The sequence below is a fragment of the Balearica regulorum genome, chromosome 12, assembly GCF_011004875.1.
Source record: "Balearica regulorum gibbericeps isolate bBalReg1 chromosome 12, bBalReg1.pri, whole genome shotgun sequence".
Taxonomy (NCBI): Eukaryota; Metazoa; Chordata; class Aves; order Gruiformes; family Gruidae; genus Balearica; species Balearica regulorum.
The window spans coordinates 4519136-4591224 of NC_046195.1; the positions used below are offsets into that span (position 1 = coordinate 4519136).

The 72089-nt window shown below is 40.4% G+C and overlaps 2 protein-coding genes across 3 annotated transcripts; both read right to left on the reverse strand.

Annotated features, from left to right (window-relative positions):
* Positions 1-2235: 2235 nt before the first annotated feature.
* FBXL22 (F-box and leucine rich repeat protein 22) lies at positions 2236-7845 on the reverse strand. Its single transcript, XM_010311109.2, has 2 exons — positions 7159-7845; positions 2236-4979 (listed from the first exon to the last, which is right to left on the reverse strand). The coding sequence occupies exons 1-2, from the start codon at positions 7491-7493 to the stop codon at positions 4634-4636; spliced, it is 681 nt and encodes a 226-aa protein (XP_010309411.1). The 5' UTR covers positions 7494-7845; the 3' UTR covers positions 2236-4633.
* Positions 7846-10341: 2496 nt separating this feature from the next.
* On the reverse strand, positions 10342-55923 carry USP3 (ubiquitin specific peptidase 3). 2 transcript variants are annotated; one of them, XM_075764915.1, is made up of 15 exons: positions 55522-55923; positions 38654-38714; positions 36241-36372; positions 28965-29048; positions 27238-27319; positions 24598-24680; positions 23626-23739; positions 22828-22941; positions 18505-18651; positions 16424-16530; positions 16178-16258; positions 15167-15285; positions 14880-14993; positions 14697-14764; positions 10342-13318 (listed from the first exon to the last, which is right to left on the reverse strand). In XM_075764915.1, the coding sequence occupies exons 1-15, from the start codon at positions 55610-55612 to the stop codon at positions 13153-13155; spliced, it is 1563 nt and encodes a 520-aa protein (XP_075621030.1). In that variant the 5' UTR covers positions 55613-55923; the 3' UTR covers positions 10342-13152. The 2 variants fall into 2 exon arrangements, with proteins under 2 accessions (XP_075621030.1, XP_075621031.1); XM_075764916.1 differs by lacking the exon at positions 55522-55923 and adding an exon at positions 52659-52809.
* Positions 55924-72089: the final 16166 nt, after the last annotated feature.

Genomic DNA, 72089 nt, shown 5'->3' on the forward strand with positions numbered 1-72089 from the left:
TGGCTCGCGACACTTTTTTACTCGGGCGCGCTTCGCGCGCCTTTATAGGGAGAGAGTGGCTCGCGACACTTTTTTACTCGGGCGCGCTTCGCGCGCCTTTATAGGGAGAGAGTGGCTCGCGACACTTTTTTACTCGGGCGCGCTTCGCGCGCCTTTATAGGGAGAGAGTGGCTCGCGACACTTTTTTACTCGGGCGCGCTTCGCGCGCCTTTATAGGGAGAGAGTGGCTCGCGACACTTTTTTACTCGGGCGCGCTTCGCGCGCCTTTATAGGGAGAGAGTGGCTCGCGACACTTTTTTACTCGGGCGCGCTTCGCGCGCCTTTATAGGGAGAGAGTGGCTCGCGACACTTTTTTACTCGGGCGCGCTTCGCGCGCCTTTATAGGGAGAGAGTGGCTCGCGACACTTTTTTACTCGGGCGCGCTTCGCGCGCCTTTATAGGGAGAGAGTGGCTCGCGACACTTTTTTACTCGGGCGCGCTTCGCGCGCCTTTATAGGGAGAGAGTGGCTCGCGACACTTTTTTACTCGGGCGCGCTTCGCGCGCCTTTATAGGGAGAGAGTGGCTCGCGACACTTTTTTACTCGGGCGCGCTTCGCGCGCCTTTATAGGGAGAGAGTGGCTCGCGACACTTTTTTACTCGGGCGCGCTTCGCGCGCCTTTATAGGGAGAGAGTGGCTCGCGACACTTTTTTACTCGGGCGCGCTTCGCGCGCCTTTATAGGGAGAGAGTGGCTCGCGACACTTTTTAACGGGCGCGCTTCGCGCGCCTTTATAGGGAGAGAGTGCCTCGCGACACTTTTTTACTCGGGCGCGCTTCGCGCGCCTTTATAGGGAGAGAGTGGCTCGCGACACTTTTTTACTCGGGCGCGCTTCGCGCGCCTTTATAGGGAGAGAGTGGCTCGCGACACTTTTTTACTCGGGCGCGCTTCGCGCGCCTTTATAGGGAGAGAGTGGCTCGCGACACTTTTTTACTCGGGCGCGCTTCGCGCGCCTTTATAGGGAGAGAGTGGCTCGCGACACTTTTTTACTCGGGCGCGCTTCGCGCGCCTTTATAGGGAGAGAGTGGCTCGCGACACTTTTTTACTCGGGCGCGCTTCGCGCGCCTTTATAGGGAGAGAGTGGCTCGCGACACTTTTTTACTCGGGCGCGCTTCGCGCGCCTTTATAGGGAGAGAGTGGCTCGCGACACTTTTTTACTCGGGCGCGCTTCGCGCGCCTTTATAGGGAGAGAGTGGCTCGCGACACTTTTTTACTCGGGCGCGCTTCGCGCGCCTTTATAGGGAGAGAGTGGCTCGCGACACTTTTTTACTCGGGCGCGCTTCGCGCGCCTTTATAGGGAGAGAGTGGCTCGCGACACTTTTTTACTCGGGCGCGCTTCGCGCGCCTTTATAGGGAGAGAGTGGCTCGCGACACTTTTTTACTCGGGCGCGCTTCGCGCGCCTTTATAGGGAGAGAGTGGCTCGCGACACTTTTTTACTCGGGCGCGCTTCGCGCGCCTTTATAGGGAGAGAGTGGCTCGCGACACTTTTTTACTCGGGCGCGCTTCGCGCGCCTTTATAGGGAGAGAGTGGCTCGCGACACTTTTTTACTCGGGCGCGCTTCGCGCGCCTTTATAGGGAGAGAGTGGCTCGCGACACTTTTTTACTCGGGCGCGCTTCGCGCGCCTTTATAGGGAGAGAGTGGCTCGCGACACTTTTTTACTCGGGCGCGCTTCGCGCGCCTTTATAGGGAGAGAGTGGCTCGCGACACTTTTTTACTCGGGCGCGCTTCGCGCGCCTTTATAGGGAGAGAGTGGCTCGCGACACTTTTTTACTCGGGCGCGCTTCGCGCGCCTTTATAGGGAGAGAGTGGCTCGCGACACTTTTTTACTCGGGCGCGCTTCGCGCGCCTTTATAGGGAGAGAGTGGCTCGCGACACTTTTTAACGGGCGCGCTTCGCGCGCCTTTATAGGGAGAGAGTGGCTCGCGACACTTTTTTACTCGGGCGCGCTTCGCGCGCCTTTATAGGGAGAGAGTGGCTCGCGACACTTTTACTCGGGCGCGCTTCGCGCGCCTTTATAGGGAGAGAGTGGCTCGCGACACTTTTACTCGGGCGCGCTTCGCAGCAGAGAGGTGCCAGCGAGAGGCGGGGAAGTCCTGCGTTATTTCAGTAGTATTTTTTTGTGCATTCTTCCTGTTTCAGAGAGTTACTACAGTTAAGGTCTTCTCGAAATTTAAGGAAAACCATTATCTCTCATGTCTCATATTTGTGACAAGCTTTAATAATTCGTTACATTGCAGTGTAGGAAGTCACAGCTCCTGTTCCGTAGCGGAAGGAACACTTCAGTCGTCCAGTTACATGAAGGTTAAGAACGGAGACAAATACAAAGTCTGCAGAGCCACACTTGTATATACCGCTGGTAAAACGCGAGAATGGTATCTGATTATTTTAAACCGTGATAGTCTCGATGTACTTCCGTTCCAGCGATGCTAGTTCTAGTTCGTGCGGATTTAACTAGCACATTTCATCAGTGTTCTGTTACCAGTGCGGTGAGATTTGCTAGCCAACAACTGCACAGCCCTCGTGTAAACGAGAAACAGGCTTGCTGCTGTCGATGGACGTAGATTGCTGAGGTGATAAAGTCTTAAATAGCTGTTATCTAATGGCACAGAACCGATGACTCTGTGTATGGGACAGAACGGTATTGCCAAACCTAGTATTTCTAAGTCTGCTGTAAGGACACGCACACTTTTTTTTTTTTTACACTAGTATTGCTGCTCTGTGTAAGCTTTTAATTTTTAAAAAAATCTTAACTGCTTTAGACTTCAGTGTGATTTAGGCTCGAACTCTTCAGGATCCACCGAGTTTTTCAAACTGGTCTGTATGCAGCCTTGAGGTTGACATCTAAGCTAAACTCACATCTCGTCCCCTACGGGAAACTATGTTATCGATAGCCAGATTTAACCAGCTGTCATCCTTTGTACGTGTCAGGTTCTTTGGTATTGAATGGGAGACACTTTTAAGGTAAATACAAGTTCAGCTGCAGAGTCTGCAAGAATGGGCGGGATTATCTATTGCCATGTGACTCTCTAGGAGTCACAAGTCTGAATTCACATTGCAATAGCTGAACTACATGGAAAGTTATGACAAGCAGAGCTAGAAGACGTGCTCCCACCTAAAGCATGGGGTGCTTTTTACAAAAGTGTGCTGTAGTTCCGACAAAAGCCTGATCTGGACAATCACGATGGTTTTTCTGTATTGTTACGATTGAGGCAGACTCAACAAGTACAACTTTCGACAAGTAACTGCACTACGGTTGGCCCAGTAAGGTGGTGCTCAGAAATGTTTACCTTTCCTTAGGCAAAAAACCTAAGTGTATCGGGATGCGGTGTTACCGATCCCGATTACTCAATAGCACAGTGTGTTGTATCAAGGCAAATTTTATACAGCAGAATAAAACCGTGTCAACCTTTGCTGTCAAATTTTGTACACGATGCCATAGTGACCCTTCGTAATACACAGCGTTTCGCTTCCATGTGGCAGAGCGGTGCGCAGGACGGGGACAGCCTTACGGTGGGGGATGAAAACAGCTATTTGTTTTGTACCTTGTGGTGAGAAACAGGTGTTTTGAGAGAGAGAGAGACCTCTGTACTGTTCTGTGTTCATAATCTAGCATTTACACCTGCAGGTTCTAAGTTGCTGTCTCTTCCTGTAGGTTAGTTTTGTAAACTAGCATTTGCTCATAGCGCGTTTCCTTTCGTGTCGACTTTAAAAAACAACTTGGTGTATCTTGTCCCAGTAGACTGTGCAGAGGTCAAGCTGTGTTTTGCAAGCATTGCCCTGCATCCCTCGTTTGATAAATGAGCCTCGCAAATCACCTACAAATGTTACTCACTGAGGAAGTGATGCTTGTCCCATACTCTGCTTTTCGTACAAAACGGCCATGGTTATTGCCCTTAGCAGATGCAATGACTGCATGGACATCTCTCTTCACAGAAATTTGATAATCGCCATTTCCCTGACATTTGCATAAATCGTACGATGGCCCAGGCTCTGCCTGCTGTTGCTTTATGCCCTGTCCCATTACATCAGGCGCTTAGAAAGCGAGGGGGTCTGCTCTGAACCTTGTGACTCGGGGAGGGTCTTCCTTACTCTGCGTCTCCGTTCTCTCTGTGAATCATTCTAACTCAATTTTCCTTTCTATTTTTCTACCGTGTGGTAATTAATGGGGTGAACCTTGCCATCACACTTACTGAAAAAATGCTGTTGAAATTTTTGCATTCCATCAAATTTATTGAACTCCGTCACATTATTATTTTACCTTCGTAAAACATATCGCTGCTTCCAAGTGAGGTACGTTCTGCTCGTCTGCCACGAGAGGGTCTCAAAATTGCAGTTTGCCGCCTTGTTCAGGTCTACTAGCGTTTTGTGATGGCAACGCAGGCTTTTCCAGTTTCGAGGAACAAAAGAAAACGATCGGGTTTTTCCTTATGACTGTCCTTTACCCAGTGCGGTCTTCTTGACACATACGCGCCCTTTGTTTGGACTTCAACCAGAACGCGGGAAGCAGCCACGGTTCATAGCGATGCTACCCAAGAGGTGAGGGGAAGTAAAGTAAAATACCCACATTGACTGAGTTGATACAATTTGTCACACTTAAAGATGAACCGATTTGCTCGATGCTTTTTCAAGCATCAACTTCTTTTCTGGCTTACTGTCCGGAATCATGTTAGCACTTCTCTCCGCTCTCAGCATTACCGAAGGACGTTTTTCCCTGACTCTCTCTAGCCCGCTTTGTGTTATGTTCCGGCAGAAATCCACGTGGAGCGTTTGCAACGATCCCCCATAGAGGGTCACTGCTTCTAGTGTCTGGTCGGTGATCCGCACACAGTTTTCCAGTTTGAGTGTCTTGAGGTTTGGGCACTTCTTGAGAAGCAGCGAGATGCAATCATCTGTGACGTGGCCGCATCCAGAGAGGGTCAGAGATAGCAGGTTTGGACAGCTGAAAACATGATTGTTACAGGTGAGATGAGGGGAACAATAAAAAACAGAGCTGGAAAAAGCTACTGTTGTCAAGAATAAATATGAACGTCACAAAAATACCTTCTCTTCCATCAGGAGGGGTAAGAAAGCATGAGTAGGTGGAGACAGACATACGTCTTGCTGCTCAGCTTGACTCACTGCAAAACTTACCTTCTTTGCCTTTCCTATTGGTAGCAACATCCATAGCTCAAATGCCGTAGCGCAGGAGAACGTGTGGATGCCTATTTAAGCTGCAGCTGCGTGGTTTTTTTCTTAAGCAGTCTTTTAAGTTCTGTTGTTGTAGGGGAAAATCATTACAGTGATGCTAATATTGACTTTGTGAGGCCTCTGGAAGGAACCATTAGCCTGCCTCCACCCCGTAACAACCGCAAGGTGTCCGTAAGCGCTTCCATATAAACACTTGTGCTTACAGCCTGTCTCAGGGTTTTAGGCGTACGACAGCAGGGGAGGCAAACAGGGTGTTCTGCCATCACTGCTGCATGTTCTTTTGTCCTTCAAAACTGGTACATAGTATGTTCCCCTCTCTCTCTCTCCACCCCAGCCCCCTGCTGCTGCTTGACTTCACCTTTTGAGCAGAGATAATAAACTGAGATCATGTCAGCTGCATGATTTTTTTTTTTTAACTCTGTTCCTTTACACTTACAGTTAGAAAAAAACAAATGTTTTAAAGCAGGCATGGTCAAGAAAGGCTCTGACCTGCCCTCTCTTGTGGCTTTGTCCACAGAACAAAAGTACTCCAAACAGGGGGAGAGAAGCTGGATATTTGCTTCATTTGCATTTTTCTTTGCACTGAACGCTAGGAATTTTGTCTGGATGGAAATGCTGTCAATGGGTTGTTACAAAAAAAAGCAGGAACTTGTTTTAGGAAGGCTAAAATGAATGAGGTGGGAGGGGCCCGAGTGTCAACAGAAACTGTCATTTTCAAGGGTTCATGAAAACAAATCCACGTAAGGCTAAAAGGCATTTGCAGAATTTTTACGGAATTCGAAATTACTTACTCCCCAGGCTTTGCTTTGAATTTCTGTCTAGGAACCGGTTTCAGGTTACGGATTCTGCAGAGAAAGGTACTTAAACTATTTCTGCAGAGCTGTGGTCTTGCATTCTTTCCGAATCCGGATTTGTGATGGCAAAATAATGGAAATCATTAAGTGTGGCCTCACGGTACGCATTCCCGTGCCAATGAGAGAACGCTTCCTCCTACGCCCTCCTTTGTTGGCACAGATGTGCTTCCTAGTATTTTGCTAATTAATCCACATTTTTTATCGTTTGTTCTCAGTTACTTCTGAAATTTTGTACTTGCAACTTACTGTTTGGCTTTGAACCTACATTTCAGGCCTTGCTTGGGGATGATGCTGTTGCTGTTGCCAGCTTCTTTAAATTGTTACTTCCAAATAGACCTGTTTGCCTTTCGTTCTGTGGCACAATGCTCAGGGCTGGCTGGGGTGTCTCGTTTCAGGATAGGCGCTGATGTGCCCCTTTCAGCTCTAATCTAGGACTGCAGCTGCCCTCGGGGTTACTAAAACACTAGGGATGGGCTCTACCTCCTTTGCTCCTCCTAATGTAATTTAAATCTTTTTCTCTTAGAGTGGGTTTGCAACAGTAAAGCTGTTAGAAGAAACTGTGTGCACCTAGAGCTGCTTTTCCATAGCAGGATTTCTTTTCTTTTACTCTAGTTTATAAAAAAGCTTAGAGTTCAATTTCAGTATAAAAAGCAATACTTATTTCTCAGATTTAAACCAATTTGGTTTCTAGTAAGATGTTTGATGAACTTGGATTTGTTATGACATATATTCGGGATTTGAAATCACCTCTTTCCTCTAGGCACCCCCCCAGGACAATGCTCTGCACTGCCACAATGGTACGTTTCAGTCAAAGTTCAGCAGCAATTTAGTAAGCGGTATTGCGTTTTCCTGTATTAATTTTTTTTTTTTTTTGGAAAAAAAAGGGGGGGGAGGGAATAGGCTTAAGGAAAGTCAATATGAAGTATACATTATTGCCACTATAAAACCAACTTCACACCATATTACAACAGCAAAGTCAAAGCACTCACGTACTTGGTGCAAATAGCTCTGAATTCTTTCATTTTGAGGCTGTCAACCTTTACAGTAGATGTAGAGTTTCACACCCAAAGAACATACCTGTTGCAAACTTCTAGTAAAAAAACATTGACAGTGTTTTCATGCCTGTTACAGAAGTCTTTCTGGAAATTGTTTTTCATCCAGTCCTCAATGTTACACACCTTGACTCTCTCTGAATACCAGCAGATGGATAAGTATTTTAAAGCAGGTCCCAGGAGAAAATTGTCCTTCTTAAGTTCAGCTGGAGAATGAAAGTTCAACAAAGACCACAGTAAAGGATCCTGAAACACTTCTTGCAACTTGTGACATGTTTTTGCTAAACTTTTCCTACTAGTTTTGTCCAGAAAAGAAAACAGATGCAAAAGGCATTCCCGATTCAGCTGGGTTATATGCATAGCCCGTCAGAGCGTGGTAGAAAGAAGATAGGCTCCTGGCCTTGTTGAATAACGGCAGTGCTGGAGGGGGCTCAGAATCACCAGAAGGCTGTTGCACATATATGGTTGTGGAATGGTGTTTATTTTGGTCAAACAACTGGTGCAGAAGCTAAGAACCAGGAAAGGAAAAGAAACGTGCGTGCATGAAACTTGTTCTGTTTCTACAAGGGAATGGAATGGGCATGTAGCACTTGACTGTCATGAAATGCTTCCTTAAAAGGACTCTCTTTCCTTTTAGGCGCTCCTGAAGTTTACCAAAGTTAATGAAGTGGGGGGAGGGTGTGTGTGGGGGGTGGGTGTCTGGTAACTAGAGCTGCAAGGAGTAATTTTGCCTGGCATTGGGAGTGTACAATGATTTTAGCCTTGATTTGTTCACAGTGTTTTCTGAGGTTGCACTCTTGCTTCATTTTCAAGGACTGTTATACTGCATAATGAATTTTCATGAACAGCTTGTAAAATGAGTTTAAAAATTCTGTCTCTTCAATTTACAAGCCTCAGACTTACAGGCACTTTCCTGCACACCGTTACTTGAGGGAAGTAATGGTACGCATGAAGACATGCATGGGAACAGCAAGTCTGTCTTTAGCTGCTTGTAGGCTTGTGCTTTTCATAACTGTCTTCTATTAGCTGGAGTTTTACAAGAGTTTTCTTGTGTTATGTTTTTAGGTTTACTTCTGTCACCCTAGACTTGGCAGTTTTGGTGGGAAAAGGATACATAGAACTATTTTTAGGAACAGTGTTTGTTTTCCAGTAAACGCAGACACTGTAGCTGAAAGTTTCTCCTAGAAGAAAAATCAAGCTACAGCAAATGGCAGATTACAATTAAAAGCAACAATGAACAGCTTGTAACTTTCTTGTTTGTGAAATAAAACTGCTCAGGACTAAGGCACTTTATGCCTGTCTTCTGTCTGGTGTTAATACAGGAAAAGAATACATTCAGCTAATTACTAGATATTAACAGCAAAACAGCCCTGCAGGGATTCTTGCAGTGGCTTGCACGTTTTTAGTAGCTGGGAGATTTTATGTACCTATGCATTTTATTTGGATTTGTTTCAATGTATGACAGGGTTGAGTAGGACCAATGTTCCAGTTTGAAATTCAACTCTGAAAAACAAGATTTAAAATTTGTTTGCAGGCTGCTGCAATTATTTTAGCTTCTTATCTGTGCATGCTTACACACAGTTACTCAAAAAAATGGCAGTTGTGGATCTGTTTAATTGTGTAGAGTTAGTAATTTTCTATTATGTACCGTAAGTTGTGCTTAACACTTGCCAGTCTTTTTGGTTTCCTATCCTTTGTCATTTAATAATTTCCTTCAACTGAGAAGGAGACTCCTGCTCCTCACCCACACTCAGATACAGGCTATGGACAGTGGCGCGAGTACTTTGTGAAGCCATGAAAGGGACAAGAATGGTAGGTAATTTCACATACCAGGTAAGCCAGTCACAGCAGCTTAAATGCTGTGCTGGCAGTTCTTCGTTCTCACACTGGTATTTTTCAACTCCCCCTCTGTCCCTTCATCATTTTCAGAGCTTACCTTCATTTCTGAGCAGGTTTAAACAGTTGAGACTGCTCAGAGTTGTAATAACCACAGGAATGTTCTTTGTAACAAAAACCCAACGCACAAGCAAATTTGAATGACAACATTACTGTTGCTGGGGAGGACTCTAAGCACACGGAGGACCTGCACCACAATCTGACGTAAACATTAACAGCCGCTGGGTGACAAGACCCGTTAACATTGAGCAGCAGGTCCTCCTTGGGTTTACATGCTGAGTTTTGGTGGAGGTGTTAAATAGTGGGAATGCTTCGGTATGCTTTTTTTTGTTTCTCCCAGAACAAGTTAAAACACTGTGCCATCCGCGTTCAAAGAATTGACACTGATGATACACAGCAAGCCTGCAGAAGGACAAGAGGAGTTTCATTTTCTAAGGAAAGGAGATGCTTTAATGGCACGTTTTCCATAAACACACTGTGTGAATGAGATATAATTCACATTCAACCTGGAAATGCTCCAGAAACACACAAGATGAGCACAGTCAGTAATCCTCACTGAAAATTACACACTAGATTTTAATGGTAAACAATTACAACTATGGCACTACAGTACTTGAGGATATCCTAAAGCACACTGGAATAAATTTTCAAGGTGCTGATTACCTCATGAGTTAAGACACAGACACATCAGTAATGAAACATTGTTGAGGAAACTTCAGAACACCACGTGTTACGCTTTCCATCGATTTAGCAAAATCCTTACAAATGGCCCCTCACTTTTGATACAAGCCCACGGTCCCCGCCTGTCCGAATGTTTTAAACTCTCCCCTCATGCTGACATCTGTTACCACCTGGAAAGCACCTTCTGACTCTACAATGAGAAAGAAGGAGCTCTGTCTGTAAGTGCCTTAGAATTTTGCATAATGCTGCCCTTAATAACACACTACACAACATGCTAAAGCAGAAGTATTCTGAGAGCCGGACGTTTTGGAGTTTTGTTTTACGTCAATCTTGTCTCCAGTTGTATACGTGGCTAAACAATTACTAACAAAAGGACAACCTTTGATCGGAGAAATTTTGGTGAAAAATATGCAAGTATTTGACCTGTAGAGAGCAGTCACAAGCAAGAAAAAAAATTCTTGCCAGTTAGTGTGTACTATCATCATCAGTAAGTAGAAAAGAAACATTTGGCTTACATGACATGAGATATCCCCCCCCCGCCCCCCCAAGCTAGTAGATAAATATAGGATATACTAGTAAGGTTAAAAATGTAACACTAGGCCAGGTGCAGGATATGTTACTGGTTCAGTGCTTAGTTACTTTTTTTTTTTTTTTTTGACACCACACTGAATAGAATACAGTGGATAAGCAAAGTTCTCCACCAGGAAGAGAAATACTTGTGTTGCCACAACAAACTGTTCATCCTGTCCACCTGCGTTTGCCGTGGCAGAAAGTTAAATTAGGAAAGGATTTACAATGTACTTGTTCCAGCAGTGCATATGGCTGAGACCTTATTGCCACCTGCTGCAAGAGCAAGACTGACCTGATTGCATTATGTTCCCATGGCTGTATCTCAAATGGACCATGCTGGACACCATTGCCCAAGACCTTATGTTACAGAGCAAATGTTACTGAAAGGAAATACTGAAGTGAGGACATCACTCTGACCCAAAAAATTAACTGCAGAAGTAGAAGCTGCTTAAAATAAGTGAATGTTGCTGAAGATTACAAATTTAAGATTTTAAAAATACAGAAAGGCACATTTACATCACTAGTTTGTGAAAACACTGCATACGCCTGACGACTGTTAAGTTAAATTGCTTCTGGGCCATAGCTAGTTGTGTATTTTAAGCTTCATATTCTCAAAACTAAAATTCTAAAGCCATCCACCTCAAGTAGCATGCAGACAAAAACGCAGCTATAGATGCAATCTCCTTAACGCCCCAACTCTGAGCAGTAAGGCTGCCACTCAGGGTAATAACGTGGTCAGATCCTTCACTTGCCCCGCACACCAATGAAGGCTGTCAAATACCTTTTTCCGCCTGTACAAATGGTAACAGCTACCTATTCTGATGAGGAGAAAGGCTCTGGCTGCAAGAAATAGAGAAACGGTAGGTGACAAACTATCTGCAATTTAAAGCGAGGAATAGTTCTATTTATTGTTCAGTAAAAGTAGACATTGTTATATATGTCACTTAATGTATCAAATAATAATCACAATAGGTTTTAACTAGTGTACAGCTTACATGTTCATACACCATTAGCAATGCTGAATACTTTCTGCAGTTTTCTTTTACGCCATTTTCTCTCCTTCCTGGTTTAAGATGCTGTGAAAAAAACTCTGCAGAATGACATTTTTAAAACTATCTGACTGTGACTTCTCTTTATGCTTGTCAGCGTACAGCCAGCAGGTAACCCACAGCAAGGAAATTGATGCCTGCTCCATGTCCACCAGGTTGAGCTATAGTACAATCTGTAGGGAAATTTTTACTGTGTCTACGATGTCTTTCAGAAGCATTAACTAAAAAGGGTAATCACGCTTTACTTGACTGCTGTTATCACAACCAAGAGGTGCCGTTTGATTGTGTGACTCTATGTTAAGGAAATACTACTCTTACTACCATGCTTTTGGGATTTCAGGAGTGTCCGTCCGGTTCCATACTGGGCACGCAGGGGCTACCTATAAAGGATGGGCTGGGGGAAGAGAACTGAAACGTAGCATTTGTCAAACTTCGTATTTCTTTGGGGACTCCTGGCTTTTGCAATATTGGTTTTCCTGTCCACTTTTTAAAAAGCTTATTAGCTGACTTCCACTCTCCAGATCGGCAGGAGAGCTAAAATTATTTTTCTTTTTTTTTTAATGGAAGTCTTTCTCCATTACATAGGGAAGTTTTAGAAATGGTATCAAGCCTCCAGTGTTTGCCCAGAGACTGTAAATACAGATCCCATGCTGGGCCAATGTGTAAATACCACAGCTGCCCAGCCTGCTCTGGTCCACAGGTGGTCTTGGCTGATCCTCCCCCATCAGCTGTCAGGAAGGGTATGCTGTGAAACTGAGCATCTTCCCGTTAGCTTGCATTTGAACTGGTAAAACAATCCTCATGCAAAGCATCTGGAACACCATCCGCTTCCTTTCGCTTCAGTTTGAAGTGAACTGCAGGCATTCAGTGGACAGGAGCTACACTGACATCTAAGACAAACCCCAACTTTGGGGCTGTACTCCCAATTCCCACCAGGAAGGAGGGTTGGGGTCCCACTGCCAGGAAGAGTCCAAGTTTTCAAGCAAGTAAGTGTTTATCATCAAATTTCAGGATGACAGTCTAAAACAAGTGATGTAAGGCAATTCAGGTTCAGTTAAACCATCAATCTCAACACAATTCAGACATGTATATATTTTAAGATTTTTTTTTTAAATTTGAAGGGCGGGAAGGCAGAGCATATATGAGGAATACTTGAATTAAACTGCAGTTTAGATACAATTGAACCAACTGTTTATTTACAATGATTCCTGAAAGAAGTCAGCAGCCTGAATACACACCGATATAGCAGCAATTACCTGGTCTATTTAATGATGCCACATCTCCTATCTTCTGCAGACAAAGAATGATTGTTCAGAGGTCACTCTTTAGTTTCTTGCTCTAGGGAAAATAGTACGTGCAAACAACTCCTTGATTTAAAGAGATTGAATCATATCTACGTAACAGGTGTGAGAACAGCATCAACTTGTATTGCTCTTCATAATCAGAAGCACATTTATCTTGCTTGTAAGGAGGACAGAAAGCTTCTCTGATGTAAATGTGCCTTTAGAAAGTGAGAACTGAAAACATTAATATAAAAAAGTCAAATAACTAAGTATTTCATGAAACTATATATATAAAAATTGAGTTATCACAACTAAAGCAGCAAATCAAAATCTGCTGAGGTTTTCTGGTATAACTAAAAAAAAAGTTAGTTTGTGTCCAAGTTCAGTAAGTCAAATGCTACCATTGACACAACAAAACTAAAACCCACAAGAGGAAATTGAAAAGTGCACAATGAAATTAATAGTCTTGGATCAAGTATTTATGGAGAAATGGAAATGTTTTGTCCGGTGGACTTGATAAGTGAGAATTAAAAGGAGGTATTAAAGTTTATCCGATCCAGATTTGGCTTGCCGTTCCACGTAGAAGAGGATGTAGGCCTTGGCCTTTACCACAGTCTCCTCATCCGTCAAAGTTACAGTACTGTCGTTGAAATGGAACCAACGGCCTTCGTGAGCTGCGTATGCGGTGTAATGTCCAGAGCCAACGCTGTCAGCAGGGAGGAGGCGGGGAAAGAAAGGACAATCAGAAGGAGACAGACCACCTCACTCTCTGATGCATCTTCTATTGGGGCTAAGAGACTTCCAGGAACCAGAGGAAGAAAGGAACTGAGCCCTTCACAACAGCTGGTAAGGTGCTTCCCTTCTTAATCTGTGGGGCTCAAAGTCCTCCAAATCCAAGCTTCACATTACGTAAAATAATCACTTACTGGGGATGAGTTGAAAGATTTTTTTAATATGAACTTATTAGCAGCCCATAGTTTTTGTGCAACACTGAACTTCCATGTTTGCCTACATAAAAATCAAGTCCATCATCTGTTGTTAGTCAAGCATTAGCTATAAAAATTTCTCTATGCCCCATTTTCAGAAACCTTCCCAATTTACATCTAGAGACGCTCACATAGTCTAAATATGACCAATCAGAAGCGCTCACAGCAAAAAAGTAGTCCCACAATACCAAGAAGACAATTTTTCAAGTTCATCTTAAACAGATCGACATCTTGGAGCTCTGGTTCTGGAATCTAAGATACCAGAACTACAAAGCCATCAATTTTCATTACCCTGCCATCCCAAGCTAAGGCCTGCTTTTGCTTGCTTACGTGTTCTAACACATGCTCGGCCTTTCCAACCATCTCATTCCATTCTAATCGTGACCAGGTTTCCTTTGCTGTCTATGTAGTTTTCCTACAATTTTGAGGCACTGTGGTGCTACAAAGGCTGCCTTTAGTAGCCAAATCTTTCTTTGAAAAAGTCTAGACTATTCCTACTATAGAGAAAGCAGAAAGAGGGGCTCTCTGCATACAACTTCTGTTTCGTATCTTTGAATTAACTTCAGGTATTGGCAAGGTTTTGATTAACAGGGTTTAGTTTCTTTAAGAAAGCTCCTTTCACAGCTCACACCCATAGAGCGATTGCCTAACCTACACGAACACCATTCTCTCAGTTGTTCCAAACACGTGCGCACACTCTTTCAGCATAAATGCCTTATGTGCCTGTCAAAGCGAATAAAAGAGAAAAAACGTTTCTGCTTTGTATTAAGAATTTCAAAATGAGGCATTACTTTGGAAGGCCCCTTGATTCACTCTGCTGGTTTAGGGCTTTCCATTCCTAGATGAACTAGACTCTTCATTGTCTCACACTTCTGGTCATTACCCCCAAAAACTGCCAGTGGGCACTCACAGAAATAACTGCATAGATTTGTCTGAAGTTAATTCAGCTTAGTTCCATGTAAATTTATAAACTGCTGATGATTTCCACCAGTAAAAATACAGACACTCGCTAGGGACAGAAAAACCTTCCTTAATTCCTCACGTACTTCAGTGAGGAGAAGGTCTCTGCCAAGAAGCAGGCTTACTCCATGTACTCACCCTGAACCATGATGCACAACAACAGCCGCAAGATCATAGAGGCAGCTTTCTGGGCCACTGTTCTCAGGCTGTAGTTAAAAAGACAGAAAACCCTTCAGATCTCAAGAGCACCTACTATAAATAGTCATAAAGACATACGTCACGGAACAAATTTCTGCCAAAAGTATCGGTGAGTCTTCATACCTCTAACAAGTAGCATTTCATGTCTAGGCCTCGTAAGGGAAACTCAACATATGTATCGACCTTGTTTCTCAGATACGCTGTCCAGTGAAATCGTTTCAAGTGTAAGCATAGCACCTACAGGATTAAATAAAATTTTTTTAAAAAAGGATGCATTAGAGGAAGAAGTTGAACTTGGTGTGAGCCATCTGCAATAGCCTATGGGAGGGTTAGATGTTGGTCTACTAATGGTGGAGTCATCATTTCCTTCGACATACTGTCATGCTGTTACTTTTTGTGATTACACGAACCTTTGGTAGTTTCTGAATCCAGAATTTTTTGGTGGACTTCTGTTTCTTTTTGCATTTGTGACACATATACAGCTCTGTCTCATCAAGTTCTTCCAGGTCTGTAAAACTGCGAAGACAATCTAAAAAAACAACAACGTACAAAAAAAAAAAAAACACCCACACAAAGAAACCTGATTCAAGATGACATCAAGTGATGCTTGTAAAATGAAATACAACAAATACAGCGCTATAAAGAAGGTGTGCATATCTGTTGCGGTCATTCTATTATAGACATTTGTGCAGCAAAAAGCTGTGTAATAATGTGTTTTAATACAGTAACATGTTGTAACATGCAGCATTCCCTGCTCCTTAAAACATACCTATAAGCATTTCAAGAGAACAAAAGGCATTTGTGAGACCTCCAGCTAATATTCAACTTTTAAAGGCAATTGGGTTTTAGGTACAAAATGACCAGCGCAAATAATGGGGGTTTGATTAATATTTCATAATCTGCAGCAAGTATATTCACAAATCGGTACAAATTAACATCCTTTAAAACAAGGTCACTAACAGTGCTACTGCCCAACTTTGCAGGATTGTACTTTGTTTAAAAACTGGAACACTCAAGAGCCATCCTTGCTACATGCAAAGGGACATATTTCTAAGCACAGCGCCTCAGCAAATGCCAAGAAGCAACAATGCAGGTGAGCGCCAATTGAAAAGACTGGAATACATCAGAAATACTCTGACCACAAACAAAAACCTCCGCTGGAATGCTCCTTGATATTTAGCTGACCTGCAGCACTTCCTGGCCCCAGTTTGTCATACTAGTATATCAATACACAGTAACTGGGGTAAAACCTGCAGGGAAAATTATTTTGGCACCTTCTTCTACCACAGAATCTCATAAAATAAAATGGCATCTGGCACTAAGTCACACCCTAGATGAAAGCCTGGCTCCTCTGAAATAGACACTCTGAAGAGTATATACTTTTAGTCCTGGTAATTATTTCATTATCCAAGCTCTCTTACCTCGTAGTGTGCACATTGGTCCATTTTCTTGATTTTTAGTACGTTTATTTCTGAACTGACTTGGAATATCTAGCGAAAGGTCTAGAAAACCAAAGATTAAAACAAAAATTTAGGGCTGACTAGAACAATGCCTAATCTTTTCAAGCTAAAACTCTGGTTCGGTCATATGACACCCACATCTATCAAGCTTCAGATTTTTTTGCTGCCTTAAGTCACCCGCTATTTTGAAAGCAAGAGGTACCTTACCTAGGAATGGGTCAAACTTTCTTGATTCAGTCCCACATATTAGGCAGTTAACTTCATTTTGAAGAATGCCTCCAAAAATCGCTGTGACAACAGTAGACGCTCCATTTCTAGACAAACCACATCACAGAGGTAAAGTCAGTCAGAATGTCTGAGCGACATTTTCAGTACCTGATACATGCTTCCTGCTTACAACCTGCCCCTACTAGGCAAGGGCGGTTTTGTCCATGTGTAACAAACAGTGACCGAGTTCATCCGCCAGGCATTTCATTCACCCCAGATTTGTACAGTGCGAGTATTTAGCTGCTATAATGCTTTTGCTTTACTTTGTACCTGAAGAAAGTGTGAGCTCTAAGCAGATGCTCAAAATTTCACTGTTGAATGTACTCTGGTTGATTGCATTTCTATAGTGAAGAGCTGATGCTCACAGGGGTTCAGCATTTTAACCCTCTAATTAGGGCTGTTTCTGAAACAAAAATTCTTCCCTCTTAGGTAGGTGGAGTGTATTTCTGTTTTCATTCTATACCCTTTGTTACAAGTAATTTTGACTTCTTAAAGCATATTTCTGCACTTCACTTCCAAAGACACCTTAAGCTGCATTAGGTTATGATAAATGATATGCTGCATCATCATCATCATTCTTTCTCTATGCTTTCATACTTTCTTAATCTTTTTAGCAGATTATGTCATGGACTTACTTCTCATAGTCCAATTAAAAAAAAAACAACCCACACCATCTTTAAGTTTTATTATTATACCACTTCTAAACTTGCTAGTTTGTGCTTGCAGATCTGATGCCGCAAGGCTGCAGAAACCTGTGTTCCTTATCTACAGTCCACCTACATCTTTAAGGGTAATTTGAGCACTTCTTATTGAGTGGAAGGAAATGGCTTCCCAAATGAAGTAGCGCTCCAGAAGAAAGCGTTCACAGCACATTTATTACTTTACTGTAGGCATTTAAGTGTGTGTGACCTTAATTTGGCCTTGACAGAAGGCAGCTTACTCTACCTCTCTATGCAGTTGAACAGCCATTCTCAACACAAATTTACAGTAGATATGTGAACGAAGTTTACATTCTCCTTGTGTTTTGACATTCAAAATGCTGACAAAACAAAATTGGTTGTGTTTTCAAATACACTTCAATTCTAAGAGCATTTCAGGATTCTTTTGTGGGAAGCAAAGCAACAAAAATGTGGTAAAGAGCGCAGTCTTAACTCTAGTCTTTTCCTAGTAAAGTGTCTATAAAATCCTGCATCTCTCAGACCTGATTACTATGTCCTAGCCCATATAGGAAGGGAAAAATCATTCAACTCTTACATAGGGAATACAAGGACTTAGGGACCAAATGTGCAGGCTGAGCTGACTTAACATTCCTTCCTGAAGCAAATAAAAATGTTTTCTCTCTGTGACAGTTTCAAGCTGAGAGAAACTACACCTAGGACAGAATTCAGAAACAACAGTATTTTGAGAAGCAGAGGAAGAGAAGTGAAACACATGGATTACCTCTGTTTCAAGACACACAGTAACATAAAAATCAAAATTACCAGGAGAAAAAAAAAACAAAACCCAACAGCTTTAATTGTGTCAAGTGATATGCAAATGTAACAAGATCATCTGCAGGAAAACTGCCTTCAAACTGTAACTGCATTGCTCACTCATTAATCCAAAAGGTCTGCTGACAATTTAAACCTATAAGTACTTGGCCATCTTTTTTGCTCCTGTATCGTTCAGGCTGTCTGTCACCTAAGACAATGACATTGCCTGAACAAATAATTCTGTATGGGTATAGAATAGAAAATACCAAGTTCTTTCTTTTTATTTCTGAAAGACTAACAATTTACCATTTGTTTACAAACTTACCCTGTATGCTCGCACACACCAGTGAAAAAAGCCAATCCTCTTGACAGGAAGCACATCCTATAGGATGCTAATCCTTTATAATCTGCAGCTTTGTAATTCATAACATTACAGCGGCACTAAAGAGAACTTCACCAAGGAACCATGAATCTGAAATTTCAGTTCCACCACACACAGACCCATCCAAAGGCATTATGGTTTTGAAGAAATTAAAAAACACTTCTTACATGCAACACTTGTTGCTTGCAGACAGACTAGAATTTTCTTGCAAAATTACTGAACGCGAAACACCATTGAAGCCGCCCTGGAGTTCCAGGTGTAGATGGTCCAAAAGGTAACGCATGAACTCATGGGCATCCTGTTGCTGGTATCCCCTTAAGAGAAAAGAAAACAACAGCAACAAAATCACCAAACATACAGGTTGCTTTACTGCTGACACACACAGAGCACCAGGGTCACCTCAAAGAACCTTTGCTTGTTTAAGAATACTGAACAGACTTTCGAGACATCCACATTTTGTACCAAAAGAATTTTCCAAGTAGCCTTTGGAAATGTACAGCTATATCTAGACAAACTAAACGGTCTTGGTCCTTCGCAGCACTCCTTTCTCTCTCTGCGCGTCTCTTTTTGAGGATGGAAAAACATTTAAGGATATACATTTTAGACAGGAAGAGACCTTTTAGAAAACAACAGACAGCAGCAAGAGCTGTAACACTTGCTCATGTATTCAGTTAACGTTAATTGGCCTCACCAAACTTGGTCTGTGCTAGTAACATCCTAGGACTCATATACATGTTGATTAAAAATACGCAATGGTAGCAGTGATTTCCCCTCACTCACACAAGGCATCTCTCCTTTTTCATTGTTATTGACTATATTGGATTACCAATTCCCTGCAGGCAACACTCTGTTCATCCCTACTTTGAAACTACTATAAATTATGGTCAACATATTGACATCTCAAACAAGGTAAGATTCAGAAGACAGACACCACAAAAATGTATTGTTCAAGGGAGAATTCAGAGTCAGTCCTTCTGAGTGTTTTCATTCAACCACTGAATTTAATCTTTGGGTTTGTTTTCCACGCGTATCTTTCATCAACAATACGAACTCTGAAATAATTATGGTGAAAGATTTCCTTTCCTCTTCTAAGGCAAGATCTATAGCCATGCTCAGAATCGCACACCTCCGCTGCATAACCCAGACACCATTTGTTGGGAGAGGGAGGTAATAGTGGAGGTATCCAGAGCATCTCCTGAGCATTTGGATTTGGTAGGATAGGGTTCCAGTCTCAGATGTGTCACGCCATCAGCAGCAATGCTGCTCAAAGTCACCATTATTATTTCACCACTAGCAAACCTGAGCAAAGGGAACAGAGAAGCCATCGGGGTAAAATATGCCTTTAAACTTATTTAAGCTAGATCATGCATCAAATTTAACAAACAACTGCTATCCATTTGCCCTAAGATGTATACTGAGATGAAGTCAGAAAGCATATAGTGAAACAGTGAAAGCTTTGTGCAATGCTGACATAATTATGTGCAAGTCTTTCTAGGCCTAGTTACAAAAATCCCTACATAGCAGACTTGGCTTTCCATCTGTCTCTTGTCCATTCTTTTAAGCTGCTCTTATCACGCCTCCCCTGCCCCTTTTCCTCCTCACTATTCCACGTAAGTATCGGCAGTAACTGTCACACAGGAATGTCTGCAAAAGAACAACAGAGATGCTTTTTATGCTACTGCTCAGGGGAGGGAAAATGTCTGTAAGACTCATGGCACAGTACCTAGAGAGAAATGAGAACAGACTCACTGCAAGGGAAGTATGCAATGTGACGCTGATGTACTCAGTGAAGAATAAAGGTATGTCCTACAAAAGCACTGCTATGAGGTATCAAAATAAAAATGAAATAGAACCTTTTCATCTTGTAGAATTACAGGAACGTTTTCTTCCAAACTAGCAGCTTTAAAAAAAAAAAAAAAAAAAAATCCCTGAGTTTGTATGTAGATCTTACAGCACCCTGAAAAACATCAGCAGCACTATCTATCTTTTACAATAGAAAAACTACCACATAGAAACACTGCCGTGCTTCAACAGGCCGGCCTCCTGTACAGCCGGAACTAGGACTTATTCTCTCAAAGTTGCAACATAATTATACATTACTGTGAAACAAGGCAGTAAAACAGAATCCCGCCTCAAAGCTGCACGTTAACAGTGCACGCTGTAGGATAATTTTGAAGTTGCCAACATGGGATTTGCTTAGTTTACTGAATACAGATATCTTCCATTTAATAAACATGCAGGCAATCATAATAAATAGCTGAAGATTAGATTTATGGAAGGTCTTTGCTTCAGACACCTTTTCAACGTTAAATTCCTCATAAAAGAGCTCTGAAGCATATGACACTTGCTCTGCAACAAATTTGATGCACTAACTTTTGGAATCATTCCACATTGTTGGTTGTGCTTCTGGTGCATGTGTTTATACTTGCATACAAATGTGTTCCTTATAGATCAAAGATTCTTTGGAGTTGCTAAAAAGTGTAAGTTTAGAAACAGATCTTCAAAAGAAAACAATATGGACAATGCACTGTTTAAAATAAACTATGATCTAAAAGCCCACCAGCAAAAAAGCATAGTTTCTCTGATAGACATCTTGTGTAATAAAACTAATCTCTCCATCCACCTGAAGCAATTCAATTCAAGCTCACCTCTGACACTGCTTTTCCTGTCGCCAACAAGATAGGATATAAACAAGACCAGCTACTAGGAAAACAGAGCATACCATTTATAGAGCAGTGAATCAGCAAAACAGACATCTTTCAACTCAGCACGAGGCTATAGAACTATCTCTGCATGCAGGAGAATGACAGCAGCATTCCAACTTTTTCCAGCAGTCAAGGAGCAGGACTTCCACAGCAGCATTAGAGCTTGGAGGCACTCCAGCTGTGCTTATAGTAACTATAGCTGATACTTTCTGTATGTAATATGGGACAGAGGTCCATGGAGTGCACCAGCAGCAGGTTTTTTTCTATAATCTTCTCTAAGAACAGCAGCACTGGCAGTCCTTCGAGGCCAGCAGGACATGCCTTTAACAACTGAAATCTCTTGGAGCTAAAACAATTAAACCAGGTTTTGCATCACGTTTCCTCCCCTACTCCATCACTTCAGGCTTCATAAGCACAAGATGAAGTGGCTTGTTTGCTGTTAACATGCTACTGGCTCCAGCTTTCTTTGACATGTATGTCCATCCACCTTCTCCTCCCAATCTCACAAGCAGCGCACAAGGTAGAACTACAATTGCAGCATCATTAGCTTTTACAAGGTACAATTAGGCACTGAAGAAATTCAAATGTTCTTCCTGGATCACGTAGGAGCAGGGATCTACTGAGCAGATGGCTCTATTCTCCATGTGATTTAATGAGTTCTCTTATCAATTAATCATGGATGTGTTCCCAGCTAAGTGCAAATAAGAGGAGGACAGGGATAACCCCAACAAACAGCACTTTTTCCTTTTGCAAGCTGTGATAGAACCCACAGTGCTGAAAATTTGCTTGAGAAACTGTAATGAACTGGTTTCTCACTTAGTCAAACAAGAATTATAGTGAAGACTGTAATAGGGAAGCGGGTCAAGGACACGATGGATGATGTTCATTTGCCTACAACGTTCTGGTCGCTGCTTGCAACTACTGGTATTAAACTTCCTTGATTCTCATAAGCCAAGTGAAACAGATTTGGTGGTGTGAAGAATAGAATAAATAGATCTGTGTTATTTGAGTTACTCGTTGAGCAGATGTGTTCACAGCATCTTTTCAGCACTGCTGGAGATGTAACAGATAACAGAACATCTTTACTACCTGAGAACATGGAGCAACTTACCTTCATCACAATATATCCTAACAGGTTTCAGTGCTCCTCTGAAAGAGGTTCAGGAGCCAGGACAGGGAGACCTTGGAGAGGAATGATACTTCGATTTATTTGGGTAACCTTCTTTTTCCCTTTTTATTGTCTTTTTTGTCAGTAGGGGCAGGAAATGCCTAGTATGCACAAGATCTTTTTCTTATAGCCCATACTTCATGTCCAGCTGGTGACCACAGTATTTTGAGAGAATCAAGGAAGTTTCAGCCAGTACGTTTTTGCATTTAGGCCTGCAGGTGCTGTACCTTTCTTAATCTGACTACATCGCTTTCTTATTGTGGCCAAGCTTGGGTTCTGTCAACACCATGGACTTCGCACTTGCCTACCAGCCATTATTTTTGACTCTTCTGCCCTTTGGAGCACTGGCTCAAAGGTACAACTACTACAATTTTAGTATTTCAGATGTTTGTCCTCTCCGACACTGCTACACGTAGCATGTGGTAGACGGGCAGGGGGGAAAAAAGCACTACCAATGAACACAAAATTGTTGATCAAAGTGAAGATCCTTTTCAAAGCATATTTGTGGGCATATGGGAAAGCTGCATAGAGTGCATCCTGCGGATTCAGCAAATTTTAGAGTCATCAGCAATACAAGGCCGCAATCAAGAATATTGTTCTTACTCTACAAAACTTACCTAAAATTTGGCATGATTTTCCAAACAACGTAAAATAAAGACTCTGGACTAAATGCAGTTTGGCTTCCTTGCCATAAAGCACAGAGTGTCTTTCTGAATTCTTCCACCAATGAACTGGAACGAAAATAAAAGCTGGTGATTAATATGGGTCTGTGTTATAACCCTTACAGGTTTACTAGCTCAATGGTACAAATACCAGACATTACTTTGGTCAAGATTAGAATGATTGAGTAAAAATATCCTTTCCAGTTCCTCAAAGATTTTATGTGCAAAATCCTACTCATAATGGTGGAGAGACACAGTTAGGAAAATTACATTTCAGATGTTGAGGACGCACCTGGAAAACTACCCAGCTTTTGCCCCTTTACTGTAGACTCTGCTAACACAATCCCTGTAATGCTTGCTCAAACTAGCTACAGATGGTGAATCACTTACTCTGATTATTTTTTTTTATGTTCACTTACAGACACATCCCCATGACCATATTTTAGCTGACATTAACTTTATGTCTGGAGTACATATAACTAGCACTTCTTAACCTTACTTTAAATGCAGCTACACCCCAGTGCTTTCTGATGTATCTGACTGCTTCCCCCTGCAGCACCAGACCTCTATAAGCAAACTGCAAGTGATAAAAGTTTCTTTTTTTTTGTATAGCCAACTATTTTTCTATGACACTGTCTTCTCGTGAATCATTTTTCTATGATTCCACAACACTGAAAGCATACAGCGGCTCTACTACCCAAGCATTTGCCATTTTCTGTAAAATTCAGTGCTAACAAGGAACATGCAGCTTACACATTGTTATCCCCCTGGCTCCTGGTATGGTAAGTTCGCCTGCCTGCCGTCTTCCCATTCCTCAGCTCCACAGCAGGCAACTCTTTGAAGTAACAGCAAAACTGTTGAATGTTACTACGGAAAAAGAAACAAAGAGAATACTATGTATTCTGGAGCCTGCTCTTTGAAAAGCATAAATGCAACTTCATGCAGTGATGGAGGATGGCAAATCACCAACAGTTGAAGATACAAGACAATACTCTAGCAAATACTCATCTACTGTAAAGGACTGAGCAAATCTATAAATATCATTATCATCCCAACTACGTGAAATAATTACATTTTGGTTCTCCTTTGACTAAGAGATACCGTGACAGATGGAGGTATCAGAAGGCATCCCCTAACAAACTAGACTGTGTCTGCTGAGGAGGTTAACTCCATGCCTACCACCACGTATCAATCCTAACCTCTGCTACCACAGTCCCAGTGCAACATAAGGACCACATGCCTCTACTCCAGGCAGTGAACCCTGCATGATGGAAAAGAAAATGGAGACCCATTAGTCCTGCTATAGCCCCAATCGGTAGTCTCCCAGTGAAGTAGGCAGATTCAGAAATGCAAAAGGACAATTACAGACCAGTGGTGGTCTTGGCAGCAATGAAATGAGGTCTAACATCACAGCATTGCAGATACTGTTCTCCTACCAGCTTCCGTGAGACCCCATCCCTCAAAGTGCGGTCTCTGCTTTCACAGTGACCATAAGCATTAACATGTTTCAACATCCTTGGCAATCAAAGGGCAGTCTCCTTTTCCATTGAGGATACAGCTCTGGAATGCTGCATCGCAGCAAGCCTCTCACATGGCGAAACACAACTTTATGGTACCTGCACACCCCGGTACACTTTCATACAGTGGTAGCTTGCCACATTCCCTTGCCTAATGCTACCGCACACAACCATTCTCACAGAGGCGCGTGAAAATCTTCGGAGGTACCTGAGTGACTGAAGGATTGCATTCATGAAACACGTATTCCCCAGGTTCCGAAGGCCTGTGGCACAAAGGGCAGTGGTGCTTCCCTGGAAATGAGAATAGTTAAGTTAGAGAAAGACTTACCATTGCTCCCCCACTTTCTTCCCACCTCCCACAGAGCTGTTCTGGTTGGATCAGCATAGATTTAATCAATAATAAACTACACTGTTTGAAAAGTGCAGTTTCAGAGGCAAAGCAACCACCTCACCAGCTCACACTGCCTTGAAGCTCCATCTTGACATGAAACCTTATTCCTGTCAACAGAAAACTGTACTACATTTTTTCCTGTGCAAATAAATCTAGAATAGAACAACACAGAGTTAATCATAGGCTTTTATTGCAAAGTATGTGTGGATATATGTTAAATATTCACACTCCAATAATGTTCAGTGAAAGCTGGACAACAATTTCCTAAAGTGCCTTGGAAAAATGAAAATACCAGTCCCTCTTCATCTAGTCCCCTGTCCAATATGCACAGCGTGGAAGCCTGCAGGTTGTTTTTAAGCCACCAGCACTAGCATGCTGTCTTGGTGGGGTTTTGTGGTGGCCAGGATGATTTTTGAAAGACAGACAACAGTGCTTATTTGGGAAAGAAACAGTCAAGTTAGACTGTGCAAAGAAAGCAATGTGTCAAATGAAAAGAATCAAAATATACACCATTTACAGTCTAGGAATTTCAACAGGTTGAGCAATGTTACGCACAGATGAGCTTGCTTTTTGCCAAATAATCTTCAGGGTGGGCTGGGAGGAGAGGGAAGAGAAATGTGGACAGCGTTGCATTTATGATTTCTAGAATCTGCAACACTTGAACACATTCCACTGTCTACAAAATATCACATTGAAAGTTCATCAAATTTCTGGGCATTCTTCATTGTTCTAACAGAATTTGAAAGCCAAAGACTGGATGCATATCCAGGTTACCTAATATGTACTCAAAGAGTTCCAAAACAACTTTTTTTTCCTCTCCAAATCTACCACAAACATCATCTCTGGTGAAGAACTAATGACAGCAGGATATACGTGTATATGTTGTTTAAAAAAAAAAAAAAAAAAAAAGCGCAAAGTATTATTTACATAAGCAATTCACCAATTCAGTAAGAACTGTTTAAAGAGAGACCTGTTTTCCAACAAAGGAAGAAAACTTGAAGTGCAAAGGAAGTGCAAACACAACAGTGCCCTTAGCGTGTTCTTTTCTCACTCTTGCCCAGGGTGAGACAGCAGGGTACTAATGCAAACAGCAGTGCCCTGTCTTTTCTAGATAGGCAACCAATGTGCCAACAATAAAAAGATCATCTGTTGCCAAAGGCAATATTCAAGTATTAATAAAACTGAGAAAACAGCACAGGACTAAGAAGAATAAAAGCAGCATTAAATTCATGCTTTCTAATTCTGTCTTCTCCGTACCTAAACGTTGTCCAGAATTTTCGTTTTGGTTTTTACTGGCTTTGACTTTTCCAGACAATGATGCTGTGTGTTGCCATAGCAAAAAAACCCCACTATTTCTCCCAGGCTTCCTTAATCACCCCAAGATTGTACAGGACAGAAAGCATACGCAGCACATTCTGGGGACCCTAAATTGACCGTAGGCGGTGCATTTTTAAAGTAACTAAACCCCTACAGACTTTGCAAAACAGCAACTGACTGCTTTGCTCCCACTCCACCCTTTTATTTCCATTCATACTCCTCTCAAGAACCTCTCTTGGTAATCAGGTAATTGTTCCTCATAGCTGAAGACAGCTATTACTTCAGCTCCCTTTGACTACATTGCTGTCCCACAGCCCCTAGGGCCAAGGAGGAATAGCTCTGCTCTACAACTCCTTCTGGCTGTTGGCTGCGGGTGAAAATGAGGCAGTTGCATACAGCTGGGTCAGCATCTCCCCTCTCCCTCCCCAAAATCTGGGAGAAATTATGAAGATTAGAAACTCCCTCAACCCAAACTGTGGTAAACACAGACATTTGCTTTGGGGCATTTTTTGTCTGGAAGAAACTATGTAGCCCTTCAGCTCTATAGCAAGGGCTGGATTGTCCTCTCCTGGGTGCTATTCTGCAGATGTGAAGTTAAAATAGCAGGAAAATGAGAGTGAAAAACGCTTTCAGAATACTCCACAGTTCCTTTTGAAAGGAAGTTTTACTAAGTTTTTTTAAAAATTTGTGAAAATTCTTCACTTTTTCCTAACACTCTTACCCCCCTAGAAAACCAGTACAGCTGCTTCTGCCTGCAGAGGGGAAGACAAAACCCTCTTGTTTGCTCAGAAAAGTCTTATGTCGAGCCTTGTTTGAATCCAAATAGGTACCAGCTCCTCCTGATTTTGCTGATCCCACCAAGCTCAAACTGCCCTAAAGCTCCATCTTGACAGGAAACCCTTCTTAAGCACAGGGAAGCTCAAAGTCTAGCAGAATGCAGAACAGAAATGCAGCAGAATATCAAACATTCTTCTGTGAGAAGGGGCTCTTCTAGGTGCAGGGTCAGGAGATGAGAAAGACAGGGCGCACCAAGCAGAATTTGGGTAACTGACAGTAACTATTTCCAATCTAGGCCAACTATAAGTCCCAACAGGTTTAGAAAACCCCTTAATCTCGCTGTACCGGATCCGTCATACTTACATTTACTTTTAATAACTTGCTGTTCAAAGATGAGTTTTCCAATAGTTTCCTTTTCCTATGTCTGTCTGATGTAAAGGCTGAACTGTCGAAAAGTAATTAAAAGAGGTTACTTACTATAAAAACAAAATATCATGTGAAATGGACAACATGGCGATTACATCTGCCATCAGTTGACATTAAGAGAGCAAAGGGCTTCCCGATTGCAACATATGCTTTTCATAGTCTTTTCAGATGCACATCCTATTTTTGACACTGAGTTAATTGCATTGTTATGTGTCCTGAACAGTGGCCTTATCAGCATGCTACTTTTCATCTAAAACATTGATCTTTTTCCTTAATCAAGGGAACTTAATACAGAATTTTCCATAAAATATTTCTGTCAGAAGACTGCTCTAAGTCTTTAAAATGGCAACTTCAAAAAAAATCAGGACGAAGTAAAGTTACCAAAAATCAAAGGCATCTCAAGTGCTAACACGTCTGTATTACAGCTGACTTCTCTTACTTAAATAAAAATACATGGGATTATAACGTTTATGTAATACTAATACAAAGTTACAAGAAGAATCAAGTTATTCTTTTATACAAGTTATTCTTTTCCACATCATTGGATATTACTGGCCCTTCAATTCTACCCAGTTTATGATTTTTCTCTAATCTAATAGCAAACTCATAACTTGTTGCAGATTTTATGTTGGTTTTGTGGGTTTTTGGAGGGTTTTAGGTTGGGGGTTTTTCCCTTTCTTTTGTTTTTAATTAAAAAAGCCCTCCAAACACTCAAAAACATTACACTCAAGGGAAGCCTCCACAGTATCATTTACCTCCCAAAGACCTAGATCTCCTGGACATTTCCAAATTACTAACATGCACTTGTCATTATGCTGAAACACCTCTGCACCTCATTACATACCTGAGAAATCCATCAAAAAGAGAACTGAAAACAACGAAAATGTTAGTATTACCAACAAAGTAAGTGACACACTTAACTCGTGGAGGATCCAGAGACTTCTCAAAATCACTGCAATTTCTTAGGAGTCCTATTTCAACTCTGGAGCATTCAAATGCATTTGGAAGCACTGTACGCACACATACATCTACTCAGTATTATATAAGATTTCCAAGCAAACTGTGAAAAGACTATTTGCTATCTAGCACTAGCCACAGCATCTGCATCACACAGACTGTAATATCTTCTTTTCAGTGGAACAGCACCAGAAAATGGTGGAGGAAAAGCATGTCTCTTCTGTACAATTCCAAGTTCATAAGCTTTCTTAATCTTTTTGTTTGGAAACAAAACTATGCAATTAATATGAAGACTACTTCCACCTTTTTTCACTTCAATTTCTCTGCTCCAGAAACTTATTCTGGTTTTGACAAAACTATGATTCTGTTCTGGAAATTCTCTCCCATTTACATGGAAAAAGACAGTAATCATTGGGTAGATAGCAAAAAAGTTAATCAATATCTAAAATCCTGTATCACCATATACTGCTTCTACAATATTCACTGTGTAAGAAACAAAACACATGAGATCAGCTGAATCCACTCATTCTGCACCTCTGCTTCTCAGTGACAAAAAGGATATTTACACATACACAGTATCATACACATAGCAGAACTGAAAAATACATATATTAAATGCCTATATACATATAAACCAGGCATATCACTTAAATGATGCAATACAAGAAGTCCTCCCAAAGCAGTCTGGATGTAAACAAACTACTTACTTCTCCAAGTTCTGTAGGTGCTCTCTGACCTTCTGTACCAGGCCCAGCTTGGTATCATTGACTACAAAATCATCACAGCGATAACTGCAAGAAAAACATGTATCAGAAAGTGCAAAGGATTTCAGTGAAGTACTCCAAAATTGTCATGCAAGCCTAGATGCAGGAAGCACTGAAGTGTTTCAGTGGAAGATTAGGGGAACAGGGGAGCACAACACCTACATACTGAGCTTGGTTCCCTCTGAAAGCTACCCTATAGCACGAGAAGGTACAGGCACTATCTTATTAACATGTTTCTTCTTCAGAAGAAGAAGAAGAAGAAGAAACTAGCTCAGTTCTTTATTAGAAATCAGAAGCATGACGTACTGCTTGTCTCAGTACAGAATTCCAGTTCAATAAAAATTCAAACATACGGTATAACCAAAAGCAGCATTAGTAGACAATCCACAGAAGATTTATCAGAAAAGATCAACTGACATGAGGTAAACAGAATACAAAGGTTTTATTAATGTATAGCAAAAATCAATTTAAGACTCTAAAGCTATCATTAAAACCCGAGGTGCTAAACAGATACACACATGCTATGGAAAAAACACCAGAGAAAATGAACTAAGAGATTACCTGATTTGTCCAAAGTCACACCAGAAGTCTGTGGCAACTCACACTTGTGCTTTAACCACAAGTATCACTCAATCTCTCATATAGTTTTTATATATACAGAAACCCTTATAAAACTTTATAGTTTTTTGAGTTAGTATTTTCAGCTTTTTCAGGGAAGTGTGCAAAAGTAAGTAACTGAGCTAAAAAAGAGAGGAGGTGATCCCTCTGTTGCCTCAAAGCAAATATAAAGTGAAGCCAAATCAAAATGGCCTCTCAGCAGAAGCAAGGGTTACAGAAGTCTACAATCCTATAATGTTCTACAAAGACCTCACATTTCCCAAGAAGCAAGGATGTTCATTATAATATTAAAACTGTGGGCTTGTAATGCGTCACACAGTGCATGAAGGCAAAAGTTACAGACCATTTCTAAAGGGGGGGAAGTCTTTTAGGGAATGCTGAACCCCGCCCCCCCTCTTATTTCACTTTTTTCCCCGAGTACTGAGTGCACATGTCGATTTGAAGAAATGAAAGGAGAGAGTAGCAAAGAAAACTGTCACAAGATGGCATTACTTCCGCTGCTTTACTGTATTTTAAATCCCCAGGGGAAGGATGGACAAAAATCCCTTAAAACCAAGACACAGAAATGCTGCAGTCAGCAAGGAAGCCCAGCCCTGCAGAATCAACACCTGCGCATCGGTAAACCAAGAATTCTGTGCAGCCTCCTGGAGTCTCTCTCAAAGCAGGCAGTCAGCAGAGCAGCAGCCTTACTGCTGTGCACAGGAGCTGCAGATGACATTTCACAGTACTCTTGCAGGTTTATGCAAGAGCTAGATAATCCATGTTCTGGCACGAGAAACAGGAAGATAAGAAAAGTTTTAACACCACTGTGACAAAACAGGAGGAGAATTGTCACAACTTCCCTTCCCCCATGTCCCACAAAGGTAACTTGGCTCTGACCAGTGTTTGTCAGCCCTGTGCTTAAAGCATCAAACTACAGCTTCAAATTCTGGCCAGCAACTGAACGCTTCCTGTGAAGAAAACTAACTTACTTGGGATATGTTTAATATCAGAACTGCAGCTATTTCTCTCCTTTCCCTTTGGCACAGGACTGACTCAAATGCAAAATACATCCTCATCATCTCAGGTTACTCCTCTGCTGGAGCAGATTGGTGCTTTGTAAGTTAATGATGCTAATGAAGCTATCCACTTCAGGCACAATTGGACTTTACAACATTCTTTGTTGCATTAATCTGCAATGTAGTTCAAAGGCAACAATATTGCTAATGCTAATTCAAACACTGAATTCTTGAAGAGACTACAGAGTGGAGAAAGTAAAGGCCCTTGCCACCAAAAGGAGTTTGTTAAGACCAGTCTGTCCAGGATCTCTTGATTTTTGCCTCTGAGAAATTAACACGACTCTCAAGATTTCCAAAAATCAACAGAACTCTCAAGATTTCCAAACACTGAACACAGCAGTTACGGATACTTACACAAGATCTAGAAATTATAAGATAGCTATTGCCAGTAATAGATTTTTTTTTTTTTTTTAAAGATTGCCACAGATCTAGTTAGTTTAGGAGGGTGAAGAAGTCTGTAAACAGGCTTACTTTTCAGCCATGTTTTAGGTACTTCTATTCAGCTTTATCAGCCACCTACAATTATCTAATGAAGTGTTCCTGCATTTGCCACTCTCACAGGACACCAACCTCACGGACAACCATCAGAGCAAACTACCCAGGCCAGCTTTGGTAAGAGGTAAATATGGTGCAGGTGGAAATAGTACAGTCCGACTCCTCCTTAATAACACGCGTGTCCACACCCCCAGGTATACTAGCACAATCACATTGCTACCCTAGTTGTGTAGCTACTAACATCTGTACCAGGGAATGAAAGCAGATGCAAGCTCACTGAAAGCCTCTAAGCTTACTTATTGCTGAAAGACGATTTAATACTTGCTCCCATGCCCTAAAGATCAAGTTAACCTTATTTTTAGTCTGATCTCACATACCAGTTAGGATCCTAACATAAAACTGCAAGTTAGCACTTCACCTAAGATGGAGGGATAAAATCAAATACATCATTAAATGTCTGAATCCTTGCAACACTGGAAAAGTAATTTTAAGATTCACTTAAAACAAGATAAGCTTCTTCTATTTCTCCTTAATGGACAGGTTTTTTAAACCACCTCCCTAGCAACACTGAGGAGTCAGCACTACTACTAGAAATAACAGCACTACTACCAATCTACTTTGCATAAACAAAGTAAACAGCATAGGAAGTAGTTCATGCTTTAATAGCTTAAAACTTGGTAAGCCCACGCACCTTAAAGGTAAACTGCTGAGAGATTACTTCCTCTATGTGAAGCTGACATTCAAAACAGATGTTTAATTTGTGATCCTCGGGATTATCACAAATTAACAATACACCTTCTTGCATACAGCAGTTCTATAATATACTTTTAGCAGCAACTGTAGAGAACAAATTCTGTATTTTGGGGAGGGTCCCTTTTATGGATTAACATGATATTTTCCTGTCTATGCACCTTCTATTTTTAGAATAGAGGTTGCACCTCTGCTACCTCCAAGGCCTGGTCTTTTCTGGCCTCCTTTGCTGCTACAGTGGCAGCAAGCCAGTCAATGTATGTGCTGCTCTGGGGAACATATATGCTCAGTGCTGGCCATTTCAGCAGGTTACAGAACTTCATGCTATGTTTGAAAGCCCTGACTGGATTTGAAGAATTTCAGGACAATAAAAATTAGGAAAATCCAAGTTTCCTTAGTTGTGCTAACACCCTACATGAGTTCTTAGTTTACTCAAGCTTCACTGTCTCCACAAAAGGCTTTTTACCTTCTTTAATTTCCACTGACTGTAGAATGCACAATAATGGTCCTAAGCAATCTTATTTTTGGAAGCTCATGCGCTAGCACAGTAAGTCTGGTTTTTAAATAGAACCACCATTACAAAAAGAAAGGCTAAAAATAATTTTTTAAAGTCTTTGGCACTTAGACCGATAGACAACGAGGGGGTGAGGTGGGAACAACACATTAGCACAACCATGTCCCCTTAACAGATAACAAGGAGGCTAATGGGTCAGAAATCTGACCTGCAGATTGTGTCTGGGATTAAATGAACAAGGGAAACATATCATGCAAATACATAAACAGGGCAGCCTTTCTTCTTCTGTGTTAACCAACTGTTTGTGCACTAGTGCAGAGAAAACAAATTTAATTTCCTGAAAGAGGTCTCTTGTTATTTCTGCAAGCAGGCTTCTTACATGTATCGTTTTACTTCTCATGCACAGAAAAACAACCACTAACAGCACAGGTGAAAGCATCATACCATAGCTTAAAGAGAAAAAGACATCTGTACTACTTGTAGACTCTTTCTGCTTAGTACTTTAGAACTAATTGAAAGGCTGATTACCTCCAAAAAGTGGAATTCAGGAGTCTGTTTTTCTCAGTGCTTAGGGTCTCAAACAAAATTCAGTCTGAAGATAGAGTATTGCATCCACTGTCTCAAAAGTGACCAAAGAATTGAGAGTCGTACTCTCATAATAAATAAAAGATTAAGATTCTCTCAAGTCTTCCACTGTGAAGACTGAACAAGTGAATAGGAGGACATGGAAGAAAGATCAAAACCCTCTGGAAAGCAAATCCGTAGTTGCCCAATACTTAATGACACCAAGCATGCCTGCATTTTTCAAAACATTACCGAATTCATAAATACAATGAAAACCTCATCTCAGATTAAAAAATAAAAATTAACCACCATGCCACCAGAACTGAAAAAAGTTCCTTCCAAAGCTGTGTTGAAAGCTTGTGATCACATAAAACAAAAAAAACCATACACACCTAGAATTCCATGCTGAAATGCAGTTACAGGAGATTGCTTGATCTGGTTTTGGTTTACAGCAAGGTTGCATGTGAACTAGAAACAACATTCAATAAACTAGGGTAGCTTCAACAGTGACATAGTATTTCTTCCCCTTGGACTGACAAGAATAGCTAAAGCAAACCCTAGACTGTGCTCTCATGACCGCATGGAAGTTCATGACATGGCCAAAGAAAAGCAAAGGATTAAATGCCTTCTGCTTAGAAAAGAACCCATACAGGCCTGCTACTATTATGCAAGCTAAGCTGACACAGTAAATTGGGATCCACAGGATAAACACAGAACAAGAGTATTCTACTCAACTTTGTGCAGTAAACAAAACTGCAAATAAAAATATCAAAGCCAGCACTACATCAAAATATCTCCATTATTTTTACAGTACAATTAAAATTAAATTAATTCTTAGGATGGCATTTTCTTGACTTTCAAATTTTCGAGGTTGCCCACATTGCTAGCGTAAAATATTCATCTTTAAATAAAAGTTCACTTAAGCATCATTGCATAAACCTAGCACTGTCTACTGGATTCACCTCTACTCTGAAGAAGCTAACAAATAACATTTCAAAATTCAGTCTCCACAGTAGCTAGTTATGACTCGCATTCACCTATGTGCTTTAACTGGCAAACATGATTTGATAGCAGCCCCTACAGTACTGTCTGAAATAAAGGGGCAGAAGTTGGTGTGAATGCTTTCTGCTGCATCTTTACACATCTAAGCTCATTTCCACTGAAAAAAAACTGGGTGCAATAACACATACAGGTATCTTTTTCTGATTATCAGGTGCGGAAAACCTGAAATATCGTAAATGAAAGCAAAGATATGCTGCTTTTCAAACTTGTTCAGCTTCACATTAGCACAGCAGAGTTACAATTTGCTAGTGAATTATACGCAACAGAATCCCCCAAGGCAAAGCTCTCTACAATCAGTTCCAGTTCATCCATAGATAACTCAGCCTTCTACTTTGATTACAGTAGAAAAGACAGAACGTGCTAAACTGCTTCTCATCTGTCCTACCACAAACATGCTGTGAAACACCAGTGAGCTTCGTCAGTGTGTGCCTACCAGCTCCTCACAGGCATAGTTTGTCTCAGTAATAGAACCCATAGTCCTCAGTTTGGCCGTCCTCATTTTGCAATGCCCATACTGGGTTTGGGACAAGGTCAGCATGGTGCTCTGACTTGCTAGTATAACAACTCCACAAGTCTCAGCAAGTTGGACATACTATTTGTCATAGTAAATGGAGATAGAATCAAGACTTCAAATACCCTGCTAAAATTCCTCCACACATTCTTACCTTCAGAGTGACTAAAAGACAGGTCATACTTCCAACAAAACTAAACCCCACCATGTAGAACTCAGTTGTTAATACCAATAATCAGGAAAATGGAATTAGCTTCCAACACTGGTTACCTGTGTATATGTATGCACATGCATATGCATCACTCAGAAAAATGTTATGTTTTCTACTGTTTTCACAAAGGAACAGATAAAAATGCTGGTCATTTATATAAAATGTAAATAGAAGCAAAATCCTTGTATATCACAGAACTACTCAAACCTTTCTTCTATGGTTAACATCTGTACAGCTTTTGTCATTGCTGCATGCACCACCTGAGTAATTTTTTAATTGCTTCAAACAAAATTTCTTCAGGTGAGATAACTTAACTGTGGTTTTACTTACAGGGGATAAAAATAGTTGTTACAGAAGTATTCCTCACAAAACTGGATACCCAAACTTCAAACAAACAGATTTTTCCCTGATGAATTATGCATAGGACATCCAAAATTTTAACAAAATACCCATCAGTGGAGCGATATAATCAGTAATTTTACAAGACCATAACATGGGTTTCCCTGACATTTGCACTGTTCAAATCCTGCACTGCCACACTGCACAAGTAACAACACACATGGGAAACCATGAAGCTACCCCGAAACGGCAAAGTAGCTGTCAACAGTTTTGCTTACGGGTAAAGAGAACGGAAGATGTTGAACACATGAAAGCATTGCTTTCAATGGACTTCCAGTCTTTTCTCTGTGAGGGACAAGAAAGATAGGGAACTTGACTTTACCAGCGTAACTATTAAAGCTCCCTAAACAGTGCTCATATCTCACTCTAAAAAAACTGATAGAACAAATCAGGCCAGGCCATTCTTCTATTAAAAGAATCACTTCTGTGATTCTGCTGCTTAATCTTGGCATAGAGCTGATGCTGCTTCCCAACAAGACACATTCCTTTCCCAAACTCATACAGGTTGCACCAAATCTCCAAAAGAAAGAAGCCTTTCTTTCAGAGTGGAAAAAAAAAAATATTGGAAAAAACTCCAAACAACACACACACATACTACACCTCAAGTTCACATCTCTTGCACAGGAACTATAGTGTATTAATTTACTTTTCAATATTCTGACAGTTAAAGGATACGTGAAATGCTCATCAATTTGACCGAAGGAGTAATTACAGCCAAATAGCAGCTTTTGCAATTAAAAGGTTAGGTTCTCAACATACCCCCAAAGCAAACAGAAGCAACTCCAAACCACATAAATAGCAGAAACTTTTCGAAATAAATGCTAAATCATTTGAAACGTGGGAGCTTAGCAGCAACCAGCGCTACAACACACATGCAAAAGCAGAGGGTTATTTCATAACTGTTCTTAAACCACCAGGTCTGGAAATCAGGACAAGAAATGCTCAAACATGTCTGTAATCTAATGCTTCACAAGATTCTAAAATTTTCACCTTCTAGCATGTAAAAAGTTGTCAAATTACCGCATTTAAACCCTTACCAGTATGTACTGTAACTACTGCAATCCATACACACAGTATGCTGAACTTTCTCTTGTTTTTCTGTTTTCTTATGATTGGTCATAGGAATCTGTGCATCTTCATAATGCTTTTTTGCATGGCCGTTCACATATCTAAAAGAAATGAAAAAAAAAAAAAGTATTATACTTTTAAAGAGTTACTTCACTGTTACAAGTTACCATCATTCATTGAAAATAAGAAGAAAAAAGGCAGCCTAATAAGCATCCAGTATTTATACAAGCATTAAAATAGGCAATTCACCTGTATGAAAACACGTTAAATTTTCTGACTTTTTACCCCTTTACTCTCCCCCATTGTCCAAATTAATCTCTCCATCTCCTTCACAGCAACCACAAACACGCATCCTTGTACCAAACCCCAGGATCTGGGCCCTGAACAGACTGATGCACCTTCACAAGTGAGAAAATCATTAGCTTCCTTTTTTCATACCTGTAATGTGAAATATGAAAGCGCATCCATTTTAAGCTTTCCCATTCTGCAGCATGATTTAATATTAGAGCATTCCATGTTATATAAAGTTCATGAATTTGAAAGGCTCTAGGGCTTGGGGTCACATAACTGAAAAAGAAATCTAAAATCCTACAGCTCTCTTGCTGACACAATGAACATTTTCACATTCAAAATTTGAGATCTAGAAAATTAAGCATCTTTAAAAAAGTGTCATTACAAATGCAAGTGCCCTAAGTATCAGCTGAAAATCATTAACACTTAGAAGTGCTTGGCCAGACCTCAGGTAAATTCCCTCCTCCCCCATTTCTTGCTTGTTGAACTCAGTGATGCTAAGTGATAGGAACTCTGCACATGCTCCACATAAGGTCTTTGTATTCTACACTTGTTGTCACACGCAGGTGTGAACAATTCTGCTAATGCAGCTGTGCTAGTTAAGGCACTGAAGCCACAAGGTTACCAACATTGCTGTGCTGCCAGAATCCTGCGGCAACTATGTCATAACATGAATGAGACAGCTGTGCTTGTCAGAGCTGGTTTTCTGCCTAACAGTGCCAATGACAGGTTTATAAAGCTATATTCCCACCAGAAATGCTCTGCTGCTGTAACATGGTCAGTGATGTTCCTAATGATGCTAACCTGAAGGATGTACTTTCAAGTGAACATCTGAGAAGTTCTATTTCTCTTCCTTTCAAACATTTCCTGAACAGAAGAATATGCAATGTGCTTTCATGATCAAAAGTGCTCCCGTTACAAGGTATATTACATTCTTCTCATTCAATTATTTTCCATCCTAAGGATGGGAGCAGTTTGAAAAGTCAAAAAACCCTGCATAAATAACTGACTCAACGTCTACTAATTGCACACAAGAAAAGTCATGCGGACAGTAATAATATTTTTTTAGAATTAGTAACAAGTAAAATATTCCAAACAATTTCTATCACACCATCACATAACATGAAGTTCTCCTCCTCTCTTAGTTCTCCCCAAGTATAAATTTATAAAATAAATTAATAAAGAAAAAAAAGGGAGTTGTGCTGAAAACTCTGAAGAAGAGACGCTATTACAATTGTGGCACTTACTGCTATGCAGATCAAAGAAACAAAACCTGAAGTTTACTGAATCCACTTTAAAAGACAAAGTCAGTAAGTTTGATGCTTTTCCAGAATAAAAGCACACCAGCACAGATGCTACCCTACAGATGAAAACACATTCACAGCTCAGACACTGTCTATATGTCAACACTAACTGCATTCTCATATAATAATGAGCATCTCAAACATTTCTGTAGCAGAATATTTTCTACAATTATCCTGACACATAAGTAACGGCATTGACTGTATCATTCCTCTACACATTCTTTTGCTGTACTTCAACTAATACAGACAAAAACCAGGTATACTCTGAAGGAATTCTGATGATAACTAGTCCTTCCATGTTATGGCAATAACTTTGTTCCAAAACTACACTACAGTACATCTAAGGTATTTTCTGTCTACGCTGGACAGTTGCCATTTTTCTCAAAATAAGCTGTGCGAACTTTGGATTTGTGGGTTTCCAAGAATTCTTATTAGTTTAATCTTATTACGATAGAAACATCTTTTACAGAATGAAACTTTACGATAATACACTGAGTTATCAGCTCTCCGGGCACTCTGAGCTGAGCAATCACATTCACTGTACACTTTTCTTTTGGGAAAAAAAAATAAAAAAATATATGTTGAGTATAATCTCCTGACTTTCATAAGGTAGCAAAGAAGTGTGTTCAGTATAAACATACAACGTTAAATGAGATCATGAAAGGTTTATTTCAGGAAATTATATGGCATTCAGGAAAATTCTGAATGAACTGCCTGAGAGTTGAGTGACAAAGGAAAAAGATAAGGGTCTAATTAAAAGATTTTCACACTAACACTTTGTACCCACCTTCCACAATGGACACTTGAGCACGTCAGACAGACCCACGGACTTTTATTTGACCGGCACACTATAAAAGATATTAAAAAAAAAAAAGCATCAAATGAATTGGCTCTGATATTACAATTGCATAACACATCCTGAGCACTAGCAATAGCTCTGCTGACTCCACCTCAGCAGCACAGTTATATAAAATAGCCGGTCATGTTCATTAACCTATATTAGGGATTAAACTAACAGACTGAAGAGCTATTGACACTGAAGCACATTAGCCTTCTTCTGGCTTTGGTTTTAGTCACAGGCTGTGACTAAACCTTTACCTGTTACTTTCCGTGAAAAAAAAATTTATTTTTTTTTTGTTTGAATTCTATCCACATGAGGTCTACTTGATTTTGAAATACAATACAGAAATAACAGAAGCACAAGTAGCAAAAACATTGGTAAAGTTTAAAGAGCTTTCTTTTAGCTTTCAATAAGGCAGTCCACTGAACACAGGAAAAAATCCCCAGCACTTCACTTCTGTTTCATAAAACTAGTTATAGAAGAAGCCATTTTAAAGAAGATATTGCAAGAAAGCCTGGCAATCTGATAAGAAGCACACAGAATAAATTACTGTGCAATGCATGATAATACACACCATTTATACAATACGTATTCCTACACAACAGTGCTGCTAAAGGCTTTATCCATTACGATTTTACCCTTTCAGTCAGGCACAAGAAGCTGAAAGGTTAAAACGTAACACAGTGCTGTGCTTCGCAATCCATTCAAGACACTAGAATATGTTACTTTTTGGTTTTGTTTTTTTTTAGCTAGTCTAGAAAACATAAACAAACATGGATGTTTTTAAGCTAAAAAGCTTAAAGGGAAAAAACAGCAGATACTAGAAAATGATGAAACACCATCTCAGGGTAGAGACATAGCAATGGGATATTCCAACTCCTACCCCAACCCAGTAACAAAGTCTGCAAATTCAAATTAGAAACAAAATCTCAATAAATAACCTATGTAGGCAGAACAGTGTAATACATGCAAGCAGAAGAAAATTCCCATTAGTCAAGTCAAGAAAAAGTATGTGCATCTTTATAAACAATAGCAATTTTGGATCTACAACTAAATTGATATTGAACCCTCAATTTTTGAGGGGAATTCCAATTTGGATCATGTCGTTGAAGGAGGGATGCTACAATATGCAATGCTTAGATTTGAATGAAGTAAAATTGTTAACAATTATCCATTACCACCGAATTTACAGAAATAGCATTACACTTTCAAATACCCAACTAATAAAATGAGGAACAAAAAATAATGAAATGTTAAGTGCACTTCTGCAAGGACAGAAAACAACAATAAAAAGACAACTTCAATTATCTCAAAAATACAAAAGGGTATCATGCTACCTAATTTTTCTACATGCTATAAATAACTGCTTCTTAGAGCAGCCAGTCGAAAAGAGTCACAGAGAAAAAATAAGACATCAGAAACAGGAAGGTCTGTGAGGCCCAGGGGAAGAAGGGACAAAGAGAAGAGGATTAAATCCTAGCATACATGTGAATTATTGATACTGTTATTTCTTGTGGAAAAGCTTAAGAACAGCCTTCCCTATCTGGAGTGACACCTTAGAGAAAGGAAGAGGGAAACTGAAGCATGCACAGAAGAAGCTGCCTCAGGGCAGGATCACCTGAGCAAGCTAATTCAGGACTTTTAGCAAAACTCAAAAACATGTTCACCAAGCTACAAACCATGGTATATATCAAACTGCTAAGATCAAAGACTATCAGAACAAAACTAACAAAAGTGAAAGAAGTTTCTTTATCAAATTAAATGCTAACTAAAGAAATAGCTAGGAAGGGGTCAATTTTTAAACAGGATAGAAGTGACTATCTTAGCTGCTTAGAAGAGCTAATACACTTTTCCACCATTAGATTTCACCTTTTACACTTAAATCAGACAGAAAAATAAAGTAACTAACACTGCTTCTTAAGGAATTGTTTTCTGGATTTGAATTCATTATTACAAATAGTTGTATTTCAATTCACAGGCCCAATCCAAGGAATGTTTAAGATTTTTACTATGTTCACAGAAATATTATTTGAACTAACAACTTCAAACTCTTCAGTAAAGACTTCAGAATTGTCTTCTTCACCTGCTGCAATTATTACTTTATTTGAGAAACACATTTTCTCACATGTCTCAGCTTTCTAATTTTGGTTTTCCAAAAACAAATTTTCCTATTTCTAAAGTTGATGGTTTCCCACAACTGTGATGGTGATCTTGCAATAGCTAGACGACAGTCAGGTAGAGCTGTTTTGGTTTACATTTCAAGTTAGAAAAGTGGGAGAAGTTTACCTAACAAACACTTAGCACTGGCAAACAGAAGAGAAAGGGATGACCTTAAATAGCCATCATCAGTTAAAAATGGGCTAAATGGACCACCAGTCTAACCTGATGCAATTTTATTTTCTTGAATTACACAAAATAAAAGGTAAAAAAATTAACCAGAAGGAAACAGAAGCCAAAACTATTCATGCACTTAAACACAGATTAAGGGCTGCATGAACAAACCACTACCCTACACTTTTTTTGCCTGGAACATGAAGCAGTCTTCCTAGCATTAAAATCCCAGCAGAAATCTCCCACTTTAAAATAACTTTTTTGCTTTCACTATGTTATCACCTGTGGACAGATGTGGTTCTCAACCAGTAGGTCAAAGCACTACAATGCAAACTATTATTCTTACTTTCCACCATATACCAGACATTTACAAGTTCACATTCAGGTATTTTAAATACCAGCACTGCTTGCTTGTCAGGTGTTAAATTACACTGAAGTAGTGCTCACTCTGCAAAGTTCACACCACATTTAAGTGTTCTGCACAAAGCCAGTAAACAAGTCCACCAACTCCGCACAATGCCAAAAAAATAGCATTCATATCAGGGAATAGGAAAAGATGGCTCATTTGTTTGCTTTAACTTTTAGGAAGAACTTTGCTCCAATTGCATCATATTAGGAATGTGTAGTTTATCTTCTGCACAAACATCTCCTCCCACAAAGAACTCAAATAACATGGAAGTGACTCCCACTAAGATTAAACACAGAAGCCAGTATTAAATTTGTGACCTACAGTTGCTCTGTTCTGACAGGATTACACAATTCGTTTTTTTAAAGGTTGCTGAAGATTGCATTCTGTATTTCTCTGAGGCTGGCTCAGTAGATATCTACATTAAAGCTTGGCTCTCTACGTATTCCTCAGTTCAGAACTTGAAGCAGTTACCGTCTGTTACTTACTATTAATAAATTAGATTAGGCCGGGAACTTCAGGCATTAGTCAGGACTCCAACAAGACAAGCACCATGAAATGCACAGCAAAAGTGCAGTCACTGCCCTGAACTGCTTATAATCAAAATTAAAGGTAGACAGTTTGGCTTCATTTATAAAGAAGTACATGCTATTCCTTTCGGATGTGGTACTGACATGAAGGCACTAGATGTAAAAGTAAACCAGAAACAAGACAGAGACATACATAGCAAATCCCTTCTCAATTCAAAGCACATTGTGCAGCCCTGGAACTTGGTCCTTGAATCAGACTTTGGTGTTCAGGACTTTCAGGTCAGACGGTTACACAGAATTGTGAGAAAAGACTCTCAGACTCATTTGTACAGTTACGTGTCTTCCCTCAACAATCAGTAGGGATTTGGGGTTTTATTTTTTTAGTGCTATTAAAAAAAAAGAGGAGGGGTGCACTACATTAGCACCCCCACTTTAGAATAAAACTATGTTCAACAAACATCTTAACCACATTAAAAAACCCTTCATTATCTGTGTTTGTTACACCTTATTTACTGGTATACAGGCTAAGGAACACTGGCTGCTTTCTCACCTTGAACTGAAGTGGCTACTGCAGCAGTTACCAAATGCCTCATCTTGCTATATTTTTAGAATAGCTTCAAGTGGTTAGGCAAAGATGATACTACCAGGTGAAAAGGGAAAGCAAATCTGCAACACCACAATGCTGTCTGAAGCAGTATGTCATTTGCCATTTTACATTAATATCAGGTTATTCAGAAGCTTAGAAACATAATTTTTCATCGTGTAACAGAAAGGGAAAATAGTATCTTTTACAGAACGATTTCTCTATGTGAAATCTGAATACTCACTTGTTAACACAGCCTACACAGGCTACAACGTAAATGAAGAGGAATATTAATCCATCCCCAAGAGAGCAAACAATCAAACACCATTACATACAGACTCATACATAACTATGGGAACATTCAGAGATGTCCCTCTCCCTCCAGCTTCCACTTTCTGTAAATCATCCTGATAAATAATGTTCACCAAGTTATACCACGCAGAATGAGCTTACTCGTATCTACTGATATGGCTAATCAGTTGGCACTCTCATCACAGGGTCCCCACCCCATCTTACCCTCATGATCACTCAAACATGTACTTCTGAATCTTGACTACTTTTTTCTTATTGAAAACTGACTCAAAGTACAGTCTTGTGAAACATGAACACTCCTGGCACACGCAGTATTCCTTACAGAACAAAGCTGCAGCTTTCCACTGCAGGGAAGTTACAACTATGTAAAAGTATACAAACAACTCATGAAACTAATAGTTTTGTTTAAATAACACACTACATAATTTAGAAATTGGCAAAAGAAAAAAGAAGCAGGAAGAGGAGGAGACAAACAGGAAGCAGTTTCTGTAAGGCAGCCAAGTTAAGAAACCTGCAAGATACAGTGTCCACCAGAGATCTGGCAGTGGCGCAGCCATGTGATCAACGCAAACCGGTGACTTTGCCAGTCACAGGATCACAAGTGACCTGAGGCCACAGCTACCACAGAACTGTGCTTACATCCGAGTTCTAAAATAGTCCTTTACTACAACACTAAAGAAAACGCCACAAAATATCAGCACAGTAAGAGCAGTACTTTGATCCTTCTGTTAAAAGCACATTGAATGGACACAAGATTAGGGTCATGAAACTATTTCCAATAGTTTCCACAGCCTTCACAAAATGGCCTGGACTTTGTTCTCACAAGGAGCTGTACCAACACTACCACCTTAGTTGTATAATTATATGGATAAACTACAATAACATAATGACCTGCATAGAAACACCTTTGGATCTTTTTTCAGCTCAGTTTATGTTGACATAGCAGGTCAGCTATATTGGTATAAGCTTAACTGAAAAAGGCCACTGTTACTCCACTCAACATCTGCACAAGCAACAGTATTTACATAGTTGTGGCTGCACTGGTACACTGATACTGTGCTCAGCAAACTGTCCCACATACATAAGTGCTTGATGACAAACACATATATATGGTACATATGTATAGCATGCTGTATGTGTAGCATGTATTCACACACATGTGTGTATCTCCAAACAAAACAAAACCAAAAAAGCAACAATAATGTTAAAGTATTCTAGAGAAGTAGACTTACTTTTCCTTTCCCATACCTTTAACTTCATTTTGCCTAACAATCCCTCAGTGCCCTGTTTAATTAGGATTCGGTAGCAGGACAATATTACTCTACGTTTTGCTCCTAACATGACAAATGTGGCAAAAAAGAGCTGGGCAGTCTCCAATAACAACATGTGAAGAAAAAAGAAATAACTATCTGCCTACCAAAATGTGAAACCCCTGCTTTGTGAAACACGATCCTTCTGTCTGTGACACATCGGGCCTAAGGAATCAGACTAAAAGCTGCTTCCTCCAAAGACCTAGAAGTAAAGGTGAGAGAAACTTGCAAGCAAAAATTCTGGGAAACGATCAGAAGTGGTGGGAATACAAAACTCTGAACAAATATTTCACCAAAATTATGCAAATCCCGTTAGTAATAACATCTCAAATGCAAAGTTTTCCAGTCAGGGGATTCAGAGCATTTCTCAGAATACCCACTTCCTTTTTACAGACTGAAAAAATGGAGAATGAGAGCACAAGTAATTTACCAAAAGAATTCTAAGTTTATCAGCATAAATCAGAACTATACCTACTAGCCCTAATACCTTAGTCATTTATGTCATTTTACTTGCAGGAAAGGGTAAGACATCACAAAACTCAGCACTCTACACAAAACTTTTAAGGTGACTTGCCAAAACAGCTCTGAATTAAACACCTAAAACTTCCCATAGACAATGCACAAGAACAATCAGGCATTTGAGAGTCATCTATGAAAGCCAGTATTCTAAGCAGGATATTACTGAAGTTATTAGGCTATGAGAAATATCAACGTGTTGGATGTTGTCCTTCCTCTAGGCTTATGTGCTGAGGTTGCAAAAAGGCTCTGCCCACCTGGAATTCACAGCTCTGGAACTCCCTCTGGATGCAGGCAAGACATCTTTTCAAAGACTGAATACATCAGCTGAGGAGTTTTCTCCATGCAATTCTCATTCATTCAAGATGAATGCCTCGGGTTTAATGCACACACCTCCTACCCTTGGAAGGCCTTCCTTCCAGACTACTCCTAAGTCCTGAGGGAGGACTGACATTTCCTTCTGTTAAAGATGGCACTTACCATGAATAAGTAGTTATTCAGGGGAACAGTGACACAAAGCAAGAGTGTGACTTTCACAAAGCCTATCATTTACAGCTTTTACCTAGGCTGCAGTCTCCACAGCAATGAACATCCATGCATTCTGTATTCAAAATCCTCCAGATGAAACATTCAGTCGTTAGAATTGAGACTTGAACCAAGGATTTTCCACTTACAATGAACTGTCGAACATTAGAGTCATGTGCACTCTTTCTTTCTGGCCCATAAACTCGGTTATAAACCAGCATATACAGTAAAACAGCTTCTCAGGGCAAAAATTAGAAGTCTTACTCGTCACAGAACATCAGTAAAGACCACAGGACATCTGGATATGTGCAGAATTGGACACTCTGGCACTGAAAAAACACTTTATTAGCAGAAACAAAGAAGCCTAAAAAAATACAGGTGTCCTCCAAGGTAAGTCAGTATTTTTACAGGCAGCACGTAAAAAATCTTAACAGGCAGTGTAAGTTACCTAGTACCAAGCACTCATGTATTAACAAAATTGATCATGTTCCCAGTTTTTGACTTTGCATTCTTTTGTGTATTTAAAAAGGCAGCTGCTACAAGCATACATGCAAGATTTATTATCTGACCCTATTGTCTGTTTACATGCAGAAGGAATCAAAACGACTGAAATGAGTTATCTCAACTAAACATGCTGCTAAAATCGTAAGACAGAACAGGCATTAACACACACAGTAGTGCACTAAGTCCAAGCAGAACACTAACATTAATTTATAATCTATGAGTTAAGTTCCAGAACTTGAATATAGAGTTAAACATCTACAATTGTTGATTGGGTTATTTTTTGTTTGGGGTTGGGTTTTTTGGTTGTTGGGGGTTTTTTTGTTGGTTTTGATTTTTTTGGTTTGTCTTTTTTTAGGGGAGGTGGGGGAGTGCGCTGTGTTTAAACTGTATACACATCTGGTAAAGTATCTGCTGTACATTTTAAGAATTTAAGGCTAGTCAATTCCAGATGAGTAACTAATGAAAACCAGGTGACTGAAAAAGGAAGTCAATGTTACAAGGGTATTTTTTAAGCTCCGTTCTAGACAGAGAATGCAGGGAAAAGGAACGTTATAGGCTTTGAAAACTAGAGACATGTTCGACACCTTACTTACAAGCCAGCTGTTTTACTGTTCAGGTTTTATAGAGTATTCCCATTTGTTTTGAAACTTCATTTCACATAAAGCTCTTCGTTCTAGCCTACCCTCAGCCCCATTACAAGTGCACTGAATTTGTTCTAAACTGTTTGATATTAGAAAAATAAACATTCTATTTAACAATATTTTACATAAGTTTCATTTGTTAGACATCGTTATTGCCTATTTTAGAAAAACAGCATTCCAGCCAAAATGAAACCAGACAGAAGGGGAAATCGTTTTTAATTATACTATTTAAAATGTTTTGTTTAAAAATCAGCTAACACCACCTAGAAGAAAAGATAAGAAAAGATATAATTTAAATTACATTTAAATCAAAGCAAGAGAATTTACAAAGAAGCAAGTTTCCTGGTAAGCATTACTAACAATACAAAAATGTTAAAACGATTCTGTCAGTGTTTCATACCCTCATAACAAAGAGATGCACAATGAATAGAAATCTCAACAGTATCACGTCTTAGTCTGACCCAAAGCACGTTCAAATGTAAGAGAATTCAAATAGACTCTGAAGAAGACAAAGACAGAAAGACCCCACCCTCATTTTACAGCTATAGAAAAAACACAGTTCGTTCTTCCACTATTATCTTACCGTCAAAACTAGAAAGATAAGTTCTCAGTGAGAAAATAAATAAGTCATTTTGTGATAGTGAGTGACCTTATGAAATCAATTAATATTTGTGCTCATGGTACATGTGGTTTCCTCCTCTTTGTCACGACATAAAAAAGATTGCTCAGTTTCATGTAAGAAATTTCACAGATAGTTACCACTCTATTGCAATGGAAAATCATACCTAATTCAGACATACTAAACAACAACTGAGTAAGAATGTAAAACATGGGTAGGTGAACAATTTTTGACAGAATAGGTCATTGAAGTCCCCAACGCATTCCTAACATTGAAGAATGTTTGTCAGAGAGCAGTATGAGTAGCTTCATCTTCATCTGCATGTAATTCACCTCCCCAGTTAGGCTCAACCACATCGGCTTACACTTAGGTATTTTCATTATGCAATCAGAATTCCACATTGAAAAACCTGTTAGCTAAAAAATGCATGCTTTTTTTATGTGACTATATTCTTAATCCAGTAGTGGAAAAGCAGACAGGTAGGTAAGGAAAACTTCTTTCAATCAGTGTAAATGGACATGTCAGTTCCTGAGCAAGGGGTTAAATGAACTTGGGGGGGAGGGCGGGGAAAGGTGCAAAAGCAAAGTCAGATCACCCATAACAGCAATATACAAAAACACACAGAGAATGCTGTGCTGCTGCTTCTTTTGTTACGGTAAAGAAATAAAGTCACTGAGCACTACCAATCACACACACAGATGCTTAGCTACAGTAGTGCCATATTTTTTTGGTAATTTAGTCCTTCTACATGTCAGCTCAAACTTTAGGTCAAGAAATAGCAGCGGTTGATCTTCCTGCATATACCACATAAATCTCATCCTATCTGAAAGCAACAGTGAGAAAACATGCATTATTTTAAAAAAAAAAAATAAAAAGGGAAAGAAAAAATAATATAAAGAAAGAAGTAATACATCATCAGCAGGCTTATTTTACTTAACAATCATGGCCAAAAGCATTTTTAAGAAATTATTGCCTCTATTTCTCCTTTACATTCTAAAACCAATTTCTAATGCTTTGGCTACTTTGGTAACTAATTAGCATCCAAATTTAAATGCATATATACACACACACACTCATACATCTTAAAATTAAATGCTTTCCAGCCCTCACTGATATCATTCCTCATTAAAATAGTAGCATGCCAAGAAAAAAATTATTCAATCTTTATGTTACAGCAAGACACACAAATACTCATTTTCAGGCAGCAGCCAGAAAAAGCACAGGAAAGCCAATAGTGTAATGTAATTTTTAAACCCTTAATGAAAGGAATCTTCTTGAGTCAGTTAGCAATCAATCTCAGGTCAAAATATTCAAGCTGGAAATAGGAGGGAAAAGAGGAGAAGGACAGCAAGAAGGTGTCTTGCTTTCTTCATATAACCTAGTAATTAATTTACTTATTTGTAGTCCGCAATATTTCATTCCTACTTCCCCAATACTAAACAAAAGACACATTACTAACAATCCCTGTCAACAACAAAAAAAAGAAAGAAATCAAACGCTCAGTGGACAAAAACATTACCAAATGAAAAACTTACGAACCCAAGGTTAAAAAAAAAAAACAAACCAACAAACACTTTTAAAGAGGGTCATGGCTATCTTGAGAGAATGCACCTGTATTTTGACATGGACAAGCAGATGCTCACATTCACACAAAATCCTAAATGCAAATTACCTTGAAAAGTCTGTATCTGCCTGTTTGGTATGGATAAGGACCTCCAACTCCCACCCCCAAGCCTGAAAGTACCATGTGGCTTTAAAGTTAAAAAGCTGTCTGCTTGCAATATTGTGGGGTTAACTTCCAGAAGAATCACCTTATTTTGCAAGGTTGCCTGTGGGTATTGTGATTAGATTCAAATGGGTAATAAAATCTGTCAAAGAAATTTCATAACTACAAGATTCAAAATTATGCAATATATTCGGGGGGGGGGGGGGAAGAACAACAACACCCAACCATCAGAGGATTGCTTTGACATACCAGTTAAGATTGCTGAATGACAGGAGCATTGTGTCACACAGAGTTTAAAACACTCTCTTATAATCAAGGAAATGAATCATTAAGGACACAAAATCTTACACCGTTCCTGTAACAAGGACACCATAAAGCAATTAATATTTTATCAGATATTATTCTAATTCACTCTACAGTGTTTTTTTTCTCCAACAATCTCAAAACAAAAATTAGAAAAGTGTTAACTAGTTTTCAGATGTAAACTTCTGATTAAGTTGCACTTTCTAACCTCCATGGATTATTTTAATTAATGGCCTTTAGCCACTTCTGACCTAGGTAATGCATGTTTGTTAAAACAGAAAGCAAAGCATGAACAGGTTACTAAATGACATGAGTGGCACTGATGAAATGAGAAATGGCTCAAAGCTTAATTTAATTCCAAACATTGGGTCTGAAACTTTCGTTCTATGAATCTCAAACACAGAAATGACAGAAAAATTAACTAGTCTAACTCTATCAGCCTTAGCACCTTGCAACCATGAGAAGAACAGGGTAAGAATAATGTATTGATCTTGTTTAACACCTGCATGTCTTGAAGGGCCTGGAAAGGCAGGTGAAAATTATTATCCTGCTTACAATTATAACAGCTGTAATGAGAGTTGCACTAATCTGCAGATAAATCAAGAGTCTGCCATACACACACTTGTGTGTGCACTTCCACAATACCTCAGACTACCCTGTCTCCTTACCATATGGTACACTTGGAAGAGCCATTTCAAAACACTGATTTCTAATTCAATCATTAAATACTTCAGAACAGTCAGTAATAAGATTTGTCCTTCAAACTTTATCTTCAAAATCATCATGAAGTTTAGATCTAGTTTCTAAACAAAGGCAGTGTATTAAATGTCTGACTATCTCTTTCCTCTGAAGTGGTCTCTTTCCTCAGCTAATGTTCAAATTTTGTGACAGATTGTGATTTTGTTGAGTAGAGAGTATAAACCAATTTTTGAAAAGAAAATCTAGAAAATATTAAATCACCATCAATTTAGTTTATTGACTTTTAAAGGATACCAAGTATTTGAAAACAAAGACTCCCCTTTTTTGTAATTAAAAGGAAATTTAGATCTAGCTTATGAGACCGAAATTGAGACCCTTACCCCACGTGCACTGTCTAACAGAATCAGTTCCAAAGCACTGTGCTCTATCACACAGGCAAAGATAACTATGGCCCCCATGGTTAACTCATACATCAGTAACCGATTCAAATGGAAAAAAAATTTAAAATCAACATGTTTAAGGAAAACTAGACTGAGTCTTAAAAAACCCAGATCTAACAAGCTTTACTTAAAAAGACAGCCAGAGAATGAATTTAAGGAGATGTAACAACCTATAAAGTCTGTAGTTACTAACAAGCTTTCCTGGATTGCAGTGACCCAGAGAAACAGATGAAAGACTACCCAACTTTGAAATTAAAGTGACTGAATTAAAAAAAAGTTGTGGAGGGTTTTTTTGTGTGTGGTTTTTGTGGGTTTTTTTTGTTGTTGTTGTTGTTTTTTTTTTTACAAACTTATTTTGTTGTTTCAATCTCAGAATAAATCTAGTCATTTCCAGGCCAAATTCATTTTCCAGATATAGGGTGACAAATAACCCTCACACATGCAGGTCCACACACTGTCCATGAACCTACCCTGAATCTACATGCAGCTGACTGAACAGAATTTTCCAAAGGAAGAAGGTCCTACCTACCCCTCTCCAGTTTCACTGAGCTCTCTCTCCTTCTCCTGTATTCCAGTAAAAATGGAAGGAAAGAGGAAATGAGGACCTCTAGTAGTAAAAAGGAAAAAGCAAAAGGAGAGATATACTCATGGAGATGGAGAAGAAACACTAACGAGGAGCTGAGATGAAAAAGAAAGCCAAGATGGTGAAAGTCTGTATACCTGAGCTTTTACAGTGTGTTTGTTTTGGCACTGACTGCAACAGTCCAACGCCAAAAAAACACAATGTGGCAGAATGCTGTTACCTACCCCAACCAAAAGAGAACAGTGGAACTGATTTAAATGAGAAAACAAAAACTGATTGGGGAGGAGGGGAACCAACAAAAACCATCAAAAGCAGTCTGACTCAGTAGAGTCTTGTTCTTGAAATTTCTCCTTCTCGGCCCAAAACATTTGCTCTCACATATAAATAAAGCACCTAGTGATATTGGGGGTTATTCTGAACTAACTGAATTTACTAAGTAATTTAGTAAATTACTTCAAACACAGAAAAAATATCATCATTCACTAGGCCTCACACAGCTTCCTCCTGCTAGCTCTCCTCTGTACTTTTTATGGTCCCAACGTCATCCACAAATGCCACAATGTATGTTTCTGACCAACTGTGAAATTACAGCTCTTAGTCAACAGAAGTTAGAATGCAAGAAACAGATGCCAGGCAATATATTTAGCTTTTGCAGGAAATACCAGTCTATGGCCAGAATTGGTCTTCAATATCTAACAAAATTACATTATTTAGGAAAAAAAAAAAAGTATTCAACTGGCAGTGATCTGTAAATCAACCATTTTAAGCATACTTTTAGAAGTACAATTCCCCTTTAAAAAAAAAAATCACCAAATCTTTGTTTCAGTAAAACACAATCCTATCTATCTGCAGTTGTTCTGCTAAATACAGAGCTCAAATTCTACACTGAACAATCAATGAGTCCAGTGAGAACTAATGAATCCTCAACCAAGCAGAAAAAAAAAAAGTTGGAAGGACTCTTCAGACTTGCACAGGTGTGCTTAGGAGATTGCAATCATCACTTAGGTGAGGCATGGCTCCCTGTGGTTTCACAAGTCTATGAAAAGTTGTTGAGAAATACCGCATCTGAGCTGTTCCAGAGTACTTTTCATAATTACATCATTTGCACGATAGTGCTGAAGGTGTGGCACATCATACAAATTCAACTGAGTCAGTCTGTGACACTTTGCAGTGCTGCCAACACCTCCAATTACTGTGTGTCCAACTTCAGCAGAAGTTTCAGAAATTAAAGTGCATGGAAGACTGCACTCTAAACTGAATTAGCAGACTGTTAATGCAGTATTTCACGTGACAGCACTGATTAAAAGTCATTTTCAGTTTCTGTACAATTTTTACTTTATATATTCATCTTCTCTTAAATGCCCAATTACAACAACAACAACAAACTGCCTCTGGATCTGCAAAAAGGCATTCTGTGCTCTTTTCATAGCCTTACAGCTCCTCAAAGCAAACGCGTGCTGCTTTCTGCATTGCTTACGGGACAGAGCACGCTTAACCAGATTAAATACTCAGGGGAAAGCATGCCATTTTTTAAACAGGAGTGCTTAAACTCTCAGACTTCCAAACTACACAATAGTAACATAACAGATGTTCTAGAGACACTTAAAAATTCATATACATCATTATTCTTTAATTTGGAGCAAAGCCATTCATACTTGGATCAACACATTTGTTGTCAATACACCCTCTTACTGCTTTTTAAGACTCTTCCTTCATCACAAGACCTTCAGGTAGTTTCAAGGGGAACTACGTTAGGCCAAAAAAAAAAAAAATTCAGGCTGGTGCATTTGCTCCTCTATTCAATTCCCCAACTTCACTAAAGCTAGCTTCCAAATATCAGCATCAAATGCAACACCCCCTCCATTGTACAATGACACAATATTCAGTACCAGACAACAATATTCAAAAGTGCCTCCATATTACCGTGTGAAGTTACTGTTGCAGTCAGGAGAGTTTTGTGGAGAGGTGAAGAAAAGGTACTTAACCGATACTCATCACTCAGCATGACGATTCCAGCTCCTCAAATCACAGAAATGCAAGATAATGATAAAAATAGCCACTGCAGTCCTGAACTACGAACTCGCTCTCCAATCTATTCTGCAATGTTTTGCTATCACTGGCAGGTCACGTGGCTGCCAGAAAGCTTCCTGTATCAGTATCTTCACTTCGTCTCCTTTTCTGGAAAGGTCAGCAGCAACTCATAACAGGACTGATGACAAGTTCTGAGTCATTTTAAGACAATGTGCTTGATGAGAGATGCCTTATTATCACAGACTCCAGAAAATTACCTTCTAAATATCTTTCTCCAACTGAGGCAACACCACCAACAAAAAGAACTAAGCCCACAGAACCTTAGAAAACAACATCAAACGCAATAGAAAATGCATTAAATTTTGATGTCTTGATTTATACATGGCATTTTCTCTGGTTAATTTTATATTACCAAATTGCAGCAAAACCATGAAACAAGAAATGGTATTTACTGTGAATTAACAGAAACCAGTATTACATATCTTGAAAAAATTAATCTCACTAAAATGAGCACAAACAAGAAAGAGACAGTATATACCATTAGGGAGTTAATGTAACCACAATCACATATTACTAGCTGGAACTGAAAAGGGAGGCACTACATTTTACTATGCTAGTAGGAATGCAAAATTAATTTTTAAAAAGAACAATTTTTATTTGATTTACATTAACAAGAGCCTGCTTCTTGTTCATTGGAATGTTTTAAATTCAATGTACCTACCTTTTCCTCTAGCCACTTGTTAGGAATTCAATAGTTATCTATGTCAGTACTGTGTGACTGATTATCTTAATTTTCTTAAAAAGCATAGCAAACAGAGACACTCCCTTAGACATTGTATCACTATCAATCTTTTCAGTTCCCTAAAGTGTCCAGCACATTCTTCCTGCCTCCCAGCTGTAATAAATCAGTTGATTGCCAAGCAACTGGCTCTCCCAGTAAGTGCTAGTTTGGGAGAAACACCTCTGAACAACAACAACAAAAAAAATTCTTCTAATCACTGAACTTCTTTGTTGAGAAGCAGCAGGCCTAACAGGGTCCTGTAGCTGTAAACTGGCTAATTTTTGAAGTTGGAAAGTTATAGTAATACTTGAGCATATGTTTTTAGTTTTGGCAATTTTATCTTTTTAGAGTTCTCTGAAGGGTGGTTCCCTACTGCCATATGGTTCTGGTTGACAACTTTGCTTACCCTGATACTCTGAAGATAACAGATGGACCTACAGAGTTAGACGTCTTATCATTAATTTTTTTTCAGTAAAGAAACATCAGGGACAACAGATTTTCCTGTCCTGTACTCTTCCTTTCCTTCTAATAATTCTCCGCACTATTCCACTGTAAAGCGTACTCCCTCTAAAATCAAAAGCATTACAGAGTAAAATAACTGGTTTTGCGAAAGGAAGGAGCAGCATTACCACACCTTGGCTCCAGGAAACTACAATCAGGGAAGAACTCAAGTAAGCAGAAGCCTTGCCACACAAAAGCACTGATCCTGTGAGACAAAGGACAACCACCTTGCCTTTAAAAAAAAAGCATCACCTTAAAATATATCTAGCGTTTCAGTACTCCCTGATCAGTCATTCCCAAATGAGGCTTTCTCTCCAGTGCCACAGGGTGCTCTAACCGGGGCCTACTTCCTACATTAAACATACCTGGTTGCACCTACTCTCATACCGAGCAAAACTAAACAGATTACAGTTAGAGCAAATAAAAACATGTACCAAAAATGACAGTAATCATTGAAGGTTATCTGTGTAGAAGTGCGCGATGACCCATTAGAAAGCTAAATTTAAAACACCTCAGGCATGACACCTTTAAAAGGAGAGCCCCGGAACAAACAAGATCATGTGAGGGACAGTACTGAAGACAGGATGCATTTCAAAGATGGTAATTTGCATTATTAAATCAGCCAAGTACTAAAAAAATATGACCTCTACACTCCTACCGACCCACACAGCAGAGCAGGTGAAGCTAACTCCCAGACCCGCCCCCAGACCACCTTCACTGAGCTGCTCCTTGGATGGAAGGGTGGGCCAAGTCGCCTGCAGCCTCAGCAGTCCAATTGAAACTACACTCTCTAAAGTCCTTCCAAAAATGTCTACTTAAAAAAAAAAAAAAAAAAAAAAAAAGCAATCTCAGCCTGATTTAAAGAACACACTGACCCTGCAGCAGCCACCAGCTCCCCTCCTCTGAGCGGCCAGGCTCCTCCTGGGCAGGGCTAAGCACGCAGCTTCTCCAGCAGACAAAAGGAGCGAGGAGCCGCGATCTTGCATTCCTCCGCGCCCAGCGGGGCTGGGGGCGGTGGCCCCCGGCGGAGACAAAGTCTGCTGCCCGCCCCGGGCCGGCCGGCCGCGCCGGACAAAGCTGCGCAGGCAAGGCCAGACTAAGAGTGGGGGCTGCCTCCACCCCCGCTGAGACATGTGGCGGCCGCTCCGTGGCTCCTCCGCGGAGCGCATAAGGGGTGGAAAGAGCAGCGCTACGGCATCCCCTCTCCGGACCTCCCGACCCCGCCGGAGACGGGTCCCGGCAGGGTGGGGGGGCCGGGGCAGCCGCCCTCCCTCCCCTGTGCCCCCAGGCCCTCCCTCGGCCCCGGGGCACCCTCTCGCCAAGGGGCTGCGACGCTCCGCGAGGCCCGCGCCGGCCGCGGGGAACAAAGAGGCGAGAGGCGCCTGCCCGCCCGCCGCGCGAGGGCCGCGGGGTGGCCGGGCCACCCCAGGCCGCGAGGGCCGGCGCAGCCTAGGCCGCGCCGGGCGCACTCACCGCTGCAGCACCAGGAGGAGGGCGAGCCCTGCGGGAACTTGGCCGAGTCGGGGGCGATGCAGACGCTGGAGCCGAGGTGCGGGCACTCCATGGCGGACGAGGCGGCGGGCGGCTCCTCGCGGCGCTACAGCAACGGCGCCCCGCGCGCAACAGCCATCTTAGGGCCAACCTCGCGATCCGCGCGCCGGGCTTTGCGGGCAGCCGCCCTCCCGTCCGCGCCCGACGGCTCCCTCACCCCGCCTCCCGCCGGGCTTTCCGAGGAGCTGGCCTCCCGTCCGCCGCTCCGCCCGCCGGGCTTTCCGCGCTGCCGCCGCTTCCCGTGCCGGGCGAGGCGGAGCGGCCCCTCACCGTGCCTTGCGGGCAGCCGCCGCTTGCACTCGCGCGCGGCGGGGGAGTCCGCGTGCCGCGCCTCGCGTCTCCCGGGCGCGGGCTGTGGTGGCGCGCGGGGCCGGCTCCCGGCGGGGCTGCGTGCAACAGGCATGTCCCGTCCCGTCCCGCCGCGGGCAGCACCGACGGCAGCCGGGGTGCCCCTGCCCTCCGCTCGCAGAAACGCGATAGCTCTGCGCGTCAGGGGAGACCACATGAAATTTGTATGTGGTGAGACAGATGGTGTATTCACGCAATCTGTTCCTTAAGGGGCACAGCCTATGGCGTATGCCTGAAAAAGCTCCGTGGTTTAACTTCTCCCTACAGCCAACAGGAAGCTGTAGTAATCTTGTGTCTCTGCTGATTATTTCCAAGTATCTTTGCCTCGCGCTTTCTTTAAAGAGTTACCTGGCCTCAAATTTAGCTTATTACTGAATTTCCCACTCTATGACTGTAACCTTTAAGTTAAGTGGTAATGAAAGTACAGATGTTGTATTACAGCTTTTCCAGACAACGCAGAATAACAATTTTATGGCTTGGCAATTTGCTTATGCTGGATCAATACAAATTTTCTACTGAAAATACTCAGTTCCTTTTCAAATGTAGCAAATAAAGTCCACTACCATAATACCTGAAAAGGTGGGGATTTTTTTTTAATCTAAGGAACTGTGAAGTCCTCCTGCATGTTAGGAGTTTCAGACTTTTTCTCTTACCGTAACTAATGTGAGAAATAAAATTTTGCCACTGGTTTTGCCTGTTGTGTGACCTGCATGTACACACTAAAAGCATCTATCTCAATGTTTTTTACATGGCACAGCACTATTTCATAGATTACTTTAGAAACTGACAGGTCTGTATAGATTTTGAGATGAGATACTTTACATACTCATATCAAAGATGTCTTGGTGGTCACACATCCCCTTAGTAGAACACTGCTCTTTACCCCCTTTGTTCTTTTTCACCGTGTTTACGCAAGGGGGGAAAATTCAGAGCATGAAAGATCCAGTTTTCCACAGCATCAGAAACTACTTTGACTACACTCAGTGGAATCAGTTTGTATTTCTAGCTGTGCAGTTAGAAGCACAATTAGTTTACAAATACCAAACTGTGAATTAAATGGCTGCAAATGTTACCTCGACACAAAACCACGGAGCTTCCTCCCATATCCCCTGTCCTTCAAAACAGTCACATTTGATCAATCAGTTAAGTAACATTCCCAACTTATATTTTATAGGTTCTGTATAGTTTTCTAACAAATATTGTCTAAATAGAGCAAAAAATTAATTGGAAGGACAGAATTTTAAAAGTTGTTTCATACAACACAACTTTGATATACATCTAAGAATTACTTGTACAACTTTAAAGAACAAAAAGGTGGTCATGTTAGCATGTTCATATATTAGCCAAGGGGTCCTTTTGTTTCTTCTCCACCCTCTGCCACAATGTATAGTGAAGACATACGTTAAACTAAAGCAGCAGTTTGACTGCAGTTGCTTTCTGTCTTTTCTAACCAATGCATACGTTTAATTCTCGTCATGCGCCACTCATCCTTACACACAAACAATGAGAAAGAAACCTCAATTGGATCTGCTCTTCTCATTTTCCCCTCTGTAGCAGTGTCACTTGGCCTTCTCTCAGTAATATTTTGTAGAGCTTAATCAAAACAGTCAGTTCTTATCTCACTGTGTGGATTATGTTAGCAGTATATTTAGTCTTTCAGAAGTAAGAACTGGTTAAGAAGGATTAAATATGGTAAAATAAACATGCTTAAATACTCTTTAATTATCTACTTTTCATTTCAGCCACTCCTGTTCATGACTTTACAGTTGCTATAATATACCTGGAGAAGAGAACCAATTCCTTTCTTAAGTAAACAAACCTTGCCTCAAAAGAAGAGTATGGCCTTGCACAGTCACTGGAGTTGAACCGCCACCAGTATGAACTATTGTATCTATCTCCACTAAGCCAATGTATTGAAATTGCAGAGCTACAATACCTTATCTTAGAAACAGTTTTTATAAGCGTAGCCATGTTGGAAGAATATCTTCTGGAAACATACTAACAGATCCAAGTATGAGGTAAGAGTCAACAGGTGACAGCCATCTTGTTTCCCCACGTCCCTCACGGCTTGACTGAGCAACAGTCAACGGGGTGCAGATGGGAATGAGCGTTACTATTTCAGGCAGTGGGCGGGGGGAGTGGAGGGCTAGTAGTATCTTTAGAAAAGATGAGATGAAAAGACATGATCCACTGCAGCAAAACTGTAATGAACATAGCGGACTATGGAAGAAAGACATCCTCAAAATGTTTAGAGATATAAGGCCTAGGTACTGTTTTCTCTTAGAGATCCTCTTTTTAGTCCAGAAGGCGGCAAACTTGCAGACCCTCAAAGAAGAAAAACCTGACATGGGTTTAATTTAAGAGGCTCCTTTAACCCATCGTCTATTACCTTTATTTTAAGATGTGACTATTTAACTTGCAATATTCTGCACAAAGAAAAATGTCCTTTCTCCCCCTGCTGGTGGAGTTATTAAGATCCCCATAACAAAAAAACCTAAAGATGCTTGGCATTGCAAGGAGGTTGGGAGGGACTGCATAACTCCCCTAAGTACAGCATAGGACTTCCTAGAATGACATGACACCAGTTCTGACTTCTCTAACTGCTAAATAAAAAGGTGTCAACTTACCAAGATAGGCCTTCATCTTCCATCCTTGATGTTTCATGTTTAGGATCCAGAAGCCATCCACTCTGTGACACCTAATTCCTTTACAAGACAATAACGAAGTTTTAGTCCTCCTTTCATTTGTGGGTTGACAGTCATTCACTGAAACTCTTTAAAACACTGTAATTTTGCCCAAATATTTGCATTTTCCTCATTTTAGTTGCCATGCCCATGGCAGATGTGGTAGCCTTTAAATTTTTATCTCTGGTTGCCAAGATAAATATTTAAATAAGGATAATTCAATCAGTTCAGGAGCCATGATGCATAGCAGTTATCATATATGTGAGGAAGAACAACTTGGAAGAGCAGTAAGTGTATTTGTAAAGCAGCCTCTTTGCCTACTGACAAGTAATTGATCAGTAATGCAACTCTATGAGCACTCAGATCTCAAAAGCACTACTACAAGGGTAGTTTTAAGTGGCTTGCAGCAAGGCATACTTGTTGAATGCAGAGGAAAACTGGAGCAGAAGCTCTGGGTATAATTTTCCTTTTCAGTAAGATTTCTTGAGTACAATCACTTGATTTGGAACTGGAGTCCCATCTCTTTGCTCACATCCTTCCTCAGGAATCAGAGTAATTTAGATGATACCTAAGATAAATCCTACAGGCATGCTCATAATGGGTGCAATCAGTGCAGAACAGGAGCCTGTGAATTAGCATTATAAATTAGAAATTTCTATTAGTATAGCACAATCATGGCCTCTACTGCAACAGAGATATTCCACAACATCTTCTTGTGGGATATATATAGTCATCTATCCATCTATGCTATAGGCTCCAACTGAGAGCATCTGAGTTTAGAATTTGGCCTTGAATTGGTATCTTGCATATATACTAACAATTTACAGTGGGGAAGTTTGCCTGGAGGGTTCTTTAGTTCTGCTGTATTTCTGAGAAATAAAATCTGTGGTCTTAAATATTTGAAAACATTAACTTGCCTCCCTTGTGTATGTATTATGATATGGTCTAATGATGCAGTAGCAGAATTTTCCATGTGATCTTGACTTCCTTCAAAATCATTAGATGAACATCACTCAGTGGATCAAGTGAAGCAGATTGTTGCCTTAGATGACTTCCTCATTTGCTGTAGAAATTGGAAATTGTGGAATGAAGAAAGGATGATGCTGGAGGACTGGAATGAATGCTAACCTGAAGAACTAGAATCTAATTCAGTCTTTGCCTGACAATTCTTGCATGCCCTCTGGCAAGTCATTTAAACCAATTTTTTTACTAAGTAGACCTGTTTGTTTAAGTTAGAAGTCTATCCTTCTGAGGTTACTACAGCTGAGGAAAAGGGGCCAGCTCTGTTCAGAGCATACATGTTGGAGTCTTCCTATCTCTATGGCTAAACATCCATCCTCAATTTCTAGATTAAATGCATAAAGATAGAAAGACTATCATCTCCCATGGCATGTTTTTTCTTTTCTAAGTGGTAAATTCAGAATGTATGGAATGAGATTGGCAGATGCCCTGAACACTCAGCTGAGAAGGATAGTGGCAAGCCTTTTGCTCTGAACACATAAAGCACTAAACACTCTGAAAATACTACATGCAAATCCAGATCTAGTAGAAAATTGATAGATTGGGCTTTCACCTCTTATTTCCCAAAGCTGTAAAAGTGAAACATTCAGATATGCTGGCGATAGCGATGGGGACTACACAGAAACCCACCACAAGGAAATTAATTCTTTACTCAATGCGGATGCAACTCTGAGGCAGACAACTGGCATGGACAATATCAACAGAAAGCATCAGAATATAGGTAACTTCTAATACACAGTCTCAGCTCACTAGAGGCTGGCTTAGCAGCTGTGTGAGTTATATGCCATCTCTGCAGAAGCCAGAAGCTTAGCTGCATGCACCTGTGTAGGAAAGTACACTACAGCACATAAAATACCACAAGCACATTTCCGGCAGCATGTTGTCTCATTAACAAATCTATTTCCATTTCCTGCACGTCCTCGGAAAATAAAGGTCACACACTTTTTCAGTTTTTGATCATAACACCACAAGCAACTCACTTTACAAGGTTCAAGATTCTTTTCTAAAAGGCAGGACGCCCAAGATGAAGGTTAAAAATTTAAAGCTAGGCAAATGCCCACAGCAAGCATCTGTGACAGTATTTAGAAGGTAAGATTAAAGCGCGTAAATAGGTATGACGCCCTTCAAAGCGTGTCCATGACACTTCTGTACACATACCTTGAGGGGGCGGTGTGACACAAAGTATTGTGCAAAGGTACCACCAGGTAGTGCCAAAGGACAGAAGTGTTCTTCATTCCCTGCTGCTTACACCATCACTATAAGCAATTACCTGAACTTCTACTTCCAAAGGGATTAATGGTTCTCTCCAGTGCTAAGGAGGGATCCCTTATTTCTCAACGAGTTGCTTCTTGTGGGGAATAATGTTGACTATAGCAGTACAATTGCATTAGCCTGATACAGATTCCATCAGAACAGAAGATTACTTTTTAAAAAAAGTCTAATTCAAGCATGTATCTGAGATCTACAGAGCAGCTGTGTTCCCTAAAAGACACAGAAAAGATGGAAACTGGTCAAAGAAATTGCATGCTATCGATAGGATCCATGTGGGCTGGATTGTGTACAAACGCACACACACATATATACGGTGGGGTTTTCTTCTTTGTGTATTTCCCTCTGTGTGTGTGTGCACATATATATGTTCCTCTAGAAGGATGCTCCTTCACACAATCAGAACTATGCGTCAGATTCCCCAGGTGGTATACACTGGAGTTGTTCTATTAACTTGAGTTCAGACTAGCTGAGAAGCTGCCTTTGTGTGTTTCTTTCACATTAAATCGACAGGTTGTTTCACTCTCCTTTAAGCCCCTGAGTCAGAGTGGGCCAAAGGCGCAATCTGGTAATGGTCTACCATCAGAAAGAAACATGCCCTTTTCCAGAGCTTATGTTTGCCCAGAGAGATCAAGCATTTTCTAGGCCTTGACAACAACTTGGTATTCCATGAAATTTGTTGTAACAGCTTTGAGTTTCCCATTGCTGAGCACGCCTGCAAAATCCAGTTCCTAGGACTGGACATTTTGGAAAGGGTACTTTGAGGTGATACAGTCCTCTAGACTGCATATTCCTCTGCAGGAACCAAACAGTACTTTAGTATTAAAAGCTCTCCAAAATAATTTTGTTGTTTGCAACACAGTGTTGAGAATGCTAGGTGGGAATGCAAAAAGTGGGAAATCTGCTGCAGCCTGATCTCCCAGATGAGTGGGTTGAAATCCTGAGGACATGACTCTGGTTCGCTGTGTTCTCAGAGCTATAACTGGGGAAAAGAGAGCAGTAGTAGAAGGAAGAGAGTAGTGCAACAGACAAGGAAAGAGCTGCAGTCTTTCTACCACAACTCCCATTTTCAACAAAAATAACAGACATTCATATGATCTTCTATTGCTTCGATTTCTGACAGCCTGTGCTAATTTTACATCACTTTTCCAAGGATTCCAGAAGCATCTTATTGAACGAAAGTAACGCTTTAATACTGATCCAAATTTTGCCTTGTCTGCGCTATCACAGCTTGGTCACAATGCAAGGTATAAATAAAAGTGAATGTGACTATTCTGTGTGGTGGCTTTTTTGAACACACTAAGGGAGATGTGAAAAATAAATGACACAAATAAACTGAATGGTTTTTAAATTCTCCACATCATTTTCTTAAAGTGTTATTTGTACAGATGAAGCGTTATTTTTAATTCATACTTTAAACAAATGCCTGAAACTTCTCATATGTCTGGCAGCTTGCAACACCAGCTTCATCAATTGTTATGCTGTCCCCCAGAGCCTGTTCAATAATGCCAGTGCATCAGGGTGACATCCAGCAGTATTATTTCATGTCACTGGAATTCAGCTTTTACTGCAATCAGTTATGTCAATTTTATATTACATTGTTTCCAAATGCAGTCTTGAAAATATAAAAATTATTCTGTACTTGTGCTTAAGCTACTTTTAAGATCAACAGGCTTCATTTCCTCCTATCTTAATAAAAATAGAACATTTTATAGCCAACATAACTAATTTCTGGTCATCACAACTGAACAAGGCTTACTAATTTTTTGCAAACAAGGGAACTACAGGTATATTTTAAATAAATAAATGAATAGATAGGCAGCTCAGTTTACATACTGTGTCAGAGCATGGAGAGGAACTCCCAAGCACCCTGTTGAAAGAAAACCTAGTACTACCTATTTGCCTGGAAAATGTGATAGCTGGGACCATCCTATCCACCTATCCATTCAATCAAGGAAAGGGGAACTGTTCAAAAGCACTTGAGTAATTCCAGAACCTAAAACTCACTAGAACTATTTCTTATGTCACATGGGGCAAAATCATAGACTTTTCTAAGTCACAAACACCGCATGTTTAAATGACATGTGGGTTTAATTTCACCACTATGATTAGCTTGGTAACAAATCTCAGGAAAATAGACAATAATCCAGTCACAAAAATTAAAAGAAGAATTACTCTGATGATAATCTGAGAGGATCGGGAAGAGAGTGAGATGGTACAGAATAATATTATTTCAGATAAAACTCAGGAATCAGACTATGAAATCTGTTTGCCTGTGAAAAGAACATGTAAAGACAATATTGTAAAAGAAGTGTTTAAATTAATTTCTAAGGTCCCATTATAAACACTCAAAAAATGGTATGATGGGAAAGTCCGAGGATGAACTCGGTGAACTAATATGCCTTTTTCACCTCCAACATCTGTTATTTCCATGTAGAATATTACTACAGTAAAAGTATCATATGTATCTGTGAACTGCAACTATACACAACCAATATCACTTTTCCCTCTACATTCACCAAGACTGTTGATAGCCAAAATACTCTACAAGCTATTTTTGCTTCTTTGTTTACTGTAAGCTACAAAGGCGTCCCACCTGCCTTTCTGCTGCACGTACTGGCTTCTAGTTCTGTACAAGGAATTTTGTATTGTACTGCGCACATATTAGATCTTGGTCCTACTTTATTGACCACAAAGAACTGCAAATATTAACACAAAAGGAGCCAATGTCTCACAGCATTTTGATTATGAAGTGTTTTGACTCCAAAGCAAGTAACCCTGGGAAAAACTTGCCATTGTACACAAAGACAGTATATACACTTCACTGATAACTGAGATGAATAGAACTTGTGTTAGCTCACACATGGCCACATTTTATCCTGTTTGAAGATCAGCTCATTACTAGGGAATTAGGAATTTTCTTGCCATGTAATCCACTAGGATTATATTATTTGATATTATGTTATTCTTCAGGCTCAGTTATTCACAATGTTGAGTAGCAATCTGAATTGTGAAAAGGGAGACCATTGGTTCAGATTTCCTTTCCTCGCTCCCTTTGCTTAACATCTGCTAATTCAAGGACTGAACAAGGCCTTCTGAACTTTTTCTGCTCCAGCTGGAACTTCAAACTGAGACGGTAAAATAGAGTGAGAGGGAGATATTCAGCTTGTTCTGAAATAAGAAGCCACCAGAAGGCCCTATAAGCAGTACTAGATCTTTCAAAGCAGTCTTGCTAAGCTCCAAACACCAAACTGATTTACTCATTATAGCAAAAGGTGACTGTGCCAATGGCTATTCAGTGCCATAATCAAAGAGCTTCTATGAACTGCTGACACAGATAGCCCTGAATTTTGAAGAACGGAGATGTAGCTGAGTTTTCTGGGATTTTGACTTGCTTCACACTAAAAGTCAACACTCAAATATATTTTTAATCATTTAAATACATGTCCATACATACATGTACATGTATGTACATAAATATATGGCCAAATACATACATGTATTTAAATACGTGGCATTTTGTAGATGGGGAGGATCAGGAAGCTAGTAGATAGCATGATACAATTCACATTGAAGAAAACTATATGAAGACCTTTTATAGAATTTTAAATACGCAATGCCTATTATTTCTTTCACTCGGAGCCCTGTACAATTAGACTCAATATAACTAAGGCAACTACTTAAAAATATCTACATGTCTACATTACTACTTCTCTACGTGCTAGACTCTAGAATTTACCCAGGCTGATTTCTGTAGTGCCTGCGTAGCCAGGAATTTATGGTGCATCATGACAAATGATTTACTGGAAGCGCTCAGGAAGCACTTAGTAACTCATCCATGCTCACATAATGCAACCATCCCCAATTCACTGTCACACTGTACCACGTTAACATGCATTTCTGTATGTTCTGAGATTTGTGTGTCTAAAAGAATCTAAGGTGACACAGAACTGCAGTAAAACCTTTCATTACTATGATTCCCTTTTGTTAAAAGTGTGCTTTAATAGCAGAGACCAGAATAGATGTTCCAGTCAGTAAACGAGTAAGCTCAGTAAGACCTGCTGCATTTTGTGGTCCCTCCTTGCCCCATCACTAGTCACTTACAGGTAGTTAAGGAGCAGCTGCATAACTACATTCTGATGTCTTCACTGATTCACACAGCCCTAACAACATCATTCCATATTGCATTTGAACCACCTCCCATGGTTCAAACATACAAGCAATGTAAAATGGGCTAAAAACAGATGCCTAATCACCATTTATCCCTACTGCACGTTAGCACAGTTTTGTAAAGTAGCAAACAGCTGGAAAAATGATGCAGGGATCTCATCATAGTGATCCCTTCATTAAATTAGTATTGTTTAAGTAGAAGATCGCTTTGAATGTTCCATTGTGTCCTAAAAATTACTGAAGCCTAAGCAATGTGAGACTTCATTGCTGTACAGTGTCTATCCTAAGCATGGTATTTAAAGTAGGTAGTGAGTGCCAGGCCTGCATTTAGAGCATAATAAGATTTTACTCTTATAAACATGACTGAGTATCCAAGCACAAAAAATTATTAAACTTGGTGTGGTGTATAGTGTAGTTTAAAAAAGGGGCTTTTAATTCAGGACGCCTAGTTCTCCTTTTGTCTGACTTACTTAACGTCACTTCATGCAAGCCCAAGGGAAAATGGCAGGCTCAACATCTTTCAGGTAGGTAAAGGCCAAAACTTTGAAGTACAGGTTAACTAAACCACTCTTGCTGAACACAGGATAATTTTCTTTTCATGGGTAGATGTAACAGCTATTGTAGATCAAAAGGCTGATCTAGATAGCCAGAGCATTTAGGTACTCATAAGCATGGCACGTAATCATGAATCTTGCTCCTAGATTCAAGGCTTAAACTTTACACCATTGCTATCAGTATTTCTGCATGAAAGTAAAACTTCTCATTACAGTCTTTCTCTAAGGAAACAGAGGTTAACGTGCCTGACTTCTCATTACAGCTTCTCATCCACTTAGACAACACTGCATTTTGCCATTCCTAGGATAAAAGGCTGGGATGGAGCCACTCCAGCCATGAAGACAGGAAGGAAAGAAAAAAAACCCTGAAACCAGCAACTTCAGTTGCTGGACTGCTGATCAATCTGATTCCAAACTTTGCCATACCCACTCTGTCTCCTTCTGCCTGAGCACCAACCATAGCCACAACCAGACTGGTTGTCTAGGGTTGTGACATAGGCATTTCTGCTGCCAGCAGGCTGCTATTCCAGGCAGCTATTTTGCTAATGTCTAGAGTGAAACCTGGCTGTTAACTACAGAAGAAGAACTGGTACATCACCTTGTTATGTGGGAAAATGAGCAGATATTGTTGATGGTGGTATAAAACCATCAGCAATATGAAACCACAATGTATCTATGTACAAGGAAGGTAAGACTTAGGACTACTTGCAGACTTTACGTCTCCCTGCAAGTATGTGCACTGTGTACTTTTCGTATGTGGTCTTGTCACATGCTGCTTGTAATGTTTGCAAATTATTCTCAGAGACACCTACAAACATTTCAGAGTTTTAGCAGTTTGAAGTTATATTTACTTAGCTGGCTGCAAGTCATCAGGGATTGTGAAGATGCATCACTAAGAGCTGAAATTAAGGGATGAAATTAAAAGTGAAATTAAAAATCCACCTGACTTAGCATCATCTGGACAGATTTGTGCAGCTAAAGTGGAAAAGCTCTTCATGCACTGCCTGTCAGTGAAGAAGTCATTCCCATTCCCAGCAGCACCTCTGTAAGCAAATGGTTTGCAGCAGTTCATGGTTCTGTAATAAGAGAGGCTATTCAGGAATGCCTACAATCTACTGTGCTGGGTTATTCTGGTCCCCTTTTACCCTATTTGCTATGATAATGTAGTTATCGCTATGTATGAAATATCATGGTGCAGCTCTGGACACAAGACTGCTGCAATAAACAAGCTGGTGGGAGAACTGCAACAGCCCCATGTTCCAGGGCCTGCATGAAAAATCCCCTTGTAGGGAGGTTTCAAACCAGCAGCTGCACCACTGGTGCATTGCCTTCCCAAAGGGAGTACGGGCCAGAAGATGTGGACTCCCTGCATTCCTGGATGACAGTTAATATTTTTAAAGAGTTTTGGAACATATTATTAAAATATAAGCAGAATACATTTCATTTAAAACACAGCCATTTTTCACACCTTCATGCAAAGAACTTGCCCTCATTTCCCTCTCCCTCTTCCCCCACCCCTAACTCCCTGGCTTTTGTGGTCACTATTAAGAGATTTACCTTTCTGGAAAAATACAACACAGACTTCTTTCACATTGGCTTTTAAAGCCAACATATGACTGGCAAAGTGTTTACCAGCAAGACAAAGCAAGCAAGCTTTTCATGTCTCCAAAACTAATAAAATATTGCTTGGAGCACAGCTTGCCTTGAGTTTCTGCACAAGCAGAGCTCATTCTGCAAGTCCAACATGAGACTGCTATTTTAATCATCCTATAGTTGCTGAAGCATAGGTTCTCCTGCTGATTTAGAATAGTCTCAACCCTGAACACTAAGCCATAAATACATCTGGAGCTGAGGCTGAAGAAGAGTTAATACTCATCTCTCTAGTTTTATTTTAAAATAGACCTTTAGATCTCTTGATGTGTGGCAGACATCAGTGAGTCACTCAGACAGCTTAAAGACATTTTAGAAAAAGCTGTAAAGTGAGTTTTTGGGGTTGGTTGGTTGTGGTTTTTTTGTTTGTTTGTTTGTTTTCTCCAGTCACAAGTAGGCTTGGCTTAGTTATTTGGTTTTGTTTTGTAATAGATAAGGAGAACTAGAGTTGCATAGAAGTTAATGAGCACATAACATCCTTCAGCCACATAGACACTACAAGAGAAATGAAAGAACTTCTCGTCTGACTCTAGCCAGCCACCCTGTGTTGATGAAGCTAGTGGAGTGGTGACAAGGGCCTTTGCATTCATCCCCTGTGCAGCAGAATCAACTGCAGTGAACCTCTATGCTCAGAGAAACGAGCACCAGCGGAAGGAGGAAGCAAAGCAGTAAGGCCATTTTTCCAAACCTCCCCAGTTCATACTGCTTATGGGTCTGGCTTGCTGCAATGTGGAAAGTATGCAGCATCTACAGATATTTACAAAGGTGTAGAGACAGAAATTAAGCAGAAGGCAGTCAGTCTCACAATCAGAAACTGAAATCCAGCATGGATTCCAGATCACTTCCTTCTACCCTGACAGCTTAGAACCTAGACAAGGCGAGAACTGAAGATGTAAGGATCTGAATGCCTCTCTCTTCCCTATAGCAAGACTTTTGTCTGGCTGCTCCTTCAGTGTCTCACATTTAAGCTCTTGATCCAAGTCACCACACCATTGACCATGTGTGGTGAATGAAGCAGAGCAGAGGCCAGCAACCAAAATGATCCTGTTATTCTGAGAAGTATTTCTGGCAGGATCCAGGAGTGTGAAGCAATGAGGAGAAAGCTGTGTTCCATCTTTAGCAGAATGCCTCACTTTGCTGTACCCTGCTGCTTGACTTGTTTGCTTGAGCCTTTTTTTAACCACACTTTTGGACTTTCCAGTGTCTGCAGACAGGACAAATATAGTGACTGAAGTGCATACCTATTATTTAGCTATATAAAGCCCACCTGAGAGTACCATGAATTCACATTTTAGGTTTGCTGGAAACTTTTGCTGGAAATTTGTTCTGGCCTGTTGCCACCTTGCAGGGATCCTTTCTCATCCCCTCCCTATGCAAGCAAATGAGTACAGTGAAACCCTATTAGTCACAGCAGTGACCACAGAAAAGGTTTTGCCTTTGAGATTCTTTTATTATTTCATACAGCTTTACTAGGCAACCTTTCATAACGTAGGATACCATTTGTGCTTTTCATGTGGTGGCAGGGGTCACCATCCTGGCAGGTGGCAAGGAAATTTGTTGGAGCCTATTTTAAATACCAATTCTTGTTGCACATCATTCATATAGTCATCACTTGTCCTCCATTCCCTCATTTAATGACTTAGGTCCTCAGCTCCACTCTAATGCCGGGGAAAGATCTGTCCTGATAAAGCAAAGTCCCTGATAAAGCAAAACCTAGGACAGGCTGATAAATCAAAGATTGCAATGAAAAATTGAGGAATCTTTCTCTAGAGGAGTAATGCCATTATTCACATAAATGCTAATATTTAATTTGAAGAGAGCTAATATTTAATGCTTCTCCTCTATTTGCCTTACAAACCTCATTTTCATATGCTTCAGAACACAATCACAGTGAAATATTCTCAACTTTATGTTCCATCACTATTGCTCAGTCAGAATCACAATACAGCATCTCAGAAGAGATAGTGCTCTGAGCCAAAGACCAAAATAAGATGCCTCTGCTTTACAGAGGGCTCTGCAAATTCACGCACCTCCAAACATCAGGCTGGAAAAGCGGAGAGGTACTGTTGAGTAAGCGCCCCTCCCTTCTGCGCTCAGCCATGAGGTAAAGATGAGTTGCATAATGTAAAAAGAATATCTCTGTTTTTTTTCCAAAAAAGGAAACAAAATGGTAATGCCCAACACTCCTCCCAAAATTTTCATATTGTATTCTGGAAATCCTGCAAAGAATCTGGTATCCTACTGAGGCATACTGGAGGAGGTGGAAGAGCAGCCTGGAGAATGCACTGATGCACAAAACGGGAAGCAGGAAAGCGGGCACATGGCACCCCAGCCCTTGAGTTACCAACAGTTGGCATTGTAATGACTGGCTCAAGCTCATTAAAGGAGCTTCTAGTTGAATTACTGGCAGAGAAGCAGGGAAGCATTCCGCACAGCAGAGTACTGATTCCCTGGCCATGTCTTCAAAGCCTAGGATCCTCACCAGGCTGGCTGCCCTATTAGGGATGGGCTGTATTTGGTTTAAGCTGGCCAGTTCCGTCCTCAGTACTCCCCATCTACATCTAGGCCTTCAGCAAATCTCGCATCTTCCTGTTTTCTTTGCCAAACCCTAAAAAGGCAAGCATTGCAACATTGCAGGGATGTAGCACAATATTAAACCCCAGATTTCAATAGCAGTGACTCAGGCTTAATGTCCTGTCTGCAGAGCTCTTTTTCCTTCTGCCAGCTCTCTCTACCCCTGCAGTTCACAGTTCCTAGAAGGTTGAATGGGTTTAGGAACCAATAGCGTATTCAAAAAGGACTAATTTGACTACAAAAGGCTGGAGAGGCTATTATAATTATTTCCTATTTTCAAGGAAAAAACAATCCCAAATATTGTTTACTGAAGATAGACAGCCAACAGTCTTCCACAATCTTTGGGAAACTTCCCACAGCCCCACTGCAGAACAATGAACCTAGGACCAGCATCAGTCACTCCCCTGAATGGCCTTTGGGAATACACTTGCATACAAGTCGATCCTCATGTCCTAGAGGTTATATAGAATAAGCCATGTCCTTGCAGAGCACGCAGCAACCATGGCCAGTCCTATATGTACAGTTCATTATAAAGCAGTGTATCTACCTCATCCCTGACTGAGAAGCTCTGTTAAGTCATATTATCTATTAGCACCAAAAAGGTTAATGTTTACCTTTGTATATACTCAGTTCGTTATTCATTGCATATATTCCCCACATGCAACTAAGTAGATACTTGACTGGTCTTTTTCTCAGAAAGTGAATGTAACACCTTGAAATTAACTGGCAGTATATTTAGCCTTTTGACTCACATGCATGCCAAGATTAGAAATATTTCTAACTGGTTATAGTTACAACCACTGTAAATACAGCGAGTCTGCTTCTTTTATGGATGCTGCTTAACCTATTCTAAGCATCACAGTTCAGTCTACTGTTTACACACAAGCTGAGTTTTCTCAACAGCTGGGACCTGAGGCCAAGCTGCTTTGTTACCGTAATAGGTTAAATTCAACCCTGCAATTCAAGAGAAATTAATCCTTCTGAAAACATACGCTGAACAAACCAATATGAACACTCAGAGGGAGTTTTAGTTCTGTGCCTGATGTGATCTTACATGCTCCTCTAAATCTCTTTGAGAGCTGACTTCAGGGAAGAGAGGCTCTAAATCTGAATACTAGTTTGAAAAGAAAAAAAGCTTGCAGAAATTGATTTGAATTTGTGCAAGTGGCCACACACATTAGTGCCTGGCCTTCTTACACAGGAAATCTGGGAGTGCTGCTTTGCTCAGTCAGCCAGTTCTCAGCTCATTTAGCATATACTTCAGAACACACAAGAACTCTTGAATTTGACTTCACTGGGCTATTCTGCCATAGCAGAAATTTCTTCCATAAGGGCATAATATTTTTGAGAGGGTAAATGGAAAAATCACTAACATATAGGGAATTTCAGAGAGGTAGAATACAATTTAGAGGGTAGGGCATTGGATTTATGAATTCCTGCTCTAACTCTGTGGCTTGTAATGACCAGTGATCAGTATCTTGGTTTTATGCATCATCCCCAAGTTTTTTTAAAAAATAGTTCTTACCTCCCAAACTTGCTAATGTAATGAAAAATGAGGCAAGAACACAATGAAAACACAGCAGAAAAAAATCTACTATTATGAATTGTGCCTCAGGATGCACTTTCAGTGCCTTTGCCAAGAAAGAGAAGGTTATCTACTGTCCCCACAATTTATCTGACAATGCAAGGCTCACTTCAAAGCCTGATCTCTGCCAACAAGGACTTAATATGCATTTATCTTCAATAGCTAGCTACTTAGTAATGCATTTATATCTTGATGTATCCCTTCAAAAAAATTGAATGGATATGTCTATCTCCTCCTAGTTGTTTTATTACATATTATTTATTATATAGTCTTATTCTGAGACACCCAAAATGTTGGGTTTTTAAGGGGTCCCTCTCATAGACAGGTTTTCTGGGATCTCTTTGTCCTCATCTAGTGATTCCTAAGGTGCAAGTCCCAGCTCTATAGCCAAGAAGACTAAATACTGATTTCCAGGGATGAAATTACAGCTATCTATCTCTAGTTCCCACTTTTCAAATGCCTTTTGAAGAGTCATCTGATGCCAGCAAGACCTAAGTTTTGGAACAGAGCAAAACATCTGGTGTTTCTGCAGGCTAATGGTTTGTCACTGGAAAACAAAAGCAAGACTCAAAATGAATTTCTGAGACTTCTACTTAAATTCCTTTTTGTCTCACTGGAGTGCTTCTGGGTTTCGTT

Excerpts from the sequence above, each read along its gene's own strand:
- FBXL22 (XM_010311109.2), bottom strand. The coding sequence starts at position 7,493 with ATGCATATAACCCAGCTGAATCGGGAATGCCTTTTGCATCTGTTTTCT. Across the intron at positions 4,980-7,158 it reads TTACTAGAAGTTTGCAACAG|CTGTCCAAACCTGCTATCTC; the intron begins GTATGTTCTTTG and ends TCATGTTTTCAG.
- USP3 (XM_075764915.1), bottom strand. The coding sequence starts at position 55,612 with ATGGAGTGCCCGCACCTCGGCTCCAGCGTCTGCATCGCCCCCGACTCG. Across the intron at positions 36,373-38,653 it reads TCAAGTGTCCATTGTGGAAG|ATATGTGAACGGCCATGCAA; the intron begins GTGGGTACAAAG and ends CATTTCTTTTAG. Across the intron at positions 18,652-22,827 it reads AAAATCATGCCAAATTTTAG|GGGATACCAGCAACAGGATG; the intron begins GTAAGTTTTGTA and ends TTTTCTCTTAAG.